Genomic DNA, 51798 nt, shown 5'->3' on the forward strand with positions numbered 1-51798 from the left:
TTTCCATTAGAGATCCTTATTCCCTGTAGAACACCTTAAAATTCCAACAGGAAACCATCATATGCATCTGGAATCAGTCCCAGAACACCTGTTAAACCATTAGAATCCATTACACTGTGATACTGGGCCATGAGGAAAACACAAAGTACCATAATTGTCTACTGGACACCACCAGGACCCAACAGAAACTTTTAATGGTTTCTACCATTTTTTCCTATAGTTCAATGATCATACTCACTGAAACTCAAGCCTGTTGGCAACCATGTTAGACAGGCCTAAAGTTACCTGAGCTCATGACTAGCTCCATATATAATTCATTTCCCCAGTAATCTACTCACCTATAGAGGAGCAACCGGACTCCATTGACCTGTCTGCCAAGCATCGGACAGAGCCGGCCCCCAGAGTCTGAAGTTGGCTTCAACAGGTAAGAGAGCTAATGGCTTTCTGAGGGATTACTGCTGTTTCTGATCAAGCTTCTGTTTTGTTATTCACTTTTTTGTTATTCCACATACTTTTTGGTGCAGGGAGATGTCAGGGTTATCTAATTTGGTGGATTATTAAATATTCAATACAGGCTCACTAACAGTGATGGAATTATTCAGACAGAGGATACGTAAAAATACAAAGGTTTCTGGGAATTTGTGTCAAAACAGTGTTATTCTATATGTAAACTACTACCCAACTAGCCAGAATCATCTTTAGTGAGTCTGTTTTGAGATATTTGTTACATTTCAGTTGGCAGAGAATAATAAATGATGTACACATTGTACAGTACAAACCAGTTGCTGCTGTCAACAGACTTAAAGGAACTGAACTGCTTCTTAGGATAGTTCTGATTGAAACCTCATAATTCAGATGTTTTGTTAGGAGTTTTACACTGACTAAGCCAATTCACACAGATCCCCTCTCTCACCAAATGTAGTCTAAAAGCCAGGACAAATCTGCTTCCTTAGTTTTACGAGGCTGATATGAGATCAATCAGGAAGAGCTTGACTTCCAATGCTTGGAACTTGCATCCATATTTGAAATAAGGGGAAAGGAACTGTGTGTATTTGATTTGTCAGTAAGCTATTCCATGAATCCCATGTTTGCTGTTAAGGTAATGCTCAGGGAACATGACTGAACAAAGGCAACGAGCCCTGTCCACATCAGGTGAGGCTCTGTACCAGGTCCTCGGCCTTGACAAGAACTGCACCCACGATGACATCAAGAAGTCATACAGGTCAGTTTACTCAGAAGACATCAATTGCTTGCACGTCCCTGAATGCAGTTTATTTTGTTATATACAGTCAATATGCAAAGGTTTTCTGGATTTTCTATGTGAAAATAAGCTAACACATTCTGTACAGGGAACAATCTGCCATTATCATTTTAAATTTGACATTTTGGTGCACAGTTATTTGTTATGTTTAACAAGTTAGAAAACAAAATAAAAAATATTAAATTGCCATAACTTTTTGCGCAGGCCACATTTTCTGTTTTATTTTTTTCCCAAATGGGTTTTCAGTTAAAAAAAAAATAAATAAATAAACATAATTGTGCATGAAAATGTGCAGAAGTGTATTCTCTGTAGAACATGTGAATTTATTTATAATTCAAGAATCAACAAAACATGTCATTTGGTCAGGGGTGCCCAAAGATTTGCATATCATATAGTCTTATAGCCATGTTCTTAACTTTACTGACTATATATCTACTGATTTATGCCGTTTAGCAACTACCTGGGACACCATAGCAACAAACTGGAAACACATTAGCAACTACCTGGAATTACTATATTAACCCAGTTATCAAAAGCAACTTTTGAAATGTTTGGCTTTGTTCTCGTTATGATGATGATGATGATGATGATGATGCAACCAAATCAAATTACAGAGTGATAGAAAGAAATATACTGCAAAAAATGTCAGAAGTAGGTAAATAGTGCATCATTGCAAAACCCTCTTTTATAATCAAAGCCTTTGATAACTGAATAGCTGTATAAATATAATATGACTTAAAAAAGACTAAAATCTTCATGGTAAACAGATGGCACACTATTTTAGTTTTATTGCTGTTGTCATAACAAAATTTTTAGTTTTTGAAATAACTTGAAAATGCTTGTTGCCCTTTACATTGTATGTATATTTCATGATGAATGGACCAAAAGAAATGGCCCAAAATGACATTGAAAAAAATTCTTTTTCCTTTTCCTGTAAAGTTACCATTTTGAAGATATGAGGTTTTATTCCGACAGTTTGTTTATATATATATATATATTTATCTATCTATCTACTACAGGACACTGTACATATTTTTGCATACATATTTGTGCATGATTAATGTTGTACTATTGCTTGGCTAGTACTGTGGAAACAAAGTAGCCTTGGTTAACAGTATAGTGGCTTAATGTGACTGCAGACCCACTTTCTGACTGAACGGCTACTACAGAGAGCACAATGTTACAGCAGAGAAGCCTAGAAAAGTGACAAATCAAAGAATATAAGAAGTAAGAAAGTAAGAATTTCATTTTACAGTGTAACTGCCTGTTCTGCTGTGCACATGACAATAAAACTCTTGAATCTTGAATCTATCCCTTCAGCCTTTTCTTGATTACTTACCTACATATCTACTATCATTAAAAACCAAGCTTATTTGACATTAACAAGCAGCAATAGAGAATATGGAGGTTTGCAGAGCATGCTATTTCTCTTGGTCTTGCCTCCATGTACTCAGAGAGCCTGCTTCATCTAAAAATATCAAGAGCAGTAAAACACTGAAGTAGCAAGCGGGCCAATTCCATAACATGAGTTCACTTCAAACCTCTAGTGATGCTCCAACAATTATGGCACTTACGTGCGCTAATTCACGCTGCCTTTAAGAGCCATTTAAACGCTAAGCATTTTAACAGCATTTGTTTGCGGTTAATGAATATGTAATCATAGCAACTGTTTCAGAGGCCATTGGCTTAATCAAAAATTAATGAGCGTGTGTGCTTGGAGCATTATAAAATGTTCATGAGAAATGACAATTTTGAGTGTAGCACTGCGAAAAATACATTACATAAAAGTGGATATGTTTATTTTATAACTTTTAAGCAAAAGGTTTTGCAGAGTTTCATTCTAGGGCAAAGTAACAATGGTCCATCTCAGATGACTGTCTTTACCTGTCTTAAGTCATACTTTTTGGGTGCCTATACTGAGTATTAAACTCAATGATTCACCAGAAATGAAATGTACAGTTTTATCCCTACAAATGTAAAAGATTGTCCACGTTCCCTGGTTTTGCATTGGAGCTACAAGTAGATGAACATCTGTCTCATCATTGAGACCCAAAATATCTACAGAAACGTTTTTCTACACCTCCAAGTTCTGTCTTGAATTGGTTTCATTTCCTGTCTCTCACGATCCAAGTAATCCCAAACACATTCAGTGATGCTGAGGTCTGGGCTCTGGGGTGGACAGTCCTGAAAACGCCAGCAGCTTCTTTTTTTGCAAATGTTCTTCTTTTTTGTCTATTTCCTTTTCTCAGTAAGGGCTTCTTGGCAGCTACATATCCTTTCAAACCCAAGCATTGAGGTGCCTTCTCACAGTGGAAGGATGGACAGAAATACCACTGGACGTTTTCAGATGTGATGCAAATAGGATGTTGATTTTCTCCTCTCTCTCAAATTATAAAAGCTGTTTATCTGGTCAGTTTTGGTGGTCTGGAGGGTCTTGCATGGTTGTTAGGGGGTCCATTTTCTCTGTAGCTTTCAATAATCATTTGAAGTCCAGTTTTGAAAACATCAGTTTTCCCTCCTGTTTTCCTTTGACTTTCCTACTGCATATGTAAGTGAATACTTACACTTAACTTATACGTAATGGCTGTTTTGACTGGCAATCTAATAAGTGAAGGGTGGCCTCTGACATTTGTACAGTACCGCGTATATATAATCATTGCCTTTACTATTACATAGCTGACAAGTAATGGAAGTCTACATTATATCACCTAAGATTTTATTATATTAGCCTCATAACTCCAGTACAAAACTAAAGAAGCAAGCTTCAGACACTAAATATGTTTTGGCCAATTATACGGGTTTGAAATTAGGGGGAAATTTTCTACATTTCATGTTTTCTAGAATTCCACAACACTGCACACTCAATATTTCCATTCTGACTGTTAAAAAACTTCTCTAACTAAATTAGTACATCTGACAGTTAACCTAAATTGAGTTCAAAATGGTTTGGGAATAATATAAGGTGATGATACTGACATTGTAGACTCATTGAGAGCTCACTTGATGTAAAAATAGCAAGTGAGAATTCCAATAGAGAAAATAACAGCAGTTGATGATGCTCTCCTCAACCCCATGCGCTGACACACTGCCAAAGCTGCTAACATGGGCTGCGTTCTGCACACAGTCAGTTGGCAGGTAAAAGTCAGGTGTAAATAAGGCCATCTGATCCACAGCAGAGCCACATCTGTCTGAGACCCAAATGTTGCTGAGGTCCTCCCACAGGACACTGCACATTATTAACTGTAACATATGCTGACAAATCTGTGTCTGAGAGGGAAGTTTTCCCTCTCATCATCTCCTACTTAACAGTGAAAATGCCTTTAAATAGGTACATCCTGTGTTCATTCAAAACTATTGTAGGGGATTTTTCCATAGACTTATGGTCATTCCTTAAATTCGTTTTTAGAAATAATCCCTCTCAGATGATATATCTATAAGTTTTTTAACCCAATTTAGTCCAAGCCAAACCCCTTGGGAGGGCGAAAGCGTCCACATGTTTCCTCAAAGACAATCTGTTCCTAACACGTCATTGGACAGCTCAACACACTTGACAGAGAACGCCAAGCGCAAATACTGTTACTTCAGCTAACACTTGCACACAATGGCCAGCAATATGTGCAGTGATAGGAGAAAAGCAGGACATCATCCTCACCCAGGAAGAGGTTAATTATGCTCTCTGATTATATGGATGGCTGTGACATCGCTGGGGATTGAACTTCTGATGACGGCAGGGTCAACGCTTGGACATTTTCCTCACTGGCTGTTTAAAAACAGCATAAAAATATGTCTAAATTGATACAGCAAAGTTGAATAACCTGAGCTCAAAATTATTTGGGAATAATACAGTGCAAATACACAAAATCCATCAACCTACATAAAAGGTGACCTCAAGTGAGTTTGAGTAGTTTGGAAAAAAATAAAGGGGTTTCCCTTTGAGTTTTAGCCATTCCCTGAATTGTAGGCATTTGTTTTTGGAAATCTGAAGAGATGATAAAAGACCTGTTTCCATTCTTGCAGGAAACTTGCTCTGAAATATCACCCTGACAAGAACCCAGAGAACCCTGAAGCTGCTGAAAAATTCAAGGAGCTTAACAATGCACATGCGGTTCTTTCTGACGTCACGAAGAGGAACATTTACGACAAGTATGGCTCTTTGGGCCTGTACGTGTCACAGCAATTCGGAGAGGAGAACGTGAACACATACTTCATGCTATCCAGTTGGTGGGCCAAGGTGAGATATCCAGGACAATGTCACAGACAGTAAGGCCATATACGCTCTCTTAGATTTCTGACCACAACAGGGCCAATACTTACACAGCGGTGCCATAAAGTATATGATTTATAACTGTTTATATGTTTGCTTACTCAGAATGGCAGTTTGCATAATAAATTAAAACAAATGTAAAACTTTCAGCTTTGTTAGATCAAGTTAACCCAGTCAAACCGAGCATCACACTGCCAGTCCATTCTGAGAGTTTAGTGATGACCTCCTGAACTCTGCTGCCAGAGGAGTTTATAGCATGTTGACCATAGTGAAGCATATCAGCATGTAGAATTGGAGTTTTCTGTATGCTGCTATGTTTTCTATCACTGTACAAAAGATGCACAAGGCCTGCTTTATTTCCTGATGCGGTATGTTTTTTTTTCCCGAAAATGTGAGCTCATCAGTGTGATTTTGATCAGTAAATGCCTATTATTGTTTTGTATAATCAGAGTGAGAATAAAAAATGACTAATATTCCTATTCACGTGTTTGCTATATAAAAATGTGGTTTCTGAGAAAGCCTAAATAAAAATGTATGGATTTTCTGCTTTCTTATATCATGTTTTTACATATCAAATATGCTCTGAGACAACACATTATTAGTGGAACAGAGTAAACGGCAGAAAGAGACATGTTTTTGCATCTGCATTGAAGAGTTAATGTCAGTGGTTTCACACTAATTGCTGTATGTGCCGAGTGTGTTTTCAAGCCCCCTTCATTTTTTCAGTTTTAATCAAATCTTGTGCATTTCTGTATGCATGCTTACTTACAGGGTCTATTTGCCATCTGTGGCTTACTGACAGGCTGCTATTTCTGCTGCTGCCTGTGCTGCTGCTTCAACTGCTGCTGTGGGAAGTGTAAGCCGCGCACCCCTGGAGAGGAAGACCCCGAGTGTTATGTGTCTCCTGAGGACCTAGAGGAGCAGATCCGCACTGATGTGGAGAGGGGTGAGCATACGTGGGCACACACACACACATAGCTGATAAACCCAAGGAATCTGTAGTGATTACATCACTGATACTGAGCCCTTGAGAGTCGATACCAAACAATATCTATCCAGTTAGCCCATGCTTAAAACTCCTACACTACATAGTACCAAAAAATGTTCAGGAACACTTCATAACATTGACATAACCATGCCACAAATAAATCACAGCAAATGTTATATGCTGTTATGAGGTGTTGTGTGAGATGAGAGATGTCATGTGACAGGAGCTTATATCATGAAAATTACAGTAATAACAGTAATAGTAACATGACGTTGTTATATTACTGAACCAAATCTGTCAAGACAACTCATGACAGCATATGACATCTGTCATGGCATGTTTATGGTATGGTGATTTTGTTTATGATATGTTATGTTATGTATCAGGCTTCAAGTAAAGAGTAACCAAAGGTTCTTTGACTTGTAACAATATTTGATTTTTTTAGGTGTTATAAAAAAATTTTTAACAGATTTTTTGAATAACCACACTTGTTTCTCCATCACTGAGAACAAGCATTTAAACATGCAAAGAATTCAAACAGCTCTTTCGTATAAAACTTTTCTGGCTAATTTTTATGCTTATGCTGGGCTCCTTATGAATACATTATGGTTTATATTACATTGCACACATATACACATTCTCCATCAATCTGAAGAACACCATCAGTTGAAAAGATCCCTTTAATCATGCAGAGGGTTCTTTGAGTATTCATGGTTCTATATAGAACCATTATTTTTACTAAAGAATCCTTGTAGAGCCATCGTTTTTAGGTGTATACTACACTATATCTAATTAAACAGGCCTAATTATGCTCACGTTTGTAATAAAACATGCCATTGATCTGTGTTCTATAAAGGGTCACTCTGGCCAAAACAAAAACATATGTCTGTAGTAAACATAGCTCAGCCACAATGGTCTCTGAAGTGGGTTTTTCTATATTAAAAAGTAGGAAAACCCTCTTCTGATGTATCTTGAAGGTGGAAGGTACTTTTGAAGAACTTCCTTCTCTGCTACCTGGCAAATGCACAAAGCCAGATAGCTAACATTACTGAACAGAATCTAAACTGTATCCATTACCTAGCAGTCAGGATTTCTTTACTGCAGTTGGGTGGATTCCTATTAGTTGTGTGATATATTTGCACAGTGCACGCTGAGTGTGCAGTGAGAGACGATTGATGGATGTAAGCACAAAAAGGATATGAAATTGTGACTTTTGACAATACCAACGGGGCTGAGGGAGGTCCACTACAGAATACTACATAACACAACAAATAACATTAATACTAGATTCAGCCCAGAATGGTTGAAGTATCTGAAATATATTTTAAAAAGCATATTATGATGTAATGTGATATAGTTTATCTCTGTAACAATTAATATCATCACATTGCCCACACCTAAAAGTTGATTAATTGAACATAGACATAACACAAAAGAATATCCAATATACTTAGACAAGTACAATGTGTTTTATTACTTGATAAACATCCAACATAGATATGTTGAATATAAAGCAGGACTCTTTCTTTTTAATATTGGCCCTATTTTACATCTGACAAAAATATGGATATTGTTGAGCACACAGGCCAACTCAGGCAAAGTTTCAACAATGGCTAAAATTACATAATTCATAATTGGTTCATCTTTACTTTATTAGAGCACAAGTTGTCTTCTGAAGAAAGTGCTTTATGTGGAGCAGGGATTGATACTGGTGCTCACAGCGCAGAGCTTAAAATACATGTTTTTCTAAACACAATCAGACACCCCGTTAGTGACAATAAATAGGCTAGATGCGTCTGAGCCAGATGTTTGGATATAAGCCATTGTTTTTGTGCCAGTTAGCTGTAGGAGGTTTTTCATGTCTGCTGAAGTCCCTCACAAAAACTGATAATTACTGCCTCTGAGTCATTTCTCAAAGTGAGTTTGCATACCAGTTATTTTTAGTTATCACATGCTAATAAGAAACAATCTGTTTGTTTCAACCCTTTGAAAAATATCATGCAAGACAGAGGAGACATGAAACGCTAGCCTTTATAAGTTGTTTTCATGTCATGTTTGCCCACAGCTCTTCCTATCAAACACTGTATTTGTGGATCCGGGTCCAGCAGACACCAGCTAACGTGATGCTTGTCCTAAAAATATCCACTAGGAAAACACCACAGAGGACAGTTTACATTGTGACTTGCTCTGAAAACTCTCTGAACAGGGAGTGTCATGGCTTTAGGCTCAGAGAGCTTTTTTTCTGGGCAGACAGCATCAAATAACCTCTCCCATTGTGGGGAAAGCCAGCAAACAGTGGGCTGCCCTTCAAACGGGGGGACATAGCGCTCATTCCATTAGGAAAAAGAATTACAGGCTGCTGGGGAAGACCAACAGCAACGTCCTTGGAATGAACAAACAGAGTTGGGATGTAACGGAATACAAGTACTGAATATTCAGAATGCAGAAATTATCTGTATTCAGTCCAAGTTACATTCTGTAAAGGTAGTATTCAGACTACAGTTACTTTCTACATTCTAGGAGAATATGTTTAGAAACATATTTTATTTACAAACTAAATAAAAAATTATTTAAAAAATCTAACTATTTTAAAATCAGTGCATGGAAAGTAGCAAACATTAGACAAATTCTGAAGAGGACCTCATTTAACAGTTTACAAACACTGAAGTTCCTCCTAAAGCCTGAGTAGACAGGTAAATCAATGTGATGATCAGTTATTAAACTCTGTGTTACTGAGCTCTGCTAAAGCCTAAGTAGAGTGATAAATCAATGTGATCAGTTATTAATCTCAGTGTTACTGAGCTCTGCTAAAGGCTGAGTAGACTAATAAATGAATTGATCAGTTATTAATCTCAGTGTTACTGAGCTCTGCTAAAGGCTGAGTAGACTGATAAATGAATTGATCAGTTATTAATCTCAGTGTCACTGAGCTCTGCTAAAGCCTAAGTAGACTGATAAATCAATGTGATCAGTTATTAATTTCAGTGTTACCGAGCTCTGCTAAAGCCTAAGTAGACTGATAAATGAATTGATCAGTTATTAATCTCAGCGTTACTGAGCTCTGCTAAAGACTAAGTAGACTGATAAATGAATTGATCAGTTATTAATCTCAGTGTTACTGAGCTCTGCTAAAGGCTGAGTAGACTGATAAATGAATTGATCAATTATTAATCTCAGTGTTACTGAGCTCTGCTAAAGCCTGAGTAGACTGATAAATCAATGTGATGATCAGTTATTAATCTCAGTGTTACTGAGCTCTGCTAAAGCCTAAGTAGAGTGATAAATCAATGTGATCAGTTATTAATCTCAGTGTTACTGAGCTCTGCTAAAGGCTGAGTAGACTGATAAATGAATTGATCAGTTATTAATCTCAGTGTCACTGAGCTCTGCTAAAGCCTAAGTAGACTGATAAATGAATTGATCAGTTATTAATCTCAGCGTTACTGAGCTCTGCTAAAGACTAAGTAGACTGATAAATGAATTGATCAGTTATTAATCTCAGTGTTACTGAGCTCTGCTAAAGGCTGAGTAGACTGATAAATGAATTGATCAATTATTAATCTCAGTGTTACTGAGCTCTGCTAAAGCCTGAGTAGACTGATAAATCAATGTGATGATCAGTTATTAATCTCAGTGTTACTGAGCTCTGCTAAAGCCTAAGTAGACTGATAAATCAATGTGATGATCAGTTATTAATCTCAGTGTTACTGAGCTCTGCTAAAGCCTAAGTAGACTGATAAATCAATGTGATGATCAGTTATTAATCTCAGTGTTACTGAGCTCTGCTAAAGCCTGAGTACACTGATAAATCAATGTGATGATCAGTTATTAATCTCAGTGTTACTGAGCTCTGCTAAAGCCTGAGTACACTGATAAATCAATGTGATGATCAGTTATTAATCTCAGTGTTACTGAGCTCTGCTAAAGCCTGAGTACACTGATAAATCAATGTGATGATCAGTTATTATTCTCAGTGTTACTGAGCTCTGCTAAAGCCTGAGTACACTGATAAATCAATGTGATGATCAGTTATTAATCTCAGTGTTACTGAGCTCTGCTAAAGCCTGAGTACACTGATAAATCAATGTGATGATCAGTTATTAATCTCAGTGTTACTGAGCTCTGCTAAAGGCTGAGTAGACTGATAAATCAATGTGATCAGTTATTAATCTCAGTGTTACTGAGCTCTGCTAAAGCCTGAGTAGACTGATAAATCAATGTGATCAGTTATTATTCTCAGTGTTACTGAGCTCTGCTAAAGCCTGAGTAGACTGATAAATCATTGTGATCCGTTATTATTCTCAGTGTTACTGAGCTCTGCTAAAGCCTGAGTACACTGATAAATCAATGTGATCCGTTATTATTCTCAGTGTTACTGAGCTCTGCTAAAGCCTGAGTAGACTGATAAATCAATGTGATGATCAGTTATTAATCTCAGTGTTACTGAGCTCTGCTAAAGGCTGAGTAGACTGATAAATCAATGTGATCAGTTATTAATCTCAGTGTTACTGAGCTCTGCTAAAGGCTGAGTAGACTGATAAATCAATGTGATCAGTTATTAATCTCAGTGTTACTGAGCTCTGCTAAAGCCTGAGTAGACTGATAAATCAATGTGATCAGTTATTATTCTCAGTGTTACTGAGCTCTGCTAAAGCCTGAGCAGACTGATAAATCAATGTGATCAGTTATTATTCTCAGTGTTACTGAGTTATAGTAAAGCCTGTGTAGACTGATACGTAGACTTGGTACTTGGACAGAAACAGGCAATGAGAGAGGAAAAAATTCTAAAAGAATTTTGGGACAACATGTCAGTGAAAAGAGAATTATTAACAGAAAACTTAAATGAAGAAAAATGCCAACTAGTAACAGTGAGGAAAAATCTGAATCAAATAAACTATGTATAAATATATAAAATTACTGAATACGTTTAGGACAATGTATTCAGTATTCAGCCATCACTACTTTTTTTAAGTATTTCATGTGTGTCTGTGAACAAAATTGTCAGCTTCGCTTTTCATTTGCTGCAAGTGAAGCTGACGATTGAAAATGATGATTCTGTAATTTAACACTGTATCGGGGGGCTGGCGAGAGGGGCATTTATCATTTGGCTGATGACTCTTGTCCTCACTTACATGTACTTACTTTTTTGCAGATGGTGACACTCCTGTTGTGCATCAGCCAACCAACGCAAGTGAGAAAACCCAGTTGATTGGGGATGGACACCGAACATACACCTGAGAAAAACAACATTATTAACTGACACATGATAGACAGCAGTTTCTAGTATACTTCTTAATTTAATAGTTCAATACCTTTTTCAGTGTATCCCTGAACAATTAACAAAAGAATGCAATGTATACAGAAAAGCCTTACATGTATGTGGCTTAGACTTTTTTCAACCTATGCTGTCTGTAAATATCTGATAAATAGCTTTTAGTCCAATTTTGTGCATACATGATTTTTGTGCATATATAATGAGACCTGATAATGTAATGATGATGATGATACTACTGTGACCCATGTTCAATATATAAAGGAATAAAACATACTCGTTTTCAAATAAGTGGGGAATTTTAGACAAGTTTATATTATTTGAGTTTAATGTTTTTATGCATTTTGAAAAGTCTATTGAAGCTTGAATAATAACGCCATTCTATCTCTGTGCTGTTATCATACATACAGTATAAATAGTCATCAGTTAGTCTTTGGATAGAGAATGAGTGGGAAATATAAGCATCTATTTGTAAAAAGCATTATGATACTATAAATGAGACTTAAAGTTACATTTACCCACGCAAAGCGGATCTGATGTGACGCCTATGAAATGTGGCAATAACAGCGAAAGAAAAACGTTGTGACTCCTTCGAGCCGGATTCGAACCAGCGACCTAAGGATTTCAGCATTAGCCACTACAGTCCTCCGCTCTACCAACTGAGCTATCGAAGGGCCCTGAGAGCGAGGCGATTTCTTGTCTAGATGTAAATAGAGTGTAGTGCTTTGACACTGTCTTTGCTAGTACTGAAAGTGACACAACGTTGTACATTTCCGATTTTATTTTACGTGTTACAAGTCCTTGGTTATAAGGCATCTAGCCAACGTTAGCACAGCTAAATAGCCAGCAACAAATCAGCGTTGGCAAAGCTATAGGGTTAGGTAACGTTAGCTTTACCAAACACAGCCCAAATGTAACCTAACGTACCTGACAAAAGTAGCAACCGTCTTTAGGCTTCTGTTGGGACAAAGCATGTGCAAAGTATTCGGTTTAAACAAGTAGGTTAGGTAAGTTAACGCTAGGTAGCGTTATGTATGCTTAGCCACGCTGGAAAAGAAGCCAGATATCTCCAATTGTTTTAACAGTTAACCTAACTAGTTACGTCAGTCGACTTAACTAGATTAACTAACGTTTACATGAATTATAGTCAGCTGGAAGCCTAACTTCTTGTGGACTTTGTTAAGATGGCCATTTAAAAGAGATCAATGCTGCAGCTGAAATACTGTTGTTAAAATATTTAGATTGGTTCTCCTCACATCTTTCACGACCTCGTTGTGTACGTCTAAATACGTAGCTAGCGCTAACGTTAGTACAATGACTGCCTTACGGAACACGCAGTCCCTGGAATGAACAAAACAAAAAGTCGGAATCGGGGTTAGGGCTAGGGTTAGGGCCAGAGCTAGGGTTAGGGCTAGGTTTGGGGTTAGGGGTAACATGTGTAGTGGGGAATTAGCTCAAATGGTAGAGCGCTCGCTTAGCATGCGAGAGGTAGCGGGATCGATGCCCGCATTCTCCAAACACTCTGTTTTCCTAAAGCAGGCTGTAACGATAGTTCTAAAGTCATGATCGATGTTGACGGTTACTTAGTTATATGTTTAATATGTAGCACAAGCACTGTCTTATCAGGTCATCACTTTACTGCTACACTTTACTACAGAATGTTATATGTCAACTAAATAAGTTATTAATAAAAAATGTCAGATATTAATTACATCTATCTATCTATCTATCTATCTATCTATGATTGTACAGTACTGTGCGAAAGTTTTAGGCATCTAAGCAAATTTTGGAACAATTTACCTCAGCAGTGAGTTTATCACAATATACATTAGAATGAAGTCATATTCATAATTCAAATAAACATAAAAACAATAAAAAGTCATTTCTTGGGTCCATATTTTTCCTTGACACCTTCACAGCCGCCACAGAGACTCCTTAATATCATCAATTACATCATGAGCTCAAATTACTGAAGCACTGATTGGTCAAACCAGGAGCTGCTTTTTAACTACATATAGTACTGGACTTCCTTGAGGAGAGGTTTAAAAATGGTTAAAGAAACACGTTAACATCCATCCATCCATCCATCCATCCATCCATCCATTTTCTAAGCCGCTTCTCCCTCAGGGTCACAGGGGGGTTGGGGGTGTGGTGCTGGAGCCTATCCCAGTGGTCATCGGGCGGAAGGCAGGATACACCGTGGACAGGTCGCCAGTCTATCGCAGATTACTATTTAAATTTAAAATTACTATTTATTATATATATATATATATATATATATATATATATATATATATATATATATATATAATAGTTAACCGTAGCTCTAATCTGTTATTTAATTTGTTTATATTTTAAAACTTTTCTATTTTATATTTAAACTTTCTATTTCTATTGCACCAAGAGGGGAGGGGGGGCTGTAAACCAATTTCATTGCGCAAATGTACAAGTACAATGTGTAATGACAATAAAGGTTCATTTCATTTCATATATATATATATATATATATATATATATAAATCATTATTCTATAAATTTTGTTTATTCAAATATTAAAGCATTTCTCAGCAAATAAACACATACTACACAAATAAATAGATTTTGAAAATGTGTCTTGGGTGCCTAAGACTTTCACACAGTACTGTATACACATATACATTGTTGTTTAACAATAAATCTTTAAAGATAGTCCCTGTTGTACTTTCATGACCTCAGTACTATGTCTACATATGTAGCAGAAGGATTGTATTGTAAACATGCATCCCATTTTTGTGCAGAAAGCTGAAATCAGCATTGAGGTTTGGCCTTTGCTGTCAACGGTAGACGTAGGGGAATTAGCTCAAGTGGTAGAACTCTTGCTTATCATGTGAGAGGTAGCAGCATCAATGCCTGCATCATCCAAACACCCTCTTTTCCTAAAGCAGGCTGGAGTTATTTAGCCATAATGATCAGTGTAGATGCTACTTGGCCATTGTTATTCTCTACATGTCAATGAATGCTATGATGTATTGTATTATCTTGACCTTTTGCCATCACAAAGTCCAATACTCATTTTGCTATCTTTGCTCTGTACTCATGGGTCAGCAGCTGAGGGCCAGCATTCATATATGGTAAAGTAAACATGGCAACTGACGTGAAGGTTTCTAAAAACAGCACACGTTGATGGGAGGCCTAAGCAGGGCCACATGATCTACCACAGTTAGGCAATGGAGAAGGCCTGATTTCACCACGACTCGTCCTCCCAGAGACTAGATAACTGGATAATACCTGAGTACTTGTTATTTTTATTATTCAAATTCCACTGGGCAGTTTTCATCTGTTCACCCTATCATGGACAGTTTGGAGAAGCAGCTCATCTGTCCGATTTGCTTAGAATTATTTACGAAACCAGTAGTGATTCTCCCATGTCAACACAACCTTTGCCGGAAATGTGCCAACGACATATTTCAGGTACTTACTTATTTTCCTTTCCTTTCCTTCTTTCTTTCTTTCGTTCTTCATCTCTTTCTTTCTTTCATCTCTCAAGATGCAGATGTTTTTGATTGTTTTGCATGCTTTCCTGGGAATCTCTGAAGAAGGGTCAGAGTTACAATATAGTGTCTATGTAGATGAATTGAATAGGTTTATTATATCAAATGAAAATGCTGGCACTTGTCCTTTGCTTGGAAATGTTAATTTACAAAATATAATTACAAGTATAATTTCCTATTCTCTTCGGCTTTCCAGTTCAGTTTAGCTGTTGTGATTACCTGATGAAAAGTAAAGTCATATAATACGTTACAGAGGGGCATAGATCTGGACCTGGTGGGCCACAATCCAGAGCAGGTTGGCGATTTTCTTGCTCAAACGTCTAATAAATGTGGTAATTAAAATATTAGATGTATTGTGTGTATTCAAGCAGCTAAACCACCAAATTGTACTCAACTCTGTCCTTTAAGGCCCACAATGGGGCTCCCCTGCATTAATCACTGTGAGTTATGCTTGTGAACTACTCTACTTAAAGGTTTTTTAAAAGAAAATAAATTGAAATGTATGTTTGATTCACAAGTGCATAATATTTCTTGAAACACTGCCTTTAATTCAATTGTACTGTTTATTTTTTCAATATTATCTAGTAACTACTGTTTCTGAGGTAGATAATAAATGAGAGGCAGGTAAACAGGGATAGAATACTGATATAGAAATCTTCCAGATTTTACAGGATATTGATAGAGACATACAAGATGTCAATTTACATGTGGAAGTATAGATTTGCTAGATTGAAGGTGCAGAGGATCAGAGTGAGTCTGATGAGTTGTGGATGAGGCGGCGATTGTCCATGGAGATGATGACTCAGAGGTGCAGTGACAGGCATACAGACCAATACACCAGTACTACTGGCTGTTCAGCAGCCTGATGGCCCGGGGAAGAAACTGTCTCGGAACTGGCTGGTTTGGACTTTATGCTTCTGTACCTCCTCCCGCTCGGCATCTGTGAGAACAGACAGTGGCTTGGGTGGATGGAGTCCTTTAGAATCCTATAGCATATAGTTTGTCCAAACGTTGCCTATATTACAGGTTCCATATCCTTTTCTTGCTTTTAGAAAGTTCAGTCTTATAAATTGGTTGCATTTTCTCCTTCTAATGATGTTGAGGTCTGACTCTCAGCTTTTTTTTTATCTCTTTAATTTTCTCTGTGAAGGCTTCTTGGCAGTTACACATCCTTTCAGACTCATCGTGTTGAGTTGTCTTGTCACAGTGGAAGGATGGACAGAAACAGCTGTGGATTTTTTCAGATTTGAAGCAGATTGATTTTCTTCTTTCTCAAAGATGAAAGCATTAAGTGCTGTTTATCTGATGAGGACAGTTTTGGTCTATGCAGGTGATTTTTAGGAGTCCCATTTTCTTTTAATCATTTTTCAAACTCCTGTTTAAGCAAAGGTATGCATTCACTGATCACTGTCTTAACTACACCTATTGTATGTGTGTTGTGCTGGTTTGAGTGGATCAGACACAACAGTGCTGCTGGAGTTTTTAAACACTGTGTCCACTCACTGTTCACTCTATTAGACACACCTGCCTTGTTGGTTCACCTTGTAGATGTAAAGTCAGAGACAATAGCTCATCTGCTGCTGCACAGTTAATGTTGGTCATCCTCTTGCTCTTCATCAGTGGTCACAGGACGCCGCCCAGAGGACGATGTTGGCTGGATATTTTTGGTTGGTAGACTGTTCTCAGTCCAGCAGTGACACTGAGGTGATTAAAAACCTCAGCAGCACTGCTGTGTCTGATCCACTCTTACCAGCGCAGCACACACCAACACACCACCAACACATCGTTGTTACTGCAGTGCTGAGAATGATCCACCACCCAAATAATACCTGCTCTGTGGTGGTCCTGTGGGGGTCCTGACCATTGAAGAACAGGGTGAAAGGGGCCTAACAAAGTGTGCACAGCAACAGATGGACTCCAGTCTGTAATTGTAGAACTGTGAAGTGCTCCTATATGGTCACTCAGGCTGATAAAATGCACAAAGAGTGTGGATATAAGGTATGTGTACCTAATAAGTGCTCAATGAGTGTATATAGATAGATAGATAGATAGATAGATAGATAGATAGATAGATAGATAGATAGATAGATAGATAGATAGATAGATAGATAGATAGATAGATTTTTTCAGTTTTTGACATAATTTGAAAATGGCTGTTGCTCTTTACAATGTATGTCAATTTCACGATGAATCAATGGACCAAAATAAATGACCCAAAATTACTTGGTAAAAATGTTGGTTCCATTAGCTTGCACTAAAAGTACAGTAGCTTTTTACCTTCTCCTGTAATGTTACCGTTTTGGAGATACAAGGTTTTGTTCTGATACACACACACACATATATATATATATATATATATATATATATATATATATATATATATATATCCATCCATCCATCCATCCATTTTCTAAACCCCTTCTCCGTCAGGGTCACGGAGGGGGGTGGGGGGGTGGGGGGATAGGTGCTGGAACCTATCCCAGCAGTCTTCGGGCGGAAGGCAGGATACTATATATATAGATATATATATATATAGATATATACACACACAGATACAGAGTAAAAGAAGGCAGGGTAATAAACTAAACACAGGTCAGTAACAATGATGCCCCAGACTAGACTGGGAGAAACAAACGATGGACTAGTCCCGACAGCAAGTGGATTATATCTAACCGCCTTATAAATATCCCCTGAAAAACTAATAATTTGTATGTAACGGTTGTTTTGACTGAAAATTAAATAAATTAGGTCTTCTTTGCTCTAAGAGTATATCGCTGCTGTCGGAAGAAAACCTTGTATCTCCAAAATAGTACCTTTACAGGAGAAGGAAAAAACATACTTCACTTTCAATGTAAGTCAATGGAACCAGAATTTTTCCCATGTCATTTTGGGTCATTTCTTTTAGGCCACTCATCACAAAATTTAAAAACAATGTAAAGAGTAGCAGATGTTTTCAAATTATGTCAAAATCTGAAAAATGCCAAAAATGGAGATACAAGATTTTCTTCCGACAGCAACAATATGTAGTGTATAGAGTAGAAATACTCAGGAAGAATGAAAGTATTAATGTTAAATTCTGTAATATTGGTGATATATTTTAGAAATACTGCGATATTAATTACTTTTATCAATACTATTAGCATTATTGCAAGTATCCTCCAATCTCAGCAGTCATATTCGCATAATGTGATGTATGGTGTGTACTGAATCATTAAACAGGAAAATAAAGAAATTTGACTATATATTGTATGATAGACCGCCTATCATATTTCTTTACTAATACCAACAAATCAACTATAATACAAGCAAATATGGAATTATCAGAAGCACTGCTATTGTTTATGTGAACATATTGTTCTAGTGTGTGCTTTTGAGGGAGACTGTAGCAGTGCAGGTTCCATGTATTCTTAAATCTCAGCAGTCGTACACAACAGTGTTATAAAAATCTGAGTATGCTGTTGTGTAACACTTATTTACTGACACCATTTCATCCCCCCTCCCCACTCATACAGGCCTCTAATCCTTACCTTCCCACCAGAGGAGGCACGGTGACTTCAGGTGGCCGTTTCAGATGTCCCTCTTGCAGGCACGAGGTTGTACTGGACCGACATGGAGTTTATGGGCTGCAGAGGAATCTCTTGGTGGAGAACATCATCGACATGTACAAACAGGAGTCCACCAGGTCAGCAACAGGATATTCTTACCGTTCAAATAGAACATCTAGGTGTAGCATTTCAATTAACACGTGATGGTCCACTGGAATCAGATTTATGAAATTGTTTTGCAGAATTCACTGAGGGATAAATGGTCTTGATTGCACCCTTAAAAAAGATGTTTTTTCAAGGATTTTTTGGTAAAGCAAATGGTTCTATATAGAACCATGAACACTTCCCACCCCAGTGACAGTTTAGTACCTTTATTTCTGAGATTTCTGAGATTTTATATATAACCTATATAGAAAAGGGTTCTACATAGCATCAAAAAGGGGTTTGCTATTGTTACAGCATCAAGCTTGAAACAATAGAAGAGCCCTGTTTGGTGCTATATAGAACCCTTTTTTATGAAAGGTTCTACATAGAACCATATAAAACACAACCTCCATTAATCCATAGAACACGTTCACAAGCAAAGAACCCTTTAATCATGTAAAGGTTTCTTTGAGTCTTTATGGTTCTGTATAGAACCATTTTCTTTACTAAATAACCCTTGAAGAACCATCTTTTTAAGTGTGTAGGAGAAACTGTGTGCTAAATATCCTACTATGATGTCAATGACTAAATTATCATAGTTTTCAATATTATTGTTACAATAATAATATTGCAAATGCAGCAATGACAAATTAAGCTTTCAAAATGATTAGTTAAATAATTATTGTTATCTGTTATCTATTTTATCTGCAAAAATCTATCCAATATGCTGGATAGTTTTTTATGATATGAATACATTTTGTCATTCATCATTCATTTAATGTCAGGTGGTGCAAACAGACATTTAAAAAAGTTGCATTTTATATGTGACTGCATTTTATATGTAACTGTGGACCATTTCTATGGGTCCAATTATCATAAAAGTTTAATACAATTTAAAGTGCAGCTGGCAATTTAAAATTAAATCAAATAATGGAAAATGACAAAAATAACATATGAAATAAGAGGTTTTCTCCCAGCAGTGATGATATACATATTTTAAAGTGATGGTCTACAACTTAAAACTACACTATACACTCACCTTGCTAGTAAAAGGTTGGACCCCCTTTTGCCTCCAGAACTGCCTTAATTCTTCGTGGCATACTTTCAACAAGGTGTTGGAAACGTTCCTCAGAGATTTTGGTTGGTTATTTGAGTTCCTGCTGCCTTTTTATCATCTCGAATATGTCCATTCTCCTCTGACCTCTCACATCAACAAGGCATTTTCGTCCACACAACTGACCGCTCACTGGATATTTTCTCTTTTTCAGACCATTCTCTGTAAACCCTAGCGATGGTTGTGCTTAAAAATACCACTGTCCACTCTTTCTTAAAGGCATTTCAGAATAAGATTTCTTTGTTGTTGGTTGCGCCGTGTGACATTTGTGGTAATCAGAATTTTACAGACAAAAGATTAAGTTGAAAACTTTTCTAGCTGCTCTATTTTTTAATATGCTTTGGTTTTAAAGGTTTTAAACCATTCAAAACTATTTTATTTAGAAATTCCCTCAATTTCCCTTTTAATAGTTTCTTTAATATATTTATATGGTTGAATTTTTAGGCATAAATGGCTAAATTTAATTTTGCTTTGATGCACTATATTTGCACAATGAGATATACGATGTGTACTGAATTATTAAATAGGAAGATAAAGAAATTTTGCAAAACTGTAATTAGACTTTTATATAGACAACATATTTTTTATAACCCTAACAAATCAATAATAAATTATGCAAATATGGAATAATCACCAGCATTGCTATTATTTATTAAATGTATTACTCTGGCATGTGCTCTGGAGGGAGACTGTAGCGGCGCACGTTGCGAAAAGAACCAAAAAAGTTTCTTTGCAGCAATTTTGTCCCTTAAATAACCCTTTAATGGATGTTTTATAAGTTTTGGAACCTCCACATAACGTAAGAGTTATGTATCAGTTAAAGTTTTGACACTAGAACTATATATCCAAGCCAAGAACCATTTTGGAACGTTTCCAGAGTAGGCGGTGTGATTATCATTGGCTTTATAATGCAGTATATCATTTAAATCAATAACCTTTACCATCCATATGTCCTTAATTAGGTGTACCAGGGCTGTCTGCTAAGTAAGGCTGTTTATGAATGCATCTGTTGCATCTGTTTCTATGAAAATATTTGGTTCTCTGTTCTGTTTAGAAGAAGTAGGTTTTCACCAACACTCAGGGTGGCCACCCTTTTTCCCCACACACATTTTTTTGCTGTTCAAATTCAGTGAATATTTTGCTCTGCTGCGTTTAATGCCGTGTTCAAAGTATGTTTTTCTTCTCTTGCTTTCCCCTCTTCAAACCTTGAGCTGAAAACACGGTGCTTTTAAGTACAGAAGTCCCCAGGGCCATACAATTTAGCCCACATACAGTGCTTTCACTCTGCCAGTCCTCTTGACTCTACCAGGAGTCAAACTCCTTTCTGAATGAGATGAAGAAGACGTTTGCCTTTGAAGGGATCACGCTGACCTGACAGTGGTCTGCGCTGCACTGTGGATGTCGTCTTAGTGACCCTTTGGAAAGTTAAATCAGTCACAATTACTCGATTTAAAAAAAAACAACAACTCTACTACTACTTTCTGCCACATGGTGTATCATATATATTTTTAATGAAGTCATTTAAAGGCTCTCTAGTTTATTTTGGAACACATGGTTGCTGCGTAATTTCCCCAACTGACCCCAGAGTCTGGATCAAAGTGTCAAGGGGAGGACATTCACGTACAGAAGCCACACTTCTGTACATTATTTTAAAGCAGGTGCAAAAATATACAACCCCAATTCCAATGAAGTTGGGACGTTGTGTAAAACATAAATAAAAACAGAATGCAATGATTTGCAAATCCTTTTCAACCTATATTCATTTGAATACACTACAAAGACAAGATATTTAATGTTCAAATGGATAAACTTTATTGAAGTTGGGACAGGGGCATGTTTACCACTGTGTTACATCACTTTTTCTTTTAACACTCAATAAGCGTTTGGGAACTGAGGACACTAATTGTTGAAGCTTTGTAGGTGGAATTCTTTCCCATTCTTGCTTGATGTACAACTTCAGATGCTCAACAGTCCGGGGTCTCCGTTATCGTATTTTGTGCTTCATAATGCGCCACACATTTTCAATGGGAGACAGGTCTGGACTGCAGGCAGGCCAGTCTAGTACCCGCACTCTTTTACTGCGAAGCCACGCTGTTGTAACACATGCAGAATGTGGCCTGGCATTGTCTTGCTGAAATAAGCAGGACGTCCCTGAAAAAGACGATGCTTGGATGACAGCATATGTTGCAAAACCTGACTGTCTGTGTCTGTCTGCCCTGCGATGGACTGGTGACCTGTCCAGGGTGTATCCTGCCTTCCGCCCGATGACCGCTGGGATAGGCTCCAGCACCCCCCGCGACCCTGACGGAGAAGCGGCTTAGAAAATGGATGGATGGATGGATAGAGGTCATGGAAAAATGTCATGTTAAATGAATTAGGGCTATTTTGTCAGAACTCAAACAAATGTGATGTGAAAGTGAACTTCAGGGGGGAAATAGAATAAAGAAAAATGTAAGATACGTTCACTTTTTATTATTTTGCTTTTTTTTAAGCCTGATGAGCCTGATGAAGTGAATGGTACTCCAAAACTAGAAAATTTGATCATATCAGTCCAGTGCTATCATCACTTCATTGGCTGCCTGTTAAATTCCGTATTAATTATAAAATTCTTTTATTGACGTATAAAGCCCTACATGGGCTCGCTCCTAAGTACCTGCAAGAACTTATTTCCTATTACGAGCCATCACGACTACTCAGATCTCAGAGTGCTGGTTTATTAATAGTTCCTAGAATTCATAAAACTGCAGCTGGCGGAAGAGCTTTTTCTTATAAAGCCACCAAACTCTGGAATGATCTTCCAGAAAATGTTCCGGACTCAGTCTCAATCTTTAAAACTAGGCTGAAAACTCACTTGTTTAGTTTAGCTTTTGGTAGGTAATGTTCCCTCTTAGATGAAGCCAGCAGATCCAGGGGTCCATGGACACAGGGAATTATAGTAAACTGAGACGCTGGTGCTGTCTTCCTGCTGCTCGCGCGCGGTCACTCAGGTTTGTGGACGGTGGAGCGGAGGGATGCCAAACTGTTTCAGAGTGCTCTCATGTCAGTGTGTCCTTCTGGTTCTCTACTTTTAGTTAAGCAGTCATAGTCAGATCTGCCGGAGTCGTTAGCCACACTCTAGAAATGTTCACATTCCCTGTTTTATGTACAAACAGACAGAATAAAATAATTTCCATCTCCCTGCCTGTTTTCCGAGTATACGACCTCCCACGTTTCCGGCCGGACACTGTAGGACGACTGATTGTCAAGCCCTCCTGCTACCCACTACAGACCAGCCGCCCACTCCCCAGCTACCGCTACCTGCCTTGGACTAGCTGCCCACCCTACACTGATGTTTTCATAGACTCCTAGCTATTACTACTACTAATACTACTGCTATCAATATTAGTAGTATAATCATTTGTAGGTAGTCTGACCAGAGGAGGATGGGTCACCCCGGTGAGCCTTCGTTCCTCCCAAGGTTTTTTCCTCATCTCTGAGGGAGTTTTTCCTTGCCACTGTCACCCCTGGCTCGCCCACCAGGGGTTTTTTGCATTCTTGTTAAAACTTTGTCTTTTCTGGAATTCTGTGAAGCTGCTTTGTGACAACATCCATTGTAAAAAGCGTTACAAATAAATTTGATTTGAATTTGGTTTGATTCTTAAGCGTGAGGCCTGGAGGTTCTTGGTCCAAGGTCAAAGGTGATCTTGCGGCAGCCTTCTGCGGCCAGCACCTGAGAGCTTCCCTACAGTGTACAAACCACACACTCACTATTAATCAGATCATCATGGTGCGATTAATGCTCCTGCTCTCACCTGATGTTGCTGAGGGAATTCTCTGCTTGCTGATTTCATACCAGAGCATGAAGAGCACACATTTTGATTACGCAGTTCACCTTTTGACTTTTGCTTTTAATAAGTGCCTTATTGATGTTCCACAGCAGCAAACCTGCTCCACAGATGGCAGCTGACCAGCCCATATGTGAGGTGCATGAGGATGAGAAGATAAACATCTACTGCGTGACCTGTGCCATGCCTACCTGCTCCATGTGTAAGGTGTTTGGTGCACACAAGGATTGTGAGGTGGCACCCCTCAAAAGCATATACCAAGTTCAAAAGGTACAAACTGGTGCATTTACATTTATATTACATTACATTATTCAGCACTGTGCAAAAGTCAGAGACCACCCTTCATTTATTTAACTTCCAGTCAAAAGAACCATTAAATACAGGTTATTCATTTTCAGGAAATATATCTGAAGAGATTAGATATAAAGATAATCCACTTGCATTAAGAAGGGGGAAGTCAAATGTGTATTTCCTGCTTTGTTTTTTCTTTTTCTTTTTAAATGAATAACGTAAAGGCAGTTTTGTTTTTTTATATTTGTTTATATTCATGAAGTAGACAACATTTTTTAACAAACTTTATCTTCACGTTTAAAAAAAGAAATGCACTGAGGCAGGAACATGTAGCATTAAGAGTCACACCTTTTTATACTCCTATTCATATACTTTAAGGATGTTTTTAATGCTTGCCTGAACTGGGATTCAAACCCAGATCTCATGTGTTAAGCATGTTATCTACTACACTGTCTGACTCTTCGTAACAGCAACTCCAATGGTAAAAGCCATGGGCTCACCAGAAGGAAACAGCACCCTCTTGTGGATTAAGACTATAATGCATTTGGGTTATCTATTAGTTTTAGCCACTGGGCTTTATACAAGCGAAAAATAATGAAATAATAAAATATCAATACTTGACCCTCTGTGTTGTTGATGCTGATTAAAAACCCAAAATATTGTGATGTTATACTGTAATAATTTTTGTCCAATTCCTTTTTACCTTAACATGTCTTCTAATCTTATAGCCCTCTGGGTGGCTGGCGTTGGTCATGGTCACTTTAGGCTAAAAGTATATTATTTAAAGTATAAAGTATAAGTATATTAGAAGTATATTAGCAGCAATGTTTTTCTATGGCAATTATAGCTGTATTTGTGTAATTGAACCTGTGCACATTAAAGTAGCTGAATTCACTAATTAATTGGTCTGTCTGAATACCAAATGGAATCACCATTTAAAAGTTTGCAGTGAATATTTTCAAAAATATAAATGCCTCATATTTCACAGCTGGAGATCAAGTCAGTACACAGTACATTGTTTATCATTGAACAACTTCTTGTTGTTCCCAAAATACTTGCAATATTAAATAATACATCAAGTGCTAGTTTAAAATATTTATCTACATTGCAAAAGTTATGAATCTATATAAATGTATTAACAGATTAATTTTTTAATATGTCAAACAATTACAAACTTTTGACTGGTCATGTCTTCAAGTGCTTCTGCTGTATTGCTTATGTGTGCCGTCACCTCCAGACAGAGCTGTCGGACAGTATAGCTATGATGGTAGGCAACAATGACAGGATCCAGGGCATCATCAGTCAGCTGGAGGAGACCTGCCGGGCTATAGAGGTGAGTTGCCCTGTGTGTGGGTCAGTCCCTCTGATGAAGCTGGTGAGGATAGCCGAGTTATTGATTGGGAGACTGACGAGGGCCCCTCAGACAAGCTCGCGCCTGAGCTAATGAGACAGGCAGGTAGGAAGCTGGAACACTTCCAGGCCCCCACAGCTGCTTCCTCAGAGGCTCCATGACTGACAAGTAAACCAAAGTGAGCTGTCTCGATTGCGCATATGGCTGACCACAATCCGTCCTAAGTAGGACTGAGGGTGGAGACAGTCAAGGGCAAATAGGAAGCTGTCAAAGCTTTGTAGCTTTTGATTATTTGTGAGTAGTGTTTTCCGTGTTTCCTTTTAGACTGTTTGTCTGTTGAAAATATCATTACTAATTTGTTTAAGGGACTTTCTTTAACTTTGAAATGTTTTTTGATGTTAGTTCTTGGGTTCCATATGAATTTACTGTTGACTATCAAATAAAGAAGAATGCTAGTCATTTCAGTTGAAAGATTCAGGCACGCTTGTGTTTTCTCTGTTGGGTTTGGCTTGCATGGGACTATGTTGGAAGAAGCTGACGTCAAGTTTTTTTCACTTTTTAGAACTTGGATGGATTTTTCACTTGAATATTTCGGGACATATGTATATATTATGTCCAAAATATTCAGGCGATATTAACTCCATCACATTATTTTAATCAGATTAACTAGCTCTCTGTCACGATTGGGCCCTCCCAGTCCTGTCCATGTGTTTGTGTTGTTTTGGTTTAGCCCATGTGCATTTGTTTTGGTTTGGCCCCCTTGTCTCATGACTCCACCCCTGATTGTCTCCACCTGTCTCCCACCTGTCCCCCACCTGTCCCTCGTTTACCCTGTGTATTTAAGCCCTGTGTTTGCCCCTTGTGTTTGCTGGTCTTTGTTGGTTGTACTGGTGCTGTCTGTTGTGTGTTGGATGTATTGGTCTTTGTACTGTTGTTTGGATTGTTCTGTTTGTTTGATTCTGGTTTCTGTCATGTCTGTCCCCCGATCAATCTGTGTTGGCTCTATGACCCTAGACCGTTTGGACTATGACCCTGGATTTGCCCATAATAAACGTTGCTTATCTCCACATATGCATCCGCCTCCTCGCTCCCCGTAACACTCTCTGTGTGCGGCTGCTAGTGAGCAACGAAGGGAGATCGGGGAGGAGTGAGAACCTCCTACTGTGAAAACACCTCTCCATAAAGACTGCTGTGCTGAGATGAAACAAACAGTACAACTGCAGCTTTCTTGATATTATGTACATTATATTGCCAAATGTAATCGCTCGTCTGCCTTCACACACTTATGAATTTGAGTGACATCATATTTTTAATTTTAATATGAAGTCAGCCCAGCCTTTGCAGCTATAACAGCTTCTATTCTTCTGGGAAGGCTTTCCACAAGGGTTAGGAGTGTTTATGGGAATTTTTTACCATTATTCCAGAAGCGCATTTGTGAGGTCAGACACCGATGTTGGACGAGAAGGCCTGGCTCTCATTCTCCGCTCTAATTCATCCCAAAGGTGTTCTATCGGGTTGAGGTCAGAACTCTGAGCAGGCCAGTCAAGTTCTTCCACACCAAACTCACTCATCTTTTTGGACCTTGCTTTGTGCACTGGTGTGCGGTCATGTTGGAACAGGAAGGGGTCATCCCCAAATTTTTCCCACAAAATTCCTTTCACTGGAACTAAGGGGCTGAGCCCAACTCCTGAAATACAACCCCACACCATAATCCCCCCTCCACAGAACTTTACACTTGGCACAATGCAGTCAGACAAGTACCGTTCTCCTGGCAACCGCCAAACCCAGAGTTGTCCATCAGATTGTCAGATGCAGAAACGTGATTCATCACCACAGAGAACACATCTCAAGTGCTCTAGAGTCCAGTGGTGGCACTTTACACCACTGCATTTGACGCTTTGCATTGCATTTGGTGATGTAAGGCTTGGATGCAGCTGCTCGGCCGTGGAAACTCATTCCATGAAGCTCTCTATGCTGTTCTTGAGCTAATTTGAAGGCCACATGAAGTTTGGAGGTCTGTGGTGATTGATTCTGCAGAAAGTTGGCGACCTCTGCACACTATGTCCCTCAGCATCCGTTGACCGTCATTTTATGTGGCCGACCACTTGTTGGCTGAGTTGCTGTCGTTCCCAATCACGTCCACTTTGTTATAACACCACTGACAGTTGACTGTGAAATATTTAGTAGCAAGGAAATTTCACAACTGGACTTGTTGCACAAGCGGCATCCTATCACAGTACCACACTGGAATTCACTGAGCACCTGAGAGTGACCAATTCTTTCACTAATGTTTGTAGAAGAAGTTTGCAGGCCTAGGTGCTTAGTTTTATACTCCTGTGGCCATAGAAGTGATTAGAACACCTGAACTCAATGATTTGGATGGGTGAGTGAATACTTTTGGAAATGTACCGTATATATATATGGTATGTTATTACATAGTATAGGAGGCAGCAACATGCAGCTCCAGAGCAAAATTAGATTTTTACATAAAAATAAAAGACACTCGTTTGCAGTAAAATTCTGCTGTGCTGGTTGTTCTAACAGTTTTAACAATGAATAGTCTTAAACGCTGGAGTTAATGAAGCCTATATCTTCTACTTCACTGACCTTTAACCCTGAAGGTTGGCACGCACAATGCTGGTCACACAGCAATGCAGACATCAGTCTTGCCTTGCAAGTAGCTAACAAAACGGCAAAGAGATTCAAGACAAACATCAATAATTTAGTGATGCCTGCTGCACCGTTTACAAGAAGCTTGCAAATGAGAACTTCAGTCTCTGAAGTCAAACACTGAGAGACATTTTACAAGAAACTATTCTACTTTTGAAAGAGTTTCATGCTGGAGATGCGAGAAAACAAACTATATCTAAGCAAAAGAGCAAAGCAGAGCAAAGGACGCCTGCATTTTCATTTGTATTAAATTTGTTATCCTATACTAACTCATTAAAACATACTGAGACATATTTACAGCCAAGATGATAAAATGGACATCAAATGTTGTGGCTCCCCAGGTGGTTTAACTTTTTTCTGAAAACACAAAATGGCCCTCCTTAACATTTGGGTTGCCAACCCTAAATAAATTATGTACTGTTACAATAAAAGTAGGATTTAAATACTATAAAAACACTCACATACGATGATGAAAATCCCATTCACATGTTTCCATCATACTTGTTCAATGTTATTGAAGGAAAAAATGCCACCTGAGGACAAAACAGGTGGAAATAGGCATTTTATTGCTAGTGTATAGTTTGTAGTCTTTATTTTGAATAATATGCCATGGCATATCTTTTCTGCTCAGATCCTGGAGGTTAATGTTGTTTTAATTATTTGAGCCCTATTTTTTCAGTATTTACCTTTCATTCTTTTCAGGAGATTTGCTTCTTTTAAATACTTCCATAGTCCAGTTTTAGAAGTTGGTTGCACTTTCTGTTCTCACGTCTCATATAATCTAACAAATTACAAGTTATGGCCACCTAGATACATTACGGATAGTGTGTTATGCTAATGGTGTCTGCATGATGTGTGTTGGCCAAATTCTTCTTCCATTAGGTTCTAACACTGGCAACTCCTCACTTGAACTCCTCGATATCCATAAGCTGAGATATCACAGAGATTCAAAGGCCTGCTTTTTCCAGGATTAGAGTAAAAGTTATTATGGGGTTATTTTTGTTGCTGTGCCCATTGCTCTCCTATCCACTCTGCAGCAGCGTATTTCATTCATTGTGCTGTACTTATGTATTTTTGTTGAGTATCTGTACTGTATGAAAGACTTTCTCAATTTTTAGATTTTTGATTTATCCAACTTTTTACTCTTCTACTTTCTGCACAGATGTGTTCTTACCCTTTGGTCTAAATATAGAGGAAACTGGATTTTTTTAAATATCTGAAAGAAAGTGATTCTTGCCAATTTAAGCAAACTAATCTTAGCACACTTTAATAAACAACATCCCTAAATACCTGCTGTCCAGTCATAGCTGAGCAATAGTAACCAGGCCTGGGCACATCTAACAAGCCGCCAGACTTTTAACCTTAGGATGTGATGTTGTGTGAAATATTTGTTTGTGTTTTGATAGTTTGTTTGTAAGTGTTTTGATAGTTAGTTTGACGTGTTTTGATAGTTACGGTTAGATATTTTTTCAAATACAACTTGTACAATCATCATGTCATGTCAAATCTGAAATCGAGTTGGTAGTCTGCTTATGCTGGTCAATGCTGTCTTGCAGGAGAATGGCAGGAGGCAAAAATCTCAGGTATGTGAGAAGTTTGACCACCTGTACGCCATCCTGGAGGACAAAAAGAGGGAGATGAGTCTTCAAGTGACGGCCGAGCAAGAGGAGAAGCTGAACTACATTCGCGGACTCAAGAGGAAGTATGAAGATCATCTCGAGAGCATGACCAAGATTGTGGAGTCAGGGATCCAAACTATGGAGGAACCTGAAATGGCTCTGTTCTTACAGGTAACCAGCTCCCATTCTAGTTAATGTTACAGACATTGTGATTGAAAGGGGCTAGTTAAGAGTGGACTCAGTTTCAGTGCTAATATCCTTCTCTTTTTGACCTTTCAGACTGCCAAGCCTTTGTTACATAAGTAAGTATATATGTATATACAGAAGTAACTATATACATTACATATTGTTTGAACATGTGCAGTAAGGCTGTATGACATTGGCATAATACTATATATTGTATTGCTACAGTATATATTGTGATTGTGTTATACTAATAAACATGTATAAAGCAGTCACATTTCATAACCATTGCTTCCTGATCTGCTAGGATTGGTGAGGCCTCCAACAAGTCCCACCTGGAGAAAGTAGAGCGTGGTTATGAGAACATGGATCACTACACCGTTAATTTCAAAAAGGAGAGCAAAGCTATACGTGCTATCGACTTCATCGGAGGTACATCTCTAACAATGCTAGCAATGGTTTTAGCTTACATGTGATAACAGCATGCAACCTGATGGACGTACGCAGCTATAATCAGAGACATTACAAATAAGGAGACAGGTCACTCGTTGGAAAATGAGTGGGAAAGCTTGTAACACTCAACATGGCATCCTGCCCTTCAAAAAATCAGTTTCCTGTGAGCTCTTATTTTTAGAACAAAATAAATTCTAGCAGGGTCATGTTTGGAGGTGTGCACAAGAGCAGTAGCCAGAACAACACAAAAACGTTTTTATACTTTATTTCAGACAAACGTTGCAAACTATTCATGATTTTTTGTAAATGTTATGTTATTTGTAAATATATTTTTGGAATAGTCAGTTTGGCCTTCTGTTTGCCAAGATCGCTGCCAAGTGGAAAGACTTTGACTGTGGTCAGAGAGCACCACTCATTTAATTAATTTCCTGTCAAAACAGCCATTATTTCTGAGGCTTTTAGATATAAGTAACACAAGGAAGAGGGGGAAAAGCAGTTTCCAAAAGTCGTGTTCAAAACTATTAAAAGACAAAGGAAGTGACTGTGCAAAATCTGTTAGACCACTAAAATCTGCATCAGATAAACAGCATTTAAAGCTCTCATCTTTGAGAGAGACAAGAAAATCAAGTTCCACTGTAAGTACAGATCGTAAAACATCCACAGGTGTTTCTGTCCGTCCTTCCACAGTGAGAAGACAATGTGGAGTAAGGTTTTATAAACTGATGAGTCTAAATGTATTATTTTGTAATTTGTAAGACTGCATGAATCAGTAGAATGTAGAATGTACAACCAGCTTCTAAGACTGAACTTTGGAGCTGTGGAAAAACTAATGTTAGAGCTTCTGGGTAATTTTCTGTCATATGTTTTTTTTTTCCTGATTCCGACTTGATGGAAGTTTTAATTGGATGTTAAATACATTAAAGGATAGTCACTGACTTTTGTACAGTACTATATGATGCTGCTATCAATTAATTTTTTTGCTGTAAGTTTTCAATTTTATAAATTACCTGCAAAGTTTCTGGTAACCTTAAAAAATCTATTTGCTAATGCTTTTGGTAAGTTCTTCAGCAGTCAGCTCATGGTGTAAGGACCATGTTTTACCTAAGTAATGAATTGATAGGGTTCTTTTCCAAACTATTGTTTACATATTTACATATTGAAACATCTCTCAAATGATCGTTTTGGCCCAAAGACTGTTTAAACACCTGAAATGTTTCAGTATTGATCTGACAACAAGAGAATACAATGCATAAGTTTAGGTATTATTCCCACTGTCATAGATATTGTCAGTAACATTTACATATTGCCTTCCTCAAAGTAAACCTGATTAATATTTAATATTTTAGGTTATTGCCAACCACCAAAAATGTAAATATTAAGAATCCCTAAAGGCATTACCATGACAGAACCTTGTTTTTCTGTAAAAGTAACTTTATAAGAGAAGAGAAAAATGTAATGTAAGTTATTATAAATTAATTTTAACTCTATTGGTCCATTTATGAAATTTCCACACAGTGTGTATACCAGCTGGCATTTTCAAATTAGTTAAAAATAAATTAAAAAACAACAAAAATAGACATACAAGGTTTTCTCCCAACACAGCTTTCCAATGAGTGTTGGCTCTTCTTTCACTTCTCACTTGTCTTTCCGCAGATGATGAGGAGGAAGAGGAAGATGTGCTTGGAGTTGGAGCAGAAGAGGACAGCCACACAGAACTGACCGCTTCAGGTGGAGCAGACGGAGGGGGGATTCCTGCCTATCCTCCTCCTCTACCACTGCCTCAGCCTGCTCCAAACACACTCAAGAACATAGGCTCGTCCTAGCTCCGAACCTGCAGCATTCATATTAAACATAGACCATAAACATGCATGCATATCAGTGCTGTTGCTGAAATGGTAACTTTACAGCAGAAGCAAAATAGTTTTAAACAGAGTTACAAAGTTACAGCAAAAGAGTTACAAAGTTTTCGTATGACAGCAATGATATGCATGTTGATTCATCCAGTGTAATTTACTGTACACAACTGTAAAGACCCAAGGAACTATAACCATAGGACTTTGGACTTGAAAATAGAGAATTTATTACATATATTTCCAGCTGAATTTCTTACTGTGCTGCAAAGCTTTCTTTTTAACAGCTGATTTAGAGATGTCACACAGCAAACAGCTAAATATAAACATGGATGGTTTTGGAAACCCATCCAAGATTGGTCATGTTGTTCTTTGCGTAGGGAGTGTTTCTCCATGGTATTTTTACTGTTGGCACCGCAGTAGTGTTTGGATTATGAATGGCATGATGATCATCTCTCAACATACTCTTGTCTCATTTTGTTAATGTTGTCTACAAAGAAGATCAGTTTTGATGTTAATTAATCGATGTATGCTCCACCCACCAATACGTTCTTTGCTAAATTGGACAATGTTTGCAGAACACTAGCAAAATATCCCACTTAAAAATAATTGGAAACTGTAATATACAAGTCATCCAATTACAAGTACAGTGCTAGTTTATATAATTATTTATTTTGTGTTGCACTGTGAATACATCATCTGTAGTTTATTGCTGTGTAATCGAGCTAATGTTAGCATGGTGGCAAATGTGTTGTTGTCATTTCCCAGTTTTTAATTCATTTTTACTTAATATGTTCATGTTGTTGTTTTTAAACTCTGCAAGTACTGAAGCAAGATTCTTATTTCATTGTTAAGTATTTATACTTATATTTTTTCCCTGAGGTATCTATGGAGACACAGCCAAGTGAACTCTTTCAGTGATTAGGCCTTCAGAAGCTGAACAGAAGGCCTTACACATTAAATTAACCACTAACATGGAAGGAAATCCAAGCTTTAAAACAGACTGATAGACAAAGCAAAAATAGCACCTGACTAAACTAGAAGTGTTCTAGTCCACCTGAAAAGAAAGCATTATAGACTATAGAAGAGCACTTGGTACTACACACTCAGCCTATCTCTCATAGAAAACAATAAGAATAATTACTATTTAGAACAATTTCTAAAATAACAGAGAGCAAAACAGTTACTGAACCCCAGCTGCCATTAGCATATAGCAGCAACAATTTTATGAAACGCTTTAGTGATCAAATTGAAAGAAATTAGGCAGAAAATTCAGAACACACAATTGAACTCTACAAACCTGCTGCCTTATAATCCCAGTCTAAATCTTGAGAATATTATAATCACTGCAGAAAGGTTGGAATCATTTACCTTACTTCAAGAAAATGAACAAGTTAAAATTGTTTTTTCCACAAAATCTTCTGCTTGTATGTTACATCCAATTCCTACAAGGAAATTTTGCGAGAAATACCCAATCCTATTCTGTCAATAATAAACTCATCTCTTAGCCTTGGAAACATCTCAAAAACTCTTAAACCAGCAGTAATTAGACCACTGATTAAGAAAGCTAATCTTTATCCCTGCGAACTATTACATTATAGACCTATCTCAAAATCTCCCCTTTATATCTAATATCTTGAAAAAAGTAGTAGCAAAACAATTAAGCTTGTATTTGTATAGGAATCATATACTTGAAAATTTTCAGTCTGGTTTTAGGCCAGATCATAGTACAGAGACAGCACTAGTAAAAATTGTTAATGATTTTTTATTTTTCTCTGACAAAGGAAAAGTGTCTTGCAGGTCCTACCTCACTGTTTGCTATCAGTTTGTAAATGTAAACGGTGAATCATCTGTCCTCGCAAAAGTAAAGTATGGTGTTCCACAAGGCTCTGTTTTAGGACCTATATTATTCACAATATATATGCTACCACAGGGCACCATTATCAGTAAACATGGCATACATTTCCATTGCTATGCCAATGATGACACTCAGCTCTATATATCAAGCAAACCAGATAATAAAATTAAACTTAGCACAATTGAGGACTTATAAAAGACATAAAAGACTGGATGTCGAGTACCTTTCTCCTACTTAACTCAGATAAAACAGAGGTTCTGCTTCTTGGTCCAAAAGCAGCTAGAAACAGACTGTCTAACTTAACACTTAAACTTAAAAATTTCTCAGTTGCATCAAGCTCATCTGTAAAAAATCTTGGTGTTGTGATAGACCCTGATCTGTCCTTCCACACACATATATCTAATATTACTAGAACAGCCTCGTCACGATTGGCCCCTCCCAGTCATCCATGTGCTTGTGTTTACCTTTTGGTCTTGTCCATGTACTTCTACTTGTTTAGCTTCTTCCCTATTCTGCCCCCTTTTTTCTAGACTCTGCCCTTGATTGTTCTCACCTGTGTTATCCACCTGTATATGGTTAACCCTCGTTGTTTCTGTATTTAAGCCCTGTGTTTTCCCCTGTTAGTTTGCTGGTTTATGAATTGTGTTGTTTGGTGTTGTACCTTCTGGCCTCTGTTATTTTTCCAAGTCTCTGTTTTTGTGTTTAGTCTGTATTCCTTTTTTTCATGTCTGTGCATCATTCTCCACATGTTGGCTCTTTGACCCTTTACTGTTTAGACCCTGATTCTGGATTTGCCCCTAATAAATCTCGCTTCTCTCAGCGTATGCGTCCGCCTCATCATCACTCCACAGCGTTACAAGCCTTCCTGCATCTCCGCAATATTGCTAAATTAAGAAATGCAGAAAAGTTAGTTTATGCATTTATTACTTCAAGGCTAGATTACTGTAATTCCCTCTCCCATGTAACTTCTCTCCCTCTATGAACCATCACGCCTACTTAGATCACAAGGTGCTGACCTACTACTAGCATTAATAAAGTTACATTAGGGGGAGAGCCTTCTCATACAAAGCCCCCAGCTTTGAAATAATCTTCCTGTTAATGTTTGGGACATAGACACAGCCTCAGTCTTTAAATCTAGGCTAAAAACTTACTTTTGTAGTCGAGCCTTTGGTAATTAGTTTTTCCTTCAGATGTAGACCTTCCGGAGTCTCTGCTGCTCTGTTAATACTGTAATCTGTGATCAGTCACTCATTACAGAACTAACTCTCTGTGTTTTTTCCTTTCTTTGCCGAGTTGAACAGCTGCCCATCCTGATGCTGTTGCCTCTTCTGCCTTGATCGGATGCCACTGCTTGCCAGCCTTCTGAACCGGCTTAACCACCATTCTTGCTGTACAATGCTGTGCAATCCTCACCCTCAGATGCTGCTGCTGCCACTGCATAATCAGAAACTAATCTAATTAACCACTGCTGCACCTGTTTTTCTTGCTTTGTACTATAATACTGTAATACTGTATACAAATAATGTTTGCTATCTGGTGTCAACCAGAGGAGGTTGGGTTTTCTTCTGAGTCTTGGTTCCTCTCAAGGTTTCTTCCTCTTGCCCTTAGGGAGTTTTCCCTGCCACAGTCGCCAATGGCTTACTCATTGGGGCTTGAACCCGGATTTCCTTTCTGTAATGCTGATTGTTCTGTAAAGCTGCTTTGTGACAACTCCTGTTGTAAAAAGTGCTATACGTATAAATAAACTTTGCTTGCTTTGTTTGCACTAACATACAACTGTGTAACATACAGAAATTAGCATTATCATAGCAGTGAAGATCTACCTCCAATAGTAATGGTTTATCACGGCTGCCTAGAAGAGATCAGCCACAACAGCATTGTCCAATTGGAATCTTGATGTATGTTGTGCCTCTAACCAAACGTTGGTCTGATTTGAATAATTTTGCATAATTTGAGAAACACTTTTGAAACAAGGCAGATAGGAAATGACAAGAAGAAGAAATTTGCCACCAAGCTGCTACCAAAAACTACAGCCAAAAACAATACCGTATTATAACATAGATTTACACATTATGACAAAAAATGATTTGTGTGCTGTACTTTCTGATTTGGCCCAATTGACTTTTCCCAGCATTTTGTAAGGTTGTCCAAATATACAGCAGTTGCTACAAAACAACGCATATGTGGGCGGAGCATGGAGGTCAACTATCCATTTTTAGACTGTGAATACATGAATAAGGATCAACATAATTCAGTGGAATAATGTCTTGTGTTGTTCTCACTCATGTCATCACACGTGTAACCCTAATCTTTTTCGACAAGCATCACACTTCGTGGATCAGCGTGGAAGTAATTCATCATTTCTTGTGCTCACAGAGCTGTCCTCTGCCTCTTAGCAGTAAACAAGTGCAGTTGACGCGTCTCGGTGGCTGAGCTGAAATAACGATGCCAGGACTGTTGCGTAATCCATACATTCTGGCCCAGTGGAGGGTGCTGGGTGACAGGAGGGGGTGCACTGACTCGCAGCATAATGAGGTCCAGGCAGTAGAAACACCCCCTCCATCCATGTTCATTAACGCTGTCCCTTCTTCAGTACTATAGGGCCTGTGTGAAGATGAGGTGTGCTTAGTGCTGATGATCTGGGGGTCTTTTTACAGAGCACTTTGTCAAGGTTAGATGAGTAACTTAAGCCAAATGTGAAGTCTGTAAAATTTTAGAACAGGATACTTTTGGAAGTATATGTCTATGAAGCATATGAAGCATAAACTGGGGATTTGCACTCCCAGATTTTTCAAAAATGTTTGAGATTATGAGGTTTTTACACTAAAAAAATCCATAAAAAATGGAAAAGTCTGTGACATTACAGTACATATTCTGTGTAAACACAGGACAATTCCATCCATCCATCCATCCATCCATTTTCTAAGCCGCTTCTCCGTCAGGGTCGCGAGGGGGTGCTGGAGCCTATCCCAGCAGTCTTCGGGCGAAAGGCAGAATACACCCTGGACAGGTCGCCAGTCCATCGGAGGGCAGACAGACAGACACAGACAGTCACTCACACCTAGGGGCAATTTAGCACATCCAATTGGCCTGACTGCATGTCTTTGGACTGTGGGAGGAAACCGGAGAACCCGGGGGAAACCCACGCAGACATGGGGAGAACATGCAAACTCCACACAGAGAGGACCCCAGTCACCCGGCCGGGGAATCGAACCCAGGCCAGGACAATTCCTTTGTTTCATATATGGAACTTTCCATAATTTTACATTTTTTCCTCAGAGATCATGCGTGTTTCCTTCAACTCAAAAGAAACAAAAAAAGCTCTGTATACTCCAATGCAAACAACACATCAATTGCCTGATAGTTGCCTGACCTATAGATGTAGCAGTACCAATGTAAATGCGAGAACATTTGTTGCAACAACATCAGTGATGCAACAACAGATTGGCCATTTATACATGCTTCAGCACTCAGTGACCCCACTCTATGAATATGCAACTAGTTGTTGTTGCCCCAAGATGCTTCCCTTTCACAAGAATAGCACTCACAGTTGACTGGGGCAGATCCAACAGGACAGAAATTTCACAAACCGACTGGCAAAGGTGGCATTCTATGACAGTGCCACGTTTAAAATCACTGAGCTCTTCAGTATGACTCATTCTACAGCTAGTTTTTGTCAATGGGGATTGTATGGCTATGTGCTTGATTTCATACATCTGTTAGTAAGCAGTATGGCTGAAACACAACTCAATAATAAAGAGGGTCATATAGGGTATATACAGAATTTGTTATCTAAACATAGAAAGCAATTTCTTTACTGTTGACATATTTTGGTTAGTAAGTCAAAGAACCTCTATGGTTTATTTTTCGCTTTTGACAATTCACTGTCTGATAGAAGTGTGAAAATGGAAACTTTCATTTAAAAAAAAAAAGAAGAGATTAGGGCTATTCTTATTTAGCACTTTCTACTTTTGGCTTAAGTTATCCAGCTAAGTGAGGAAACCTGCTTTGTAAAATAGCCTCCTGCATTGTGCACTGTAATGGTTTATTTATCTCGTTGGCTCCGCTGGGATTTGTGCGCTGGCTTAAGTTCTGTAGCCGTGGTGAAATGGATTTGCTGTGGCTTCCATGATCTTCTGCTTCCAATCACTTTAACACACGGTTCAGTGCGACCTTACATCCGGCCCTGTCTCCCACAGAAGGTCTCGGGCTGCAACGTAGAGTGGACAATGGAATGAGTCACAGTATCTAGTTTGATTGTTGTGACCCTTGGGTCACGGAGCACAATATGAACAAATTCAATTATAAAATCAACACTGTTTAGTACCAGTGCAGAACCCGTGGACTTCTGGAGCATAATTTCTTTATATGATGATACTTATGAGCCTCACACGGTGAGTTCTGTCAGGAACAGAATGTGCTGAAAGTTTACTGATGATAACGTGGGCCATCTTCTCTGATATTTTTAGCAACATGATGTTATTAACAGTATCCAGCTGTTATTATTTTTTTGTAGCAGCAATATTTGCAAAGCACTTAATGTTCTTTAGCCACAAGGCCATTTACAAGGCTAAAGTATATATATTACCTATGTGAAAACTTTTTTTTTTTGCAAGCATTTGTTAATTTATCAGCTATAATGATCAGATTAAGCCCAAAATGCTTTAGGCTTGTGAATTTGAATATGCATATCTACTCAAGTGTTATCATTCCATCCATCCACCAAACTCACATGAGCCAAGAGCAGCCAAGCAATGGGGAATAATACAAAATACAACGACAAGTCAGCGCCTCATGAAGAATCAGCTGTTTTTTCTATCATTTGTATCATTTTCCATTTATTCACAACTGCTATTTGCCATACATCAATAATCTAGACAAGGAGTGGAAAAAAATGTCTTTTAATGTTTTATTGAAAAATATAAATATAAGACATTCTCCTGCACAACAGAAAATTACTGCTTGCTCATTGTAGTTTATTAACAAACTTAAACAATGTACTGTATAAGGTACAATGCAACCGGATAGTCTATCAGATAAAATATCAACTTCAGTACAGTACTCTGAAAATATTTTCCTTCTTTTTTGTCTTTTTTTTGTCTGTGTTGGTGTCTCTTAAAAGAAAACGAATAATGCATCATTGCATTTATGCTACAGTTCTGATTCAGCACTTATACAACAATAATGCCAAAGTGAGGAGAGTTTTGTTTGTTTTTCTTTCTTTTTTTTTTCTTTTTCACACCCCATGACTTTTTTTTCTCTTTCTCTCACTCGACTCTATACGGAGGGGTTAAGTACAGTAGTAATAAATGGAGGGGGGGAGGGGGGAGGGGATGGTGAAAAGCAGCGATGTGGCGTAAAAATGTTCCTTTGGCAGCTCGCGCTCCCCTCGCGCATCCTACTTCTACTTCCCAAAGATCTCCATCATCTTCCGGTTGCTGTGGGCTTGCTGCGCGAGCTGCTCGGCCCTGGCCATCTCCAGCACCTCCCGGAGAAGGTGGAAGGTGAGGTCCAGGGAGATAGGAGGCTCCTCGGAGCGCCGCGCTCTCTCCTCCTGCTCCACTTGCTGCACCTCCTGCTGCTGCTCCTCCTCTTCTTGCTCCTCCTGGCCCGCCTGTCGCTCCTGCGCCCGCGCGTAACCCTCTGCGCCAACTTTGCCCTCCAGCTGCAGCTGCACGGCCCTCCTCAGCCACCTCCTGGGCTCCGCTTCGCGCTCCCGGTTGCCCCCCACGCGGATGAAATACTCCTCCCCGAGCCTGGCGAGCACGGGGCGTGCGCGCCTCGCCGCCACCTCGCGATCCGGCGCGCCGTGTGCGGCCACGAGCGCCACGAGCAGCACGGCGGCGGCGGCGGAGAGCACGTGGAGCTTCATGCTAGAGAGGAGCTACGGGAGGAGCTGCGGAGAGAGAGAGAGAGAGAGAGAGAGAGAGAAGAAAAGAAAGAAAGAGAGACTGGTGAATTGCGCGCGCTGGATCGGTGCGCCCTCTGCGCCCTCCCTGAGAGTATAAAAGCTCGGGTTCGAAAGTACGTGCGCGTGGTCAGCTGCTTCTTTTAGTGCACGACTGGGATTTCAGTGGAACGTTGGAAGTGCACGTTCCTTTGGAGACAATTACGCACAAACCAAAGTGCGCACGCTTTTACGCACGGCACGAAACCGGGCACCGGGCAAAATCTCCACCGCTGCATAGATGCAGTGACGTCTACAGGAGTGGACTAACTCTCATAGAACTGAATTAACACCTGCGATGATGCATTAGCACCTACAGAGTTGTATTAACTTTGCTGCAGTGCTGCGTAAAAACCTACGTTACGCTAAAACCTTATTCGCGCTTGCGTCTGTCCAGATGGACTTTTACGAAGCCTGTAGGTTCATAATTCTTCTTCTATTCATCTACAGCATCTACCCCGTGCATCACTAATGTGAGCTTCTTTAAAAGCGAGAATAAAGCTTTAATGAAAACGAATATGTACGAAAAACGTTGCGTACCTGTGCAAATGATAAATCCGTTGTTGTTTTTTTCTTTTTCTTTTATTTGCACTTGGTTTGCACTCTCCCCCAGCTGTGGCGTGCGGAGCTGTGAGTTTGAGCACTTTCTCCAGAGCAGGGATGGATTTGGGCTTTATATAGGCAGGGGAGGCGACATGTGTCACGCAGTTGGGCGCCTTGAGTCTGCGCAGAGGAGAAACGAGTGGACCTGAATGAACGTAAGTGAACACTTCGCTAGGAATCTGAATGACTCATCGTGGTGTGTGTATGCGTACGTGTGTGTGTGCGAGAGAGAGAGAAGGAGAGAGAATAAAGATGTAGTATAGAAACCTTTAGGAAAGCCTGAAACCCTCTGAATGTGTCCACCAAATTGGGTATATAATGGGGTTTATAATGCATTTTAAGGGCTCCATGGGGTAAATCAGCTCACAAACAGCCCAGACAAAGTGCTGTGGAAGTTTGTGTTGTGACTCTACAGTCTTAATTGTGCTAACATGAATGAATATGCATCGCTAATTAGAAAAAGCACAATCTAAGTGCATATAATTGGAGTAATCAATTCCTTGCTGCAGAGTGAAGGAGCTGCTGGTTGCCAGCATGTAAACACAGTGTAATGGACTTTATTAAAGCGCTGAGACAATGTAAGATCTAGATGCATGTAGATCTCTTAGAAGATGCTTTTGGCTCTGTGTTTATTTCTTTGTCAGATAAACATGCAATTTAGACTACAGAACAGAATTGATTCATTAGATTAATAGGCTGCAATTAGTGCAGAGCGATGGAGTTCATTGTGCACAAGCAAACTTTCCCTTTGATTTTATGCACACCAATGTACCACTGCTGACCCATGTCAACCCTTTTTAGTTCATGGTCACGTAACATAAATGTTCCTTAACAATTCCTTGGTTCTTTCTAGAACCTTTACATTTTATAAAGGTTCTTTAAACTTTAAGATTCTTCACATCCACTCAGCTCATTGACAACAATGGTTCTTCAACACACTGTGCAGTAAATGGTTCTATATGGAGGTGATAAAAAAAACTCAGAATGAAAATGCAATGACTTTTGATGCTACTGACTCTTAAACATTTTTAGTTTTGATTATGTCATTGTGCACCAGCGGGCAGGGAAAACTATCAACCAATAACACTGTAGCGTTCACGACTTTTAAAAAAGATGTGGCTTTTGCACAAGTCATGGTACTTCAACTCTTAACGGACCCTCAGTTCTTCCTACTCTATGCACAACATCTCAAAAACATTTCTTGAACATGCTACAGTGTCATGTTTCACCTTCCCCTCCCACCATCTCCACCCTATTGTCATTAACACTCAACTAGCTCAGAAACCCTCCCTGATGCTGCATTCATACCGAAATACGTTACAGTATGAAAGGAAAATACATCATTTCCCATTTTTGCTGGCTTTGATTAACGATGCTTCTCCCACAAATGTTGCAATCTTCAGAAAAATCCAATTCAATCTAAAGATAAACCGTAGCATATGATGCACATTTGATAAGATACAGAAATTTATTTCAAATTGCATTGTTTTTGTATTTATGACTTTTTTGTTCTTTTTTGCAGTTTTTTTTTGTAGTTTTTGTAATTGTTTAAAACAAGACAAGCAAATTCTCCAAAATTTCCAGCCTACCTAATGTTATGTAAGGTATGTTATGGAGTTATGTAGTGATTCTCTAGTAGTCCAATTTAATTCATTAATATATTTTGACAAATGCTGCATGGTACACCCACAGACAATTCCTCACTAGGTTGAATTGGGTTTTGTTAATGTCCTGCAAAACTTGTCCAACCTACTAGCAGAATGCTACCTGTTTATTAACCTCTGACCAGATGCCAATGATAAATGCATTTGTGGGTGGAGCATGGGTAAGTCAACTGTAGCGCACTGTGAAAATACAGACGTTTTCAGTGTTTTAATAATGTCAAATAGTATTTATTTTGCATATGTGTGAAAGGACATACTGTGAATACAGACTGGGTTGTAATGTAATCAAGCTAACATTAGCTTGGTAGCAAATTCATTATTGTTGTTTCCATACAGTCTAATTTAGCTAATTAGCTCCAACACAGTCCAGCTCGGCAGCTTAGCAAAGTAAACAGAAAACTCTAATGTAGAGAACCTAAATTCTAACTTAAATTCATTAGGCGGAATGGGATTTTCATCAGTGTAAGGCTGGCAACAGTTGCTATGCAAGGATGTATTTGTGAGTCTATACTGTAAAAAGTGGCTCTTCAGATCTACCTAAAAAATGACTTCATGTGGTAACAAGTAAATTAACTAGTTTTATTCAGCATAAATAAATACTTTGAATTAACATAATTTTTTAAGTTGAAAAAACTGGTTCAGTTGCTTGTTACCACATTAAGTCATTTCTTAGGTATATCTAATGAGCCCCTTTTTACAATGCAGTCAGAATTTACTTATGGCAAAGTCTGCCCATGTGGCACCTTGGCAATCCCGCCCACCAGTTATTTCCACTCATACAAGACCAGATCTGTAAATCCAAAAACTGGAAGGCATGTATTTGAAATCAATGAATAAATGTGGCAAAACCGGTGTTTGTTGTAAAATGTGTAAATAGTTTGTTCCTGTTGCCAGAAAACCTGTTTTTTTTTTCAGCTTGTTCTGGTTGGTGGGCGTGCACATGCCACCACACTGAGAGGGAGCTTTTCCCACTTTGGGCTTTAGCAGGAAGCTGATTGGCACATCTTATTTAAGGACAGGATTTTCTCCATAAAGCAACACCATATTGAGCTTTCCAAGCTTATTCATTTTTCAACCAGTGAGCAGTATCCTCATTTATAATGTCTCTACAATGTCTTTTGCTAAGTTACATTGGCCAGTAATCCAATTTAACCTAACCAGAAATAGTAGCACACAATTCAGTCAACTTCTCTACATTCATAACATGTTATTAATTTCAAATGTTATTTCAAATTATGTGTGTATAAAAACACTGTTTGGATAGTTTGGGTACTTTTTTTTTTTCATTCTGTGGGCAGAGCAAGAATCGGTCAGTAAAGTCACGAGTGCAAACTGAAATGATTCTAATCGAGTGTGGAGGGGTACGGGTTTGGCCAAATTTGCAACATGTCAGTCGCTGAGGCTGAGAACAGCCAGAGCTGCAGAGATTCATTATAGATGCACAGCAGCAGGACGACGTCACCGCTGTCTGCTTCTGCCATCCGCTCTCTCTCTCAGCCTGGGCCAGGAGGGAGGCATGAAGATGGAGCACTTCGACCCGAGCTCCTTCATAACTGCCCTCAGAATGCCAATCAGACCCTGCTGTCCCATGAAGCCTCCCAGACCCAACACACAAAGGGCTAAAAGACGAAGGTGATCCAGTGGCAGGATGTTTTAACCCCCTGAACCGCTGGTTTATTATTTAGCTGAATAGACTTATAATTACTGCTATGATTATAAAAGCACATTTTAATAGTTTCTAATTGGAGCAATCAGTTCCTTGCTGCAGAGTGAAAACACAGTGTAATGGACTTTATTAAAGCACTGAAGTAATTTATAGGTGTAGATGCCTGCAGATTTCTTAAAAGATGCTTTTGGTTCAGTGCAGGTTATTTTTTGGCAGATCCGTTCTACTAGAGAACAGAATTTGTTGACTACATTAATATACATAGCTTGAGCTTGTTTCCAGATTTCATGTGTGGGTCATGTTATATCTCACTTTTCACTAAAATGCATCCCAGTGTGGCCAGATGAAATCTGATGTTATTTTCCTGTGTTAAAAGACACATACATTTATTATATCCTCACTTATTAGTCAGAACTCAACAGATGTATTTCCTCTTACATAAATGTATACAGATATAGGAAACACATTCCATTTACACCTCTGTCTCTGACCACCTCCAAATTTGTTCTGAATGATCCAATCATGATCCTATCACAATGTGTCCTTAGCATTTGAAGAGTTTCATTCCAAAATACTGTATGTCCATATGTACCAATTTTGGATATAAAGAGTTTTTTGAAAAGAACAGAAGCTGACACATATCTCAGTGATATGTCTGATACATGTAAATCATTTAAAAAAGAAAGTTCTTTAAGTGTCTATAATGCATTTTGGAACTAGACTATATATAAAAGTATTCAACATAAGCAGGATGTCAATGATTACATGGTCTTCACATAATGACATCAGTCCATAAACAAACTATTGCTAGAATCTGCCTGCTGCTCACGCCAGTGCCCAGTGTCCATAGCCATATGTGTGGACATCAACCTAAACACAACTGCTGGAGTTAATAGCTTTCCAAATGTACCATTTTATTGTATTAGGCCTGTGTACTGCGCATGTAAAAGAATGGGATTAGCCATTTTTTAATGTGTTGTAGACAGTTTAACACTATGTAGGGGTTGGAACACACAGAAACATTACAATATTGATGTTACTTGGAGCAAACCAGTTGATTTTCTTGTCCATTTATGGGCTTTAGTGCAAGTTTAGTAACAGAATTTATGATGTACTGAGACACTCTTAAGATGTAGATGCATGCAGATCCCCCATGCTTTATGTACTTTGACTTCTTTGTCAGATTATATAGTAACTCCTATAAATCTAGGTTTAAGTATGAGGAACTGAAGTGAGTCCCAGATACAGGCCCCTACCATTTACAGGGGTAATATACAGTTTATTAAATGGAAATGCCTCCAGCCCTTTCAGTCCTACGCAGGTGTTCCTCCGATACCCCTCGATTCTGACGCAAGATCTCTATCTCTAATATTTGAGTGCAACAAAAACAAAAGTTACTGTGGAAAAAAGTAAGGTAAACGTAAAAGGTAATTATGTTCCAGATTTGCAGAGGAACCCTAGGGATAATAGCGTCAAACAACGAGAAAAAGTGGATCTATCCTGAGAATAATGTTATTAAGGATAATGACCGCATCCATCTCAAGACGGAGCTGACAGGTGCAGAAGGCAGCAGCCATCTTAGTTCTATTTATGGCACTTTGGTCTACCTAGTCTGTCAAAAAAGTTTGAGTTAATTCACTCAAATTTACCCTGGTGATTCACTCTGGAAAATTAATTATTAAATTATTCAACAGCGAGGATGCAGCCTCTCCTCTTCGCCTTTTCACCTCAAAGGGGAATTTAACAGCGCTCCGAATCTATTGGAAGTGCATTTATCTCTCAGACTTATTGCTTTTTGCCATGTGTGGGAGAGTTCATTTTGATTTATTGCATGGAGGCTCAAAGCAAGTGGTGGGGTCAAAAGCTCAAGTGTTCCTGTGTTAGACAGAGCAGAGCGATTTCCAGCCTTGCCCCACAGCGGCGGGGTCTAGCCTGAGACGCTGAGGCTTTCTGACACAAATCCACAACACCGCCACAATTGTGGGGCAAATTTGCTTGTGGTCATTGATGTCATGGCAATTTTTAATCATTGCTTTAAGTGTCCTTAAGTGGATCACAAAGCGTGTCGTGACGCAGCGCAGGAAATGCTAGAGGCCCGGGTTTCTAAGTTTGGCGTCTCATTATCAGTCGTTTCTGCAATAGGTCGCAGGCGTGATTATGTCTAAGAAGTCTGAACAAGGCAAAGTGGTTCAAATTCAAGTCCTTCAGTGATTCGATTCAATACGTCATCGTTAAAATGGAACTGGTAAAGCAGAAGGCTAAAGCTCCTTAGAAAAGCCACTGATTTTCAACATGAAACAGTTCAGTCTCTATTCATTCTCCAACCCCAAATCTTTAGGCTAAATGGAATTGTTCGCAGCGTTCCATAAGCTGGTCCAAACTCACAACAGTAGCTGTGAAGAAATAGGAAATAGGAATCATTCGTGGACTCAAGCTTTACAGAATGCTGACGAAAATCCCATTCATCCCATTTAACCTACTAAAAAAGGTAGATGTTGGTTAGAACACCTAAATTTGGAATGTGTTATTAGTATCATATGCTAGGATACACTTTATTATCAGAGAATCAGACAAACACAAACATTGTACAATAAAGTACAACAACACACCATCACCAAACACAACTGTACTCCCTAATACTGCCCAATAGGTATACGTGTTACTACATGTGTAGTTATCTAAACAGTTCACTCTAATCTTATTCTGATGAATGCATGTGAATTGTCTTAGGACAGATTAGTAAAGTTTTTCTAAAGTAGATTTGTAAAGTTCTTAGGACAGATTTGGTGATAAAAAGGGTATAACTCTTTATGAAAGCCATGGATTTTACACATTAAACAGTTCAGCTTGCATTCAGTCTAAACCCCAACCTAAATTCATCAGGCCATATTTTGACTGTAAAACGTGTGCAATCTAGCATCAGATGCATGTTTGGGCAGAGCATGGATAGGAAATTCTGTCATAGCAACTGTTGTTAGGTTGGACAAGCTTTACAGGATGTTGGTGAAAATCCCTTTCAAGATAATGAGAAATTGAATGGGAACTAAATTTAGAGTGTATTATTCATTTCAGCTGTTATTATGATGACTGGCAACCTGTCCAGTGTCTATCCTGCCTTTCGCCTGATGACTGCTGGGATAGGCTCCAGCACCTCCTGCAACCCAGAAGGAGAAATGGCTTAGAAGATGTGTGTGTTATTATGATGAATGCATGTAATATGTCAATATGTTAGGCCAGAATGAGTAGATCAGTCGAAGAAGAGAGTAAAGCTCTTCATAAAAGCCATTGATATTCAACACAGAACAGTTTTTTCTCTATTCAGTCCTTCCACTCATGCCTTGGCCCAAAGGTCCACTTTATCCTGAGGTAATTGCAGTGGTTTAGGCACATTGTAAAGAGCACTGTCTGTTTTGGTCACCTGGGGGCAAATATCAATAAAACTTGGTGACATTATAAATGGGACTTTAAAAAGGCTTGCAAGTCCTGCTAATCTGAGTGGGCCTTATAGACATCAGTCTGAGTCGATAGAAGGGCTCATCTGTCAGCTCAGGGTGATGCAACCTGAAACTGCTAATTGTATTCAAAGTGCATACAATATTGGTTTTTCCCTTGCATTCAACAGATATTACTGGTGCACACAAACCAACATAAGGCATCTTGCTGAGGCTTGAGCAACTGTTATTCACAGTGATATGCAGTAAATATGTTTATGATTGATGGTTGCCAAGTAGCAGCACAAATCAATAAATATAAGTAAAGTGTAACTAAAATGATTTATATTAGACAAATAGAATATCATTTACCACAGAAAACAGTTTCATTTATACATGTAATTAAACTGTAGTTCTATATATAAAAAAGTACTGTGTAAAAGTCAGAGACTGCTTATCATTCAGTTCTTTTCCAGTCAAAATGGCTAGAAAACACATATCAGAAATTTACACCGAGGCATCAACAACTGAAGGTCATATCATTTTTCATTGTTTTATGTTTACACTGTTTTAATTACTGTCTTAATTACACCTTCCACTCTTTTCAGGAGGAAAAAGCAGAAATCTGCAGGGATCATTTTTCACACCTCCAAAGTTCAGTCTTAGAAGTTGGTTGTGTTTTCTGCTTCTCACAATCTGAGTAATCCCAAACACATTCAGTGATGAGGCGTGGACTCTCTATTCCTTTTCTCAGTAACATCTTCTTGGCAGCTACACATCCTTTCAGACTCATAGTGTTGAGGTGTCCTCTCACCATGAAGGATGGACAGACACACCTGTGGATTCTTTCAGATATGAAGTAAGATTGGAACTTGATTTTCTCCTCTCTGTCAAATATGAAGCTTTAAGTGCTGTTTATCTGCTGGGGAAAGTTGGTCTACCAGGTCTTGCACGGACGTTGAATTCCATTTTCTCTGTAGATTTGAACCATTTTCTTGCACTCCAGGTTTGGGAGCTCTTGTTTTTATCTCATATGTAATCTCTTAAAAATAATTAAATTAATTTTTTAAAAATGTCAGATTTTTAGGATCAGAATCAGAATGTTCTGTGTGCTGATTCCATATTATCACAGTTTTGTCTTACCACCTCTTTGGAAAATTCATCTAAAAAGGCAAAGAACTACCCCAAAATGATCTGTATTACTTCTAAGTGTGTTCGTATCATAATAGCAATGCCAAAGGACATAATCTTCCAGCTAAGGTGTCCAGTTTCAGCCACAACTCAGTCCAGTCTTAATCTTAAAAATACTGTAGCTTGAGAAATCAGTGCAACATACTTTGATTAACTGACACTAATATTGGGTTTTTAGGATGCAAACTGTCAAGCAAAGCATTAAGCACAAAAATAAAGGTACCAAAAGGGCAGATAGCTCTTTAAATAGCATTTCTTGCAACTGTGAGTGTGAAGAATCTTTTTCTGAAATATATGCACATATGTAGATAAAATATATCACTGTTGTTGGAAGAAAACCAAATGATAACTTTAAAAGGAGATGGAAAAAACCTCCTTTACTTTTAATGTAAGTCAATGAAACCAGACTTTTTTCAAAGTTGAGCTGTTTCTTTTTGTCCCTTCTTCATAAAATTAACATACAGTGTAAAGAGCAACAGGTACTTTCAATTTATGTCAAATATATGACAAAAATGAAGATAGGAGGTTTTCTTCTGACAGCAGTGATATATGTAACAGATATATTATCAGATGCATGAACAAGTATATCATTGATGTAACAACAAATCCAAAATGGTAACTTTACAGATTTTGATTTTACTTTTCAAATTATGCAACAAAGTTAAAACCAACAAAAATTGAGATACAAGGTTTTGGCCCGACAGCGACGATATAGAAATACATTTCCTTTGCCTGTGGGGTTTGTCTAAGCCAAGAGCCATTTCAAAATGCTAATTTTTAACAGTGTAGATGTTAAACTAAAAGCTTGTTTTCTGGTCACAGATTAGGCCTTGCACTAAAGTACATGTGCTGTCAAAAATAACTGTCCATTGAAATTCCATTGTATTTATGCATTAGCCTTAACCTGTGTCCACCCATCCATCCCAAAGTCTGAGATCATCCATTCTTCCACCCCAGCCTTCAGTACCATTGTTGTCGGTACTTGTTACGCGCTGAGTTGATAAAGAGGTCTGTTAAACCATCGGAAGTGAGAGGGCAGTTAAGGTCAGTGCTCTTAGCAATAGCATGTAGCCCTGAGGCCATGCCACTCTGTCTGGCTGAATAACGCTGGATCAGTGACCAGCTGCTCAAACCCTGTGCGGCATCGGACACATGACAATAACCACCAATATGTTTGTCTGGCTTTATGAATCACCACACCGAGTTTAAATGCTATTTCTGTCTCTGCAGCTGTTGAAGTTAACAGAAGCACAACACAACTACCTGTACCTTCCTGCTTGGCCTTTTTAATTTAGCAACTGAGGATATATTATGAGACAGGAAGATTCCCAGAGTCTTTCAGACTGGAGCTTTTATTTGAAATACTGAAAAATGATGCACTGAAAGACAGACCTACACACTGTTTTTATAAAAGATGTCTTTGTCCTTCTAAAGCTGGATGCTGCTTGCATACAACCAATCTCTAATATCTCCAATATTCTCCCACCTTGTTTGCTTCTCTTGAGATTGCTTATTATGAATTGCTCGAAGCTACTAATACAAATACAATGAACTACATACAGTCCTGACTGGAAACTTTGTGTAAAGTTCTGGGTGCCTGTCAAAAAATAATATCCAACAGACACATAGATTGCAGAAGTAAGTTAGTCCAGTAAGGTTTAGCACAGTAAACTAAAAAGTTTCTTAGTGGTATCTAGTTGTTGGCTTCTTTGCGATTTCTCCCTTCTTTGTGCTATTCTGAAATACTGTACAGATGTTTTAAAGCATAATCTTAAAAAAAAGGCCTTGGCTTGAATGTACAGTTCTAGTAAAAACTTTTATCTGGCATAGAGACTTTATATTATGTGGAAATTCTTTAAAAAGATCCTTCATACCAATACATCCCATTTATACCTCTGTAGGCCAATTGAAATGTTATTTATTGATCTAGTGAAAGTGGATTGAGAAAGTGGTTCTGTGGAACCTTTTTTGGCCCCTTTCTATTTACGAGCATAATAAATAATCACTATGAAGCTGCAGTCACACCAAACACAAGCAAAATTTGCTTGCTGAAAAAGTTCTTTAACCTGAATAGCTAAAAAATGGAAATTGCCTCTGGTCTTTGCACTAGGAAAAGCTAGGCAGCCACCTAGGGCCCCCATGAGTCGGAAGCCCCATGAGAATAATCTGCTCCTAAAATTAAATAACCTACAGTTAAATAACCTTACAGTTTCAGTCACAGGATTTTTCTATTGTGGCCACCATATTTGGAACCAAATTTTTGGCTTTGCAGCTCTGCACGAACGTAAGGTGAAAGATTTACTCAAAATGCTACCTTGACCAACAATTGTTCCCAGCTAGCAAACAGCCAGGTATAGCATACTTCTCTGTTTATGGAGATTTATATAATGTTAGAATGGTGAAACATATACAACCCCAATTCCAATAAAGTTGGGATGTTGTTTAAAACATAAATAAAAACAGAATACGATGATTTGCAAATGCTTTTCATCCTATATTCAATCGAATACACTACAAAGACAAGAAATTTAATGTTCAAATGGATAAACTTTATTGTTTTTTGCAAATATTCACTCATTTTGAATTTTATGCCTGCAACACGTTCCAAAGAAGTTGGGACAGGGGCAACAAAAGACTGGGAAAGTTGAGGAATGCTCAAACATTTGGAACATTCCACAGGTGAACAGGTTAATTGGAGTGTCATGATTGGGTATAAAGGGAGCATCCCTGAAAGGCTCAGTCGTTGACAAGCATGGATGATGCAAGGTTCACCTCTTTGTGAGCAACTGTGTGAGCAAATAGTCCAACAGTTTAGGAACAATGTTTCTCAATGTGCAATTGCAAGGAATTTCGTCTTCTGCAGTCCATTATATCATCAAAAGATTCAGAGAATCTGGAGAAATCTCTGCAAGTAAGCGGCAAGACAGAAAACCAATATTGAATGCCCTTGACCTTCGATCCCTCAGGCGGCACTGCATTAAAAACCGACATCATTCTGTAATGGATATTACCACATGGGCTCAGGAACACTTCAGAAAACCACTGTCAGTGAACACAGTTCATTGCTCCATCTACAAGT

General features: G+C 38.5%; 3 protein-coding genes and 2 non-coding genes across 5 annotated transcripts; 3 read left to right on the forward strand and 2 right to left on the reverse strand.

Annotated features, from left to right (window-relative positions):
- Nucleotides 1-352: 352 nt before the first annotated feature.
- Nucleotides 353-11766, forward strand: dnajc5b (DnaJ (Hsp40) homolog, subfamily C, member 5 beta). The gene is made up of 5 exons (XM_017716766.2): nucleotides 353-424; nucleotides 1100-1222; nucleotides 5279-5492; nucleotides 6297-6471; nucleotides 11666-11766. Exons 2-5 carry the CDS (start codon nucleotides 1116-1118, stop codon nucleotides 11749-11751), a joined length of 582 nt encoding a protein of 193 aa, XP_017572255.1. The 5' UTR covers nucleotides 353-424; nucleotides 1100-1115; the 3' UTR covers nucleotides 11752-11766.
- Nucleotides 11767-12372: 606 nt separating this feature from the next.
- Nucleotides 12373-12459, reverse strand: trnay-gua. Its single transcript is given in 2 exon segments — nucleotides 12373-12408; nucleotides 12423-12459. It is a non-coding gene; the product is annotated as a tRNA-Tyr (tRNA).
- Nucleotides 12460-13228: 769 nt separating this feature from the next.
- On the forward strand, nucleotides 13229-13301 carry trnaa-agc. The gene has a single exon. It is a non-coding gene; the product is annotated as a tRNA-Ala (tRNA).
- Nucleotides 13302-15115: 1814 nt separating this feature from the next.
- Nucleotides 15116-32823, forward strand: trim55b (tripartite motif containing 55b). The gene is made up of 8 exons (XM_017716752.2): nucleotides 15116-15235; nucleotides 18828-18997; nucleotides 24035-24212; nucleotides 25471-25566; nucleotides 29811-30044; nucleotides 30153-30175; nucleotides 30364-30488; nucleotides 32163-32823. The coding sequence occupies exons 1-8, from the start codon at nucleotides 15116-15118 to the stop codon at nucleotides 32330-32332; spliced, it is 1116 nt and encodes a 371-aa protein (XP_017572241.1). The 3' UTR covers nucleotides 32333-32823.
- Nucleotides 32824-39182: 6359 nt separating this feature from the next.
- crhb (corticotropin releasing hormone b) lies at nucleotides 39183-40811 on the reverse strand. The gene is made up of 2 exons (XM_017716777.2): nucleotides 40705-40811; nucleotides 39183-40113 (listed from the first exon to the last, which is right to left on the reverse strand). Exon 2 carries the CDS (start codon nucleotides 40087-40089, stop codon nucleotides 39622-39624), a length of 468 nt encoding a protein of 155 aa, XP_017572266.1. The 5' UTR covers nucleotides 40090-40113; nucleotides 40705-40811; the 3' UTR covers nucleotides 39183-39621.
- Nucleotides 40812-51798: the final 10987 nt, after the last annotated feature.

This window comes from Pygocentrus nattereri, chromosome 24 (genome assembly GCF_015220715.1).
Source record: "Pygocentrus nattereri isolate fPygNat1 chromosome 24, fPygNat1.pri, whole genome shotgun sequence".
NCBI classification, from domain to species: domain Eukaryota; kingdom Metazoa; phylum Chordata; class Actinopteri; order Characiformes; family Serrasalmidae; genus Pygocentrus; species Pygocentrus nattereri.

Bases quoted from the DNA above. Each gene is read 5' to 3' on its own strand.
- dnajc5b (XM_017716766.2), top strand. From the start codon at position 1,116: ATGACTGAACAAAGGCAACGAGCCCTGTCCACATCAGGTGAGGCTCTG. The intron at 5,493-6,296 runs GTGAGATATCCA...GCTTACTTACAG, and splicing joins TATCCAGTTGGTGGGCCAAG to GGTCTATTTGCCATCTGTGG. The intron at 6,472-11,665 runs GTGAGCATACGT...ACTTTTTTGCAG, and splicing joins CCGCACTGATGTGGAGAGGG to ATGGTGACACTCCTGTTGTG.
- crhb (XM_017716777.2), bottom strand. From the start codon at position 40,089: ATGAAGCTCCACGTGCTCTCCGCCGCCGCCGCCGTGCTGCTCGTGGCG.
- trim55b (XM_017716752.2), top strand. From the start codon at position 15,116: ATGGACAGTTTGGAGAAGCAGCTCATCTGTCCGATTTGCTTAGAATTA. The intron at 24,213-25,470 runs GTACAAACTGGT...CGTCACCTCCAG, and splicing joins GCATATACCAAGTTCAAAAG to ACAGAGCTGTCGGACAGTAT. The intron at 30,045-30,152 runs GTAACCAGCTCC...TTGACCTTTCAG, and splicing joins AAATGGCTCTGTTCTTACAG to ACTGCCAAGCCTTTGTTACA.